This window comes from Cupressus sempervirens, chromosome 11 (assembly GCF_028749045.1).
Source record: "Cupressus sempervirens isolate cs-2001-9-10 chromosome 11, ASM2874904v1, whole genome shotgun sequence".
Classification (NCBI taxonomy): domain Eukaryota; kingdom Viridiplantae; phylum Streptophyta; class Pinopsida; order Cupressales; family Cupressaceae; genus Cupressus; species Cupressus sempervirens.
Window position 1 is genome coordinate 855,479,129 of NC_143128.1, and position 72,089 is coordinate 855,551,217.

The 72,089-nt window shown below is 35.6% G+C and overlaps 1 protein-coding gene across 2 annotated transcripts; it reads right to left on the minus strand.

Moving 5' to 3' along the window:
* Positions 1-15,959: 15,959 nt before the first annotated feature.
* LOC149532219 (uncharacterized) lies at positions 15,960-57,174 on the minus strand. Of its 2 annotated transcripts, XR_016358637.1 has the most exons (4): positions 55,977-57,174; positions 16,827-17,378; positions 16,295-16,680; positions 15,960-16,164 (listed from the first exon to the last, which is right to left on the minus strand). XR_016358637.1 is itself a non-coding variant. In XM_089809523.1 (3 exons), exons 1-3 carry the CDS (start codon positions 56,853-56,855, stop codon positions 16,570-16,572), a joined length of 1,542 nt encoding a protein of 513 aa, XP_089665649.1. In that variant the 5' UTR covers positions 56,856-57,174; the 3' UTR covers positions 15,960-16,569. The 2 variants fall into 2 exon arrangements, 1 of the variants encoding a protein (XP_089665649.1); XM_089809523.1 differs by having other exon boundaries at positions 15,960-16,680.
* Between the last annotated feature and the right edge of the window lie 14,915 nt (positions 57,175-72,089).

Genomic DNA, 72,089 nt, shown 5'->3' on the forward strand with positions numbered 1-72,089 from the left:
GTCAGCTTCTCATTTAATTATAACATGTTAACTAAATGAATACACATTTAATTAATGTTGTCAGCTCATAGTTATAAACAAACTTTCACACGTGCAACTTTCGCACATGTGGCACTCTGTAACATCATCAACGGCTAGTATACTGTCTCTAGTTAACTGTGCAAGCCTTCACTATATTTGTGATGAATTGTAGCAATCACACAATAAGAACTACTTTCCTAATACTTTGTTTCCATACAGTTCTTTGTAGATCAACCATATCTTCCATACATTGTCACATTAGATTTTGCACACTTGCCCTTGTAACAAATACACATTGTAGTATATGCTGGAAAATACGCATCATCAAATAAGTAATATGATGTTCTCAATACAAAAATTGTAGTTTGTTGTTTTATCAATCTATTTTTTTATCAGTCTTTTACAAACTTATTACTATGTTGTCATCAATGACAAACACAGTCATGAATATATCACATCAATGTTCTATAATGCTACCCCATAGCATCAGCATTCATGCTAACATGGAACTTTCATGTACATATTGATCAGTAGAATCCTAGAAGCAAAACCCTAGTATTTTAGTTATGCAACAACTTTGTACATACAAAAAAGTATTGTAGAATGGACAGAAACTTTAGAGATAGAAGGAACAATGGAAGAAACTTCAGAAATAGAAGGAACAATGGAAGAAATGTCAAAAATGATAGAAGGAACCATGAAAAGAATTCAGGAACTAGCAAAGATAATGAAGATCAAAGAAATATAAGTAGTGCACTTCAAGAAGAACTTAATGAGGAATTTGTGAAAAGGGACTGAATATTTCTAAAGAAATGTTAGATGATGCAGAGATAGGAAAATTGAAGTCAGTAATCAAGTTTGATTCAACAAAGTTGAATTAAGCTTGTTTACAGCACTAGAACTTGAAACTGCATTTACAGGTTGAACTATAGGTAGCGAAGTTGGGAAAAGGTGTATCAAGTTAAGTTTAGACTATAGCTAAGATTAATTACAATTTGGAGCTTATCAGAACTTGTTATGAAGGAATTAAGAGTTATTGTTATTATAGAGAAAGTTAATTCTATAGCAGAAGATGAAAACTATGTTTTTATAAAGAATTCCATGGAGTGACGTTCCTTGGACCATTTTCATGATGCAAGGAAGCCATGGTAAACCTCAGGTAGCATTTGAAGATTAAACAAAGATTTCAAGCAATATTTGATTTTAGAATGTAATTGATAGCTTTTTCATGTTTGCAAAGTACGCAATTAATGAAAGTTCAAATTGAATGAATAAAATAGAGTACAAACATGATTACCACTTCATTGTGATTACATCAGAAGCATAGAGAACTCAGAAGCGACTTGACAAGGCGATTTCAAACTAAACCCTATTTTGAAAAGAGATATTTTATCATTTCTCCATAGAATTTCTTTGATAAAGTTTATATTTGATAAATTCATGGATATGTAAGTAGTTCATAGTGTTGAGAATGAGGAGAGACCAAAATTGAAGGTTGTTTCTGTGAAACCCATAGAAGGAAACCCTAATTCAGCATTATCTATTACTCTGAACAACGTAGTGTATTTGGAAGACATAGGAAGTTATCTTAATAGCAAGTTTGAAATTTTTGTGAGTGATTATATGAACAAAGATATGGAAATTGTCTTTAACCATGATATTTTAGTAAAGCTTGGATTTGAACATTTGAAAAAATAGACCTATTCAAATATCACTTCTACTGAGAATTAGACAACGAAGAATGGACTAAAATCATACTAAGTAGAATTCATGATGGAAAATTAAGGATGGAAGACAATGTAGTTGACATTTCAGCCGACCTTATTCATGAGGTAATTGGTCTTAGCAAACAAGGCAATGCACATATAGGTGAGAAACTAGTTAAGAAGAAGGTTGAGAGCTACACTAAGGCAGTTTATAATGGGAAGTCCATGGTGATTAGCACCATTAATCAAGATGATGTAAGATTCCTAAGAAGAATCATTGCCTATTATATTGCTGCAAGTTCTAAGATTGATGAATTATCAATAGGATTCATCTATGCAGCTTATAAGATTTTTGTTGAGAAAGAACAAGTTAACCTAAGTGAAATTATGAGAGTGCAACTTGTTGAAAACTTACAAAAAATCAAGAGGACCAAGAATGGTGTGTTTAGATTCTAGTCATTGATCAATCATATATTCTTTCATGTACCTAAGAGATTTCCATACTTATTAGTTACAGAGATTATAAGTAGTGAGAGATGTACCATGGAAAAGATTACAGATGTATGTAGAAGACATCCAGCAAACAAAATCTTGGAAATTTGATTATGAAAACATTTCAAAATGGGATGAAACAAAGATTTAGAATCACACCTACAATTGTAGAAAGATTCAAAAATGATATATATGTTATGGTTGATACAGATTTAACTCATATTCAAGTAGTAGAACCTTAGGAAATATCCCTTGATCCCTTAGGTTATGAGTTAAGTGATGATATAGCAATTGGATATATTGATCTATTGTTGAACTTCGTAAAGGACCAACCTAAGTATAGATTTGGGACATATGAAGAGATTACCCAATCAGCTTATCAAGCATCCTTAGAGAAAGCATCTCACAAAAAGATTGAGACAATAATGAAGAAAGCTCTAACTGAGGCCAATATGATAGAAAGTGAGTCACAAGTAGTTAGGCAGACAATGAAACAAGGAATATTGTGTGTGCAATCATTATCAATTGGGAAACCATATGGTGTGTCAATTGTAGAAACACCTTCATAACAGAGAATTCAATATGTTCTAGTGTTAGCTAAACAACCATGTGAACCGAAGAGAAAATCTAAAAGATTAGTAGAAGTTGTGACTACCAAGACTAAAAGAGTCAAGCAGTAGGCTACTAGACCAAGAAAAAGACAGAAGTCATTGTTGACAATTGTGAAGTCCAGCAAAGAAGAAGAAGAAGAAGAATAGGAAGTAAAATAGGCATAAAAAGTTAGTGTTTCTAAACAAATAGTAGGAAAAGCAAGGCAACCTTGGAAGCCGAAGATTGAAAGGATCAACTCAGCCATTGCAAATCAAGGAAACTTTGTTCAGATTGACAAATTCTATAATTTATATAATGATATTGAGAAAGATTAGACTGATATCTCTACTATGAGATATATGATTGATAACAATCTGGAACTTGAGGATATTGAAGGTACAATAAATCAAAAATTCTATGACAGACTTATAGAAAAGAAAGCACTAGCTCAAGAAGAGGATATGGAAATTCGGAAGTCTATGTTAAGGACTATATGCAAAATAGATGATGAGGAAGAAGTTAAGAAATTTTTGAACAAAACTGGCACCCTACTTGAGGAACAAGATGAGACCATTTCAATTTATGGCGGGTGAGAAGAATACAATAAGGAGTGAAATAGTTGCAACTATCTGTCAGACGATGACAGAGTCAAAGGTAGCACCTACACTAGCACCTAAAACTTCAAAAGTGTCAGTAAGTGGTGACACTATGCAAATTGACCAAACTAATGTTACTATCAACATTAATGACACTAACCCTTTTGAAAATTTCAATCAGCCTGAATCTTAGGCCGAGATCGTTCACGATCAGTTGAAACAAACTGAAGAAGAAAAAAGGAAATTAGAGACAAAAAAGAGAAAGATCGAAGAAGCCAAGTAGAAATTGCATGAGGAAGCAATGAAAAGGAGAGTAAAGGAAGAAAAGAAGAAAAGAGTAAAGGAAGAAAAGAAAGAGAAGGAAAGAAAAGAAAATGAGGAGAAAGAGAAAGAAGAGAGAAGATCTAAGGAGGTAGCAGAAGGAAGATGAAACTAAACCATCTATTTCATCTACTCTACTTTCACTTGCTAGCCTAACAAGTGATGATGATGATCAAACTGACTTGATCTAATCTCTGACAAAACTGATTAAGAAAAACAAAAAATTAATGATCTTACAAATAACCTTAATGGAGGTAACTGACAGATTAAACAGTACTCTGGCAGTCAAGCATACAGAGGTAGATCCTAAACAGAGGGCACAAATAGTGTGAAAATCTTTTGATGAGGAATTTACAAATTTTTTGAATGTTGCAGAGTCTAAGGCCCAGATTTCTCATGATGCTAATCTATTTAGCACCATTTTCCATAATATCAAGAATAATTTGCTAAGTCTTGATACTTGTATCAAGGAACTTTGGAGATGTCAATAAGATGGAAAGGTATTGTATATTAAGTGTACTTTATCTCATAAGTTGACCAAGGATTTTGACAGCAAGATTGAAGGAAAGTTGAGTGAGCTAGAAGCTCTAACAAGTCAAATACAACAACCTTCCAACAAAGTTGATGATGACTTTGAAGGACAAGTGGTTGGCATTCACAATGATATCAAGAAACTAGAACTTGAGAAAGAAAAAAATTTGAAGAGATTATCAAAATTTAGAGATTATATTGCTCTGAAGATGTCAACTATTGAGGGACAATTGGAGGAATATGTCAAAGCCAAGGACTCCTATTCAAATTTCTTATACTCTAATCTTAATGCAGTTGACATTGCATCATATGCCCTATGTGCAATTTTGACTTCTACGGAAACAACCAAGGACACATGGGTAAATGGTTTAAATAGTATCAAGGCAAGTTTTGATGATTGCATGAAGATGTTATCAGCTTAAGGCAGATGAGTAGAGTTTTTGATAGCAGATGAACAGTTTTGACTTTCTTTTTTTACATTCTGACCTTTGTCATTGATGTCAAAGGTGGAGAATATGCATAAGAAAATTTTAAGTAAGGTAAGGTATGAAATCATATCGAAAGGGGGAGCATGTGTAAGATGGATCATTTGTAAAAGATGATTAATGTTTTGATATTGTAATGTTTTGGACAAGTTTTTGATACTTGGCCAATTTTGCCTATTTTGTTGCCATCAATGCCAAAGGGGGAGATTGTTGACAATTGTCTAATGAAGATATGTTATTGTTACCATTTTGGCAATACATAATGTACATTCTTGTAGAATACCTTATAAATAAAGATAGTTAGCTTTTGGTACCTAGAAAATTGTCTAAGTATGAAATTGGTTTACAACGATGTATTATTTTATATGTAAAATTTTTTTGACGTCATATTATGACTAGCGAAGTTAGATAGAGATAGTATACATGTTGATGATGATGTGTATAACTTTGGACATCAGTATGGGAAAAAGATATTCACGTTTTACCAGTGAAACAAAATGGTGGAATTAAAGGTAAAGGAATTATTTTGTTTACAAAATAATTACTTGACCAATTAGAGTCGACATCCTAGATGTTTACTCTAAGTTGGAAAAGTGTATTTTGGTCTTAGCCAACCCAACAACAATTTGTGAAAATGCATGGTATTTATGCAAAGACATCTTGTGAGTTTACTTGGAGAAGTTGTGAATGAATTTTGTAATGTGAATTACAAATGCAAACTTTTGTATCTTGTGAAGTGAAGTTTTTGAGAACCTTTTTTTGTGATCCGAGATCTAGCTAAAGTCAAAGATCAATTGCAAAGAAGTTTAAGCATCCTTTCTTCTATATTAGAGGAACTAGAAGACTAATTACTTGTTTGAGTAGTGAGTTCATCTTGTAATTGGAATTACATGTTTGGGCAGTGAGCTCTGTTAGATTTTAGTTATCTCTTATAGAAATAACGATTATAGTAGATATGAATAATGATAGATATTCTTACTTGAATAATTACGGAAAAATATTGTTCTTCAAATGGTGAATTTTCTTGAATTGTTGAGATGTAGAAAATCTTCCAACAAAGACTATTGATAACATGTACTATAGGAGGAATGTATTGATAGTCTTTCAACGAAGAGTGTAGAGGATAAGATTGAGTATTTATCTTGTAATTATAGTGTAGATTGTTGGCACTTATAATGCCATGTATTGATTTTTATCCTTAGTGATTTGCATATACACTTATATGTTGTGAAGAACCATGGCCCCCGTAGAGCCATGACTCTACTTGGCCTTTGGCCATGAAGGGTCATGCCTCTATGGAGGCATAACTAACACTTTTTTGCTAAAGTAAAACCAAAATATTCACAATGCTTTAGTATAAGCAATTGGCGCCATAATACATGACCACCAATAGTATATGCTTTAAGATGTCCACTAATATAATACTGTCTACCAATAATATCATCAACCGAATGTTTAAGACAATCATCTAAACAATAACACACACACACACACACACACACACACACACACACATATATATATATAAGTAACATCTATGAATATTATCAGATAAACCTGATACAAATTTGCATATGTCTGATGAACATCATTACTTTTACTGATGCTATACATCAACACTCCCTCTTAGCAAGGGAGAAGTAATACACCTTTAGATTTCAAAATAGAATATATAAACACTTTATATGATCTTAACACTCTGAAACATTGACTAGTCAAATAATTAAAGTCACCATGCTATGAACACTATTATAACATATATTATGATCTCTAATTGTCTGAAACAATATCTAGAGATGTCCATGATAACAAGCCTGTCATTTGCAATATCATCACCTTACAAATGATTACCTTTTGAATAGACATGTCCATGAAAGATCGTCACCTTTCATTACATATATGATGCAACTAAACAACAATAGAAGCATAAATTCACATGAATTGAAAACTTAAATTCAATATTCAATATTAAAAATTAATCATACCAAGTTTTTCTCTGAAGTATTTCAACTTCACTTTAGCAAGAGGCTTAGTAAAGATATATGTTGTTTTCTCATTAGTACTGATGTACTCTAATTGAATGATTCTTCAATCCACCATATCTCTAATGTAGTGGTAAGGAATTTCAATATATTTGAAATGATTGTGAAAAACTAGAATAGTTGAAAGCTTGATGCAACTTTGATTATCACAATGAATCACAATAGGCTTCAAAGGTCTTTTGAACAAATCTACTAACAACTTTTGTAGCCATACCACTTCTCTAGCACCCAAGAAAGATGCAATTTATTCTACTTTGGTAGAATTTAATGCAACTGAAGATTATTTTCTACTGAACCAAGAAACCATTCCACATCCTAGACTAAAGCAACATCCAGAAATACTCTTACATTCAGTAGGACTTCCTGCCCAATTAGAATTAGAATATCCATGAAGTTTAATGTTGACTTTATCATATTTGATTCAAGTGCCAATAGTACCCTTTAGATATCTCAAAATGTATTTAGTTGCATGTAGATGTATCTTCTTTGGTGCACACATAAACTAACTCAAGGTGTTAGTAGCATAACATATGTTAGGATAAGTATTCACCAAATACATTAAGGATCCAATGAACTGCTTGTATTAAGTAGAATCTGTAGGTTCTAATTTGATCATATCATCCTTCAACTTGTGTAGATTGACTTCCATAGGAGTAGAAGCTGGTTTACATTCCATCATTCCAAATTTTGTTAAAATATCGACTGTATATTTTCCTTGATTCAGAAAAATGTAGTTATCCTATTGCCAGACTTCCAATCCAAGAAAGTAGTGAAGAAGACCTAAATCTTTTATTTCAAACTCTCCTATGAGTTCTTATTTGCATTTCTTTATGAGATGTTCTTCACCTGTTATTAACAAATCATCAACATATAGCACAAGAATAATCATATCATCACCTTCTATTTTGAAGTATAAGTTAGGATTAGCTTCATTTTTAGAATATCTTAACTTCATTAGATGGTTGTTTATCCTTTCATACCACACTCTGAGAGCCTATTTGAGACCATATAGAGCTTTCTTTAATTTTTAAACATGAGTTTTACTGTCAGGAGTGTTGAATCCTTCTAGTTGCTTGATATAAACCTCTTTCTTCAATTTTTTCATTTAGGAATGTTGTTTTGACATCCATTTGATGAACCTTCCATCCTTTGAATGTTGTGATAGCCAAGATGGTTCTAACTTAAGTATATCTAGCAACTGGTGCAAATGTTTCTTCATAATCGATGCCTTCTTTCTATGAGAAACTCTATGTTACAAATCTGGTTTTGTACTTTTCAATGTTGCCATCAAATGCATGCTTAATTTTTAACAACCATTTAGAAGAAACAATTGATTTGTTTTAGGTCTTAGTACAACATCTCATACATCATTTTTTAGTATGGAGTTATATTCTTCAATCGTTGCTTCTTTCCAAGATTGACTTGAAAGTGCTTCTTTAACATTTGAAGGTTTTGTTTTTATAAGTTTAGTTAATAATGCAACATAACATGATTGATTTCTTATTCTTTTCCTTTTTCGAATCACTTCATTCGGTTCAACTTGATTTTCTTCTATCATTTTTTCAGCCCAAAGTGGCCTCTTTTTATTGTTGACATTTTCAGAATCTTCATGATTAGATGTAGTGGTAGAGAATGGTTCAATATCATTCTCCCTTTGAATTTATGCTTGGTGATTTTCATCTACTTCAGGAATAGATTCATCACTGTTTCTAGAAATATTAAAGGCTATATCTTCTTCAAATTTCACATCTCTACTAATCTCAATTGTTCTTTGACTTGGAATAAAGACCCTATAGCCTTTGGTTGTTTCACTATATCCAATGAGTATCCCATTCTTTCTGGATGGTTCTAGTTTTGTTCTTTTCTTTTTAGGAATGTGGATATAAACAGGACATCCAAATATTCTTAGATGACTTAGATCTGGTATAATGCTTGTAAATACTTCTTCAGGAGTGGTGTTCTCTAATACTAAGTGTGCACATCTATTTTGAATGTAGACTGCAGTGTTAGATGCTTCAGCCTAGAAGGAAGTATGAAGGTTTTAATCGTGCATCATTGCTCTGGCCGATTCAACAATTGATCTAATTTTACATTCTACAACTCCATTTTGTTGAGGATTATATGGTACATAAAACTCCCTCTTAATCCCAATAGCAATACAAAAGTTTTAAAAAAATTCAGAGATGTATTCACCTCCATTGTCTCACTTTAGTATTTTTATTTTCTGTCCTGACTGATTTTCAACTAGGGCTTTGAATTCTTTGAATTTTGATAATACTTTAGCTGATTCTTTCTATTTCAAAAAGTAGATCCAAGTTCTTTTAGAGTAATCATCAATACAAATTACATAAAAGAGGCATCTATTAAGAGAAGGTATAGACATAGGACCACAAAGGTCGGTGTGAATCAGTTCAAGAATGGATTTTGATATGTGAACACTTTTAGGAAATTATTGGTTTGTGTTTTTGCCTAAAGCATATCCTTTGCAAATACTTAAGTGATCAGTTTTGAGACTATGTAAACCTTTTACAATTTTTCCTATGGATGATAATGCATGATAGTGAAGGTGACCTAGCCTCCTATGCCAAATTTCGGTTGAATTTGATGTTTCATGACTAAGAGCTAGGTTTTGATTATTACAAAGTTTATATAGACTTCCATCTCTAAATCCGATGGAAATGGCTTTCTTGATATTAGAGTTATGTTGGTGTAAATATGTATTTACTATTTACACTTACTTTACTTAGATTAATGCTTTATTTTATTATTTTGCATTATTTTATTATTTTATTTTGTGAGACACTTAGGAGTTTGCGCACCTTTTTGAGTTGTCATGTAGAAAACACAAGAGTATGCAACTCTATTTTAGCAAATGGTGTCTACAACACTAATTTGTGTGTCACACCCTTGTAGGCTTATCCTCTCATTGCCACACTTACTTTCATGCTTAATGGAGGATAACCCATATCTGGTGGACATGTGTCTAGTTGTATGACTTATCATGTAGTTGATTCCAAGGCATTCTAGATGTATCTCAGAGGCCTTTATATACATGCACTCCTAGTGTACTCTTAATAATGCATATTGAATATATCATCATTCTGATCATACTCTCTCTCTTGGTCTACAGTTGTGCTTATGTTTGAGTTCTTAGTTCCTAGGTGAATTATGCCCTTAGGCAATTCTTACATGGTATTAGAGCTTGGAGATTTTCTCATCACATAGCCGTTCTAGACCATTGTTGCTTCACAAAGTTGTTTTTCAAAGAAGTGGTGACACTAGATGGTCTGCCAAAGAGTATAGTTTTAGACCAAGACACCAAGTTTGTTGGGTATTTCTGGCATGTACATTGTGGAAGAAATTGAAGACTTTTTTGAAGTTCAGTTCATTACATCATCCACAGACTGATGGGCAGACAGAAGTTGTGAATCGCAATTTGGAAAATTTGTTCAGATGTTTGGTTGGAGACAAGCCAAAAGGTTGGGATCTGATTTTACCACAAGAAAAATTTTCATTTAATAATTCTGTCAACTGGAGTATTGGTAAATCACTATTCTAGATTATATATGGGAGTATTCCTAGAAATGTTGTTGAGGTGGTTGGATAAAGGAGAGATAAGTAGTGTTAAAGCAGAAGAATTTGCTAAACATTTGAAGAATATCCATGAGGAGGTAAGGAAACACATTATCAAAATGAATACATGGTATAAGGCTAAGGTAGACATGAAAAGGAGGTATAAGAAATTTCATATTGGAGATGACATCATGGTTCATTTGAGAAAGGAGTGTTTTCTAGTGAGTACATATAATAAGCTGAAAATGAAGAAGTTTGGACCGCGCAAGATAGTGAAAAGGCATGAATTTGGAAATGCCTATGAAGTGGAATTGCCTGTTGAATTGAATATTTCACTAGTATTTAATATTTTAGATTTGACATTGTACCACAAAGGAGGTGATGGAGATGAAGTTGTAGAAGTTTAATGGAGTATTCTAGCAACTAGTTCAGCTACAAAAGAGATTGATGAGATATTAGACAGTCATGTTGGCAAAACTACAAGGAACAAAACTTATGAAGAATACTTGGTCAAATGGAAAGGGAGGCTAGTAAAAGATTTGTCATGGCTAGAAAAGGAGGAGGTTAACCGTCTTGATTTTCCTCTTAATAGTTGAGACGTGACAGGGTCACTTCTCAAATTACCTTGGGTGTCTGATCCAAGAGCACCTTGGGTGTAAGAGCAATCTTGCATCACCCAAAAATATTTCCTTTTAGTTGTTTCAATAAGGGTCATCTAAATGGAGAGTTGTTTTCTATGGAGGCTTGCTACTTTGTAAGTCAGTCATACGAGCTCGAAATGTTCTAATTTTAGTGGTGAAGGTTCATTTTAGTTATATCAATTTGTCAGTGGAGTTTCATGGCCAAATTATATGTATTTGTGAAGTTATTACAGATTTTTGGTGTGTAATTTTGGTATAAAAACTTCAAGCTCAATTTTGAAGGTCTTAGAGGCCCCGGATGAAGCCTGAAAACTTGACAAATGGGTGCTTGCATAAATCCGAACTTGTAGATTAAGAGCTAAGGTTTTCGAAAAGTGGTTATAATAGCCAATTAGAGCAACGATTTGAGAGTTATGGTCTTTTGAAGTTGGGCTACTTGAAACTTCTAAAATAAATGTCAAAAGTGTATTTGGCTGACTCAATATGTATTGTTAGGGTTTGTTGACCCTAGGTATTAAGTTTGAGTGTATATAACCTTCCTAGGCAGTATAAAATTGCCTATTTAAGAAAGGCCTGAACATTGTCTAGGATAGCTTTGGGTGATAGTTCACAACTTTGTCTTGCACATTACTATAATGAAGTCGCCCATGTGGGTTAGCACATTGTAATTCTAAATTTTATAATTTCGGATTTGTAGTGATAATAAGAAGCCCATATTTTATTCTCGCAATTGTTATTGTTTTTTTGTTTCTATTATGTATTTATGGTATTAAGGGGAGCACCCTTCATGATGATGGTGATGGTGATGGTGACAGTGACGATGATGATAATGATGATGATGATGATGATGACAATGATGATGATGGTGATGATTATAAGAGTACTAGCTCGATCATCATTACTACAACTGTCATTTTTGGCAATTAGGTGATTTACACATGATTGGTCAATTATACCTATGAGTGGATTGACTAGATAGGTGAAATAGTTAAGTATTGTATGAGCCAAGCAAAGACAAATAGTGAGAGTAAATTTGATGGATGATGATTTTTCTAGTGTATTATGAAAAAGAAAGGAAAGGGGCTTTTATAGTCCACGACACCAACCATAGTTTTTGGGTTGACATATGGTGACAATGATATGGGACTACCTCGTAGTCCTTTTCAGGAGGTACCTAACTGCACTGCAAACGAGGCGTACATACCCTACCCCCCCTCCCTCCAATGAGATTTGAACTTGTGAACTCTCTTTCAAGAGTACAAGTTCTCCACCACTAGGCCATATGTTTATTAGAGGTATTTGAAGATGATTGTAAAATAACATATATCAAGTATTCAGAGGAATGAAAGGTTCCATAAGGTTTACAAGTAACAGAGTGAAAGAATAGTAAATTGTCATAGTTTAATTGTAAATATTTGGTGAACTGGTACAATTTGTGATGGTAATCACTAAAGTGAGAGGATGGATATGAAGAGGCCAAGATTAAGGCATGAAGTTCAAGGACTTAATTCTCACTCATGAGATTCAATTTGGTTTTGGGACCAACTTGTTGAAATGCATTCAAGGTTCTTCCGCCGACTCCAAAACATTTCAAAAGGAGATGTTAGATTAGTGTTCAAAGAGATTTAATGTTATGAAATGCAAAGTTTGTGAAGGGTAATTGCAATACAACGAGTTTACATTGATATAGAGTAGAGAATACAACAGGAACATAAAGGATATGTCATGCAATAAGTGCAACTTAAAATCAAGTCATACTTGTTAATTCTAACAGATTGACAAGTGGAGTGCTCTAATAAGGTTGCTCAGGACAGTAACAGATTTGAAGAAGAAATTCGTTAACTAGGTAACTCTTACAAGTCCTAAATCTCTTAATAAGATAGATCCTAACAATTCTTATTTGTAAAGCTTCTAACAAGGCTTAACACTCTTCATTGGGTGAAACCCTATTAAGGTGGATGGAAAAGCTCCTAATAGGGAAAAAATTATTACTACAATAGTGAAGATTTGTGAGTGACAACTTTTCCTCCAGGTAAGGGTTCCACGTGATAAATACATGTGTCAAGTATCTCATGTGTGAATGTTTGAATTACTTTGTTATTTCATTGGTGCAACCTATCCTCTCAATAGAATCTACCATAAAACCAAAATATTGAAATAAAAAATCTCAAATCTATGAAAACACAACATTTTTTTCACATGTTTTGGTTGTTTTATACCATTAACCATGTAGATCATTAAGAATTCATCCTCAAAATTTGGCAAAATTCCACTCTATTTTTCGAATGTGGAAAAGTAGTCAATGGTGCATTTTGTTAAGAGGATAGCCACATCCTATTTTATTTACATGTTTCATATTAAGCAAATTGGTAGTGAAAAATATTAGATTTGTAATTATAGTCATTTTTCTTGTTATCTCTAACAACAACTTTCTAATGTTTCTTCAATGGTTTATTAACCATTCAAGTTGGAGGTTCATGGATGAGGTCATGATTCCCAAGTAATCTAACAACAATAGATCTTGGTTTGCAATGAGCAATCTCATCCAAAGGTTGCCACTGTGCCAACAATATTACTAGTTTGCAACTTCAATATGTTTACTACATAATATTATGTGTGGAAGTGATTGTTTTTCTATAATTTCCATCGAATAACATTATATTTCTTGTGTATTGTAATACCCTTACTCCAAGTACCATAACCATATTACATGAATTATAAGGGCTTATATTACTCTAGATGTCCTACAATCAATAGTTTGGCTCTATTGTTGCATGGATGAGATTTTATGGGGTTGAAGAGTTGCTATACAATTAGATAATAAATAGACCTCCATTGTTGTAATATCAACAATAATTATGTTTTGGAGTGATCCTTATATTTGTAACATTATTTTTTGCTAGTAAAATCTACAATGTCTATAATGAGTAAAAAGGTTTGACATTTCAGTCAAAAATATTCATAATTTATATGAACAAAGGACATTAAAATTTATCAATTTTATTGTATTACTTTATCTTCTATGATTTCTTTGTTATTCCTTTTGACTGTTTGTTGGTATTTGATTATGTTTTATGATCTATCTTTTTCATTTTGCAAATGGGGATGCAAATTAAGTAGATTTAATCATATAGGAAACCATGTGATTAGGTGCACTTGAGTTGGAATAGTACTAGGATGGATGACCTCCCAAGAAACCTCAGTGTTTCACCTCTGTAAACATCACGTATATCCAATGAGTGTCAAGTGTTTCACTCTTTCTCATAAAAGATGGGTTCATGTGATCCGCTACTCATGATCTATCTTCTATGTATCACTTTATCTTCTATGGTTTCTTTATTATTCATTTTGATTGTTCGTTGGTAAATTATGTTTTATGATCTATCCTTTTCATTTTGCAAATAGGGATGCAAATAGAGTGGATTTAATCATTAAGGAAATCGTGTAATTAAGTGCACTTGAGCTAGAATAGTACCAAGATGGGTGACCTCCCAAAAAATCTCATTGTTTCACCTCTATAAACATCACCTATCCAATGAGTGTTAAATGTTTCATTCTTTCTCATTAAAGATGGGTTCATGTGAACCACTACTCATGAAACTTGGTCAATAAATTTGACTCATAAAACTATACAATTGAATCCTAATAATAATTTCCAATTAAAAACCCTTTGAAAACCTTCTTACTATTAAAAGAATCCAACCCAAAAAAAAAACATGCAATATTTTTTGGATTTGTCCCTAATACCAAAACATCATTTATTTTTTATGTTGTTTAGATCACGTGCTAGTGTTTGTTTTTTATTTTTTTAAATGATTTTCTCCAAGACCATAGACTAAAAATCTTTGTGGTCAATTATGAATCGAAGTAAATGAAAATGATCTATACCAAGCACAGGATCACTAAACTAGGCCTCCTATGACCACCCAAAAAATGAACTTCAAACTAAACTTTCCTACTACTGCCTCCGCCTGCAAGACAAACTAAAGGGAAAAATCCGAAACGAGCTCCTTATTCACAAACTTGCAGAATGCTATAGTTAAACTATCATTAGAACACAACTATTTTATTTATTCTTTAATATGATTTTTTCTATACATTGATTCAATAAAATAAAATAATTATAAGTTTATAAAAAAAATTAATATATTCTATAATTTCTAAAAATAAAAAGTATGAATAACAAAAGTGTTATGTGCAAGCTATGGATCAAAAGGAATGAAATAATATATTCTATAATTTCTAAAAATAAAAAATATAAATAACAAGTGTGTTATGTGCAACCTATGGATCAAAAGGAATGAAAAAGGAAATTTCTAGAGCTCATGACCTCATCAATATTAAGAAATTCATCCGAACTCCACCTGGTGGGCCTTCAACTAATTAACAATGCGAAGTAGCATTGGATTGAGGCCTCCCACACCCCCATAGTCTCCTTGCCAATCACCTGTAACTTCGCATTTATTAAAAAATTGCAAGTTGAACATCCGCTCCATCGGTTTTCCACTCATCTCCAGTGCCTTTCACCTTCTACAAGTTGTGCATCATTCATCATGCCCATATGGATGCCTCACACTTTGAACACCAAAACTTGAAGCTATTCCCTCGCTTTGCCCTACAATTGTGAGCCTCCTCTTCTACTTCTAGTGCTAATATATTTTCATGGGCTATCTGAGGAGAATTAGTGCAAAAACCACAACTACTCTCACCAGAAAGACCGGAGGCGGAATCGAACCCGAGACCATGGGAGTGACCCACGATTTCAAGCCTATCCATATCTGTGCGCACTAGGGGTTGCCCCCTCAACAACAACACTTGCTAGTTGCTACCACTGTTGTTCTTACAACCTCGATTAAATTCTCCTGAAACAGTTAGCTTTTACTTTCATCTTTGGATTGCTATGTAAACTACTGTTCCTGACTCTGCACCTTTCTTCTATCAGAAAACTGTTAAAATTACATTCCCCTAAAAATATAGGACTTGCAATTCACGTTAGTCAAAAAGAAAAAGTCTAGTCAGCAATGCAGTTAATCTACAGCTGCAAGCATGATTACAAATAAGTGTTTCTCGGGAAAGATATATGACTTATCGCTCACCAAGGAAATTTCCCTCTAGAATTACATCTCCTCAGTACGTTTGTGGCCGGCAATTGCCCTTCTCAGCAACTGCATATATGAATTAAATGTACATAAGAAACGTATTCCCCAGATAAAAAGGGGAAGCAAAGAATCAATTCAACTAAAATTTCAGAATTGAGCACAAAATGGTGTGCTCAATGCATTCGATGACTCATACAGGAAATAATTCTCTCCACCCGGGATGTAGATGCACAACAGGGACCAGGTGCCGATGGCCAAAAAAGATAACAGTAGTGGATGTTATCTTATTGAAGAAACCCATCGCCAATGAGCCAGATCATCAAATTGAGCCACACTGAATAGAAAATGGATCCTCTTGAACAATAATGCTTGGGTCATACGAACGCACAAAGATCCTCAATACTTCATAGAAAAATAGTTTTCCTTCAATGGAATGACATCTGCACATCTTAAGTTAATGCCAAATTTAGTTCAAGCAAATGCCAAAGCAGAGCTAATCCGTCTTTGCTCACATGGACCAACCATTAGTTCTAGAACTTTATCCTTTGTTTCTGTCAACCGACAACATTGTCTTCTTGGCATCTGATGCATTATAACAAATGATTTACAAACATATATTAGCATGCCTCTTAGTAAATATACCAAAATCTGAATAAAAAGAATGACACCAAAAGTAACTTTATGCCACAACTTAAGGAAAAGGTCAGTTCTAATATTGAGAACCATACCAAATGCCAATAGTCGTCTATGGGTTTGCTGACAACATGGATCTTCTGTACTTTATCCTGGGGTAGAGCCCTCGAGAAGCAAATGCCCCTTCTTTTCAAATTATCTCTTCCCTTGTCTCTAGTGTAGATGCTTGAAGTCATGTTTCCTGCTTTATGCATATCCTCCAAAAAGAAAAGGAATGGCATTTTGCAATAAGATCTCTGTTGTGTTCTAGTATCAAAATCAAATTCAATGCTAGTGTCTAATTTGTTCCATGCTGTATAAGTGCGCTCAGAGCGTTCTAGTTCTCGGGGAAGTACAATTTTTGGAAATACTTGAACAACATAGCCCAATGAAACAGAAAAAGTCAGCTTCTCTCTATGATCATAGCAAATTGATCGCTGTAAGAAGGTACCAGGATCTGTCCTCATTGCTTTCATGAAAAGTCTCAAGCCATCCATTGAATTATGATGAGGGAAAATGGGATCAATTGCTTCCACATGGTGGAAGGATACAAATGGGGTAACTGGATGAGCAGACAAAAGCCCATGTGCATTGCCTCGAATATCCCACTGTTAAAAATGGCCACAAGTAAATAATATAGGTTAACAATGAAACTTGGACATCCCACTTATAAAACATGACAAGAAATAAATACAATAACTTAATGATCGAACTTGAAGAAATAAATGAGATACACAAAATGGAAACTTTAAGGGTTGCAATGATCAAAACCCAAGATGCAAGTTCAAAATGCAGATCAATGCCACCTTCTATGCATGAAGTGTATAGTTATACATCAAATAACAAACCTATAAGGAGATTTCCATTATTATAATTTATGATAAAACTTTATAGCAGATTCTAAGTTTTTGACAGTTTAAATGTTGATCACAATGACGGAATTATTTCTCCATTTTTTATGACCCAAGTTGTCCATAAATAATGATTAATTCTCAAATGGCAGATGGAATCCTGGCCAAAAGCTATAATATGTACCTACTGCTCAAGTTTTTACCTTGAGTTCTCTTTTAGTGTTCTCACAGTGATGGCACCACAGTTATAAGTTATAACAAACAGATCCAGACCTGTGCGCAGCAGAGATTTCAGCTTCGAGAGGACAAAATTGCATCGGAAAATAATACCAGAAATGTAGGAAGTCGCCTTTAAGATTAGCACTAGTTAATTTTTTAGACATAATTGATTTGTCGATGTAACTTACTCTTCACTACTTCGATTAGGAGTTATTAGCTGATGGACCAGGTTGATTGATTAGTCAGACTAATTGATTGTTTAGTTATAAGCCAGCTTGGAACTTTATTTGACTAATCTTGTTTTGGTTGGTTAGATTCATGTTGCACTAGTGTATTTAATGGCACGTATTCTAATTTTAATCATTATGCTTATAGAGACCCTATGGTAAAAGTAAAATTTCATAGTGCAGTGTATTTCTTTTCAGTTTTAATAATTTGATGATTCAGATTTAAGAAAATTTGCTGCTTCTATTTTCAATAGTATGTCTCTGTCAATTATAGTACTCAAATTTGCTATTTCCATTGGACTATTCAATATAAGTATTTTGTAGGTAGGACTAGATTTTTGTCAACTATATTTCCTGAGTGTGGAAGCTACTGTAGTTCATGGTATCCAAGCATATAACCTCATATCATTGAGATCCATGTATGGAGGGGGCTCTCCCTGTAAGAGAAAACTGTCAGAGGATTTCAGCAAGTATGATTCCTTACTTTTATGATTAAAATGATCCAGACTTGCGAGAGGATGTGGATCATAGTTATTTCCAGTTGACCTATTTGGTTTTGGTATGTTCCAAGAGTTGCACATTCAACTAGCCTTATTCTCGAAGGGTGTGACAATCTAGAGGGTGCTTCGAACTTTACACTTTGGAAATGCAGATTATAGATGCTGCTAGAGAATGACCTTTGAAGTTTCAGGAAGATGATGATTGAAGCTCCTACCAATCCTTCAGTTGGACAAACAGAACAAAAAAATTCAGCCAAGGAAAAGAAACTCATCCTAGATTCAATGAAGATTTGATACCCCAATCATCGAGAAGAAAACAGTGAAGGAAATGTATGGTGCCAAACTGTGACCACTTCTGCAAGATACAGGCTCAATACCACACGAGTGATATGCTACTATGAAAGTGCAGGTGTGGATGAACTGGGGCTCATTGTGCTATAAATAGTTAGCAACATGTTGGGATTCTTTTTGGAGGTATTTTCATGAGGAGTTTTCAACTTTTGAGAAGCTTTAAAATTATTTCATCCAGGAGGATACCAGACTAAAAGGGTTATCTGCATCTTGGGATCTGTTTGTTTGAATTTATGCTATATCTAAACTTATAAAATATATGAAGTATATGATAATGCCTTTTTAATAACTAATCAACATTTCCTATATCTTTTTTAAGTTTTACTTGAATTGCTTTCCCCTGCAATCCATGAGTAAAATGCTTCCCTTCCCCTAACATCCTAGAAATGCATCCCTCTGTACCCTGCATTGCCTGTCTTTAAAGCATGGTGTACCATAGGTCAAGGGTGGAAAGGATGATTTTGGTTCTCAACAAGGGAATAAGTACTTTAGCCATATCAAGTGTTTCGAATGCCACAAGCATGACAACTATACTTCTCAATGTCCTGAGAAGAAGGGAAGGGCAAGAGCAACAAAAGCTGTTTGCAGAGAGTGCAGAAGCTTCAGCAGTGGATGAGCTTTTATCCAATCTTGAGACAGCCTTCTCTGTGGTGTCATATCTATCCACCAAATAACATTTCTATCTTAAAGCAGTATGTAGGTAATGGAGCATTACGCCATGGCATTCAACGAGAAGCCTTTCACAAAATTCCGGAACAATCGACTGTGTACAGGTGGAGGTCACTGATTACGTCACATATCTAGATACAAAGACAGTTTGTTTTGTTCTATATGTCTTCAAGTGATGTTCTTGACCTCCATGATATCTCATATGTTCTTGAGTAAACTAAGAACAAGCATCTAGTGTGGTTGAGTTTGTAAATCAATGTCATTATTAGATATTGTAGAAAACAATATTGCTGAGTTTTAGCCAGATAAATGTAGAATGGTGGCTTTTGTAGCTCACTTTCTAATCTAATCACACATGCAACCCTAGTGCTTAATTGTCACCAGCTATACAAACTTTGGCACGAGCATTGGCCACCTGGACTGTAGAGCACTGCCTCTCATAAAAGGCATTCTGCAGGCATTGCCAAAATTCAAGATCAAGGAGATGAGAGTGCAAGAGTTAAGCACTTGACAAGCATACCAAGATCACTTTCCCTAGTAGTGAATGTGGATCAAGTAGGATTCTTAATTAGATTTATCCAAATATGTTTCATTTATCAATGATTCTTCTAGTAAATCCTGGATTCAATTCATGAAAACCAGAGATGAGACCTTAGAGATCTAAAAATGGATGCAAGAACTTTGACACCTTTTGTCTAGATGCAAAGCTCAAGAGGGTGTTCGCTAGTCCTCATTAAAATGGGGCTGCAAAGAGGAGGTACAAATCCACTATAGAGACAAAAAAAGACCATGATCCATGGCCTAGACTACCCACCTTTCTTTAGGCAAAAGCATGCAATTGTGTTGTTTACACTCTCAATTGCAGTTTGTTGGACAAGATTCTAAAGGAAACTTTCATAGGAAGAAAATTGATGTTTCTCATTTTCAGGTGCTTGAAGTCCTGTCTTCATTCATGCATTAGAGGAGACAAGGACAACACTTGAGCCCTCCCACTTGATGGATTGACTTATATAATGAGCTCTACAAGACTGAAAAGATTTACATTTCATTAAATATAAGATGGTAGTGAGACAAGGCATCAAGTTCAATGAAGATGCTCTGCCCTCTACGTCTCGGAGTGTCCTTTGGAGGTTAAGAAAGGTTACCAGGATTCTGCCCCAGGTGCTGATCTGTGAAGTACTACATACAGTAATTAAAAATGTAATTCAACTAGGTTTGAATATGAGAAGAGATGCATCATTACATTCTAGTATAGCTAGAAAAACTAGATGCCTTACTTAGACAATGTAAGAGGCACCAAAACAAGTAAGAGCAACAGACATTTTTATTTCAGGTGAGTCATCCTCTTAATAAGCTTTTAAATTATGTTTCATTATGGTCTTCCATCACTGGTGCAGGACCTTCCCATTTTAGGGAGACAAATACATAGTAGGAGTCACAAGATGCAATGACAAAGTATCACTCCATTATGCAGAATGAGGACTGAGATATTGTGTCAACACCAAAAGAGTAGTCAACGATTGATTCCAAGTTGCCAGGCAAGATGAAGCATGAACCAGACATAAGTATTGAGAGGTACAAGGCTACATTTGTTGAACAAGGGTTCTCCCAAAGAGGAGTTAACTGTGACAAGACCTTTTTTGTGGTTGTAAGATAACTTCTAGAAAGACAATAATTTTTTCCATCTTATTTCGATTGGCCTTTTATGTCAGATGGACACACAGACAACTTTTCTAAATGGCAAAAAAGAGGAGAAGCATGCATCAATCAACCTAGGGCGTTTGAGCTGCATGAAAGAGAGACTATTTAAGGAAAGTTGATGAAAGCACTGTATAGCTGAAGCAATCACAGCACGCTTGGTACCCATGGATTGATGGAAACTTTTTGAATATGAAATTCACCAAAACAACTGTAAATCCTAAGCTTTACTATTTGCATGATAAATCTGATTCGTTAGTTTTGGTAATGTATGTGGGTGCTCTGATCCTTATAAATAGCAATGAGAAGCCGACACAGCATGGTGCAAGGGGTAGTTGGTCCTAAGTTTGATATGAAAGACTTCAGCCTTGTGCATTAACTACATTTTAGGCCTTAAGATGTGGGCTCAATATAGATGAGGTATTCCTTGATTAATCGAAGTATACTGTAGAGATTCAAAAGAAAATTCAAACAAAGGCTTCTCAGCCCCCATCCACTCTCATGTTTCCAAAGATGAAGTTTATTAGGGAATTAGATTTCAAGTTGGTGGATCCTTTGATGTAGAAGCAATTGACAGGTCCCGCCATGTATTTGGTGAATACTCAACTTGGTATTTTACTTTGTCATGAATACGCTCAGAAAATTCATGGATGACCCAAGACAAATTCACCAGACTGCTGCAATGCATGTGTATTGGTTCTCGAATGGCACACTTTATCAGGGATTGAGGTATGCTCGAGATGCAGGGCTGATGTTGTATGACTTTGTAAATTTAAATTTGACAGGTGATACTAGAACTAAGAAGAGCATTCCAAGTTTTTGTTTCATCTTAAAGTCGGCCATGGTATCTTTATTCAGTAAGAAGGAGGCAGCAGTGGCATTAAGTTCAGCAGAGGCAAAGTACATGGCAGCCTCATCTCCTAGTTGTGTGGTTATCTGGCTTCTCAAGTTGATAGAAAAAGTAATCAATCATACTGATCATTAGATTGCATTAGCTCTAAGAGAATCCAGTGTTTCAAAATCACTCTAAGCATATCAGCATTCAGTACCATTTCATCAGGGACAGTGTTACTTTAGTATGTTTTCACAGATTCACAAGTTGTAGATATTTTGGTATGTTTTGGGAGACTTGGATTAATGGAGGACACTTTTCTCCCAAAAGGGAACCAAAGTTTTTACCTTGAGTTGCTCAATTAGTGTTCTCACAGTGACGGTGAACATTGATAGCAGCAGATTCAGACCTGTGCACAGTAGATAGATCAGCAAGGGGAGGAATAATTTCCAGCTATGTAGGGAGTCTTCTGTTGATTCCCAGAATGGGGTTTACACTAGAAAGTAGAAACCGAGCTGATTAGTTAGTTACCTGTGGGGAAGCCAACTCCAATACTTGATAATTATCTGGACTTTGACCAACTGACAAGACAATTATAACTCGTACAGTTTGGGCTCTACAATACCCAGGGGGATGATCCCTTAATGCATTTACAACCTCTGCACCATACTCGTGAATAGCATTAAAACAAAGCAGATTAACTCGTCAAGAAACTCAACAGAAAGGGAGAATGCTGAAGAATGGCTAATTCCCAGTGATCCTCAACCAATTGGAGCATGAGATAACTACAACATACATAAAATAGAAAGATATTTTTATAGCAAGCTTCAGATGAAATTGAACATAAACTGACTGGTAAAGACAACTACAACCCATGATCAGTGCCTGATTCCATTGTGCGCTTGAATTCATAAAATGAACTACGACGGAATTTCACATAATAACATGATCTGAGAATATGTTGTATTACAATATATCTTATCAATAATCCAAACTCAAACTACTTAATAGAATCCCTGCAAAACCCTATCAATCTATAATTATATCCAGGCATTTAATTAATCCCTTAAACTAAAGCATAAAATAGAAATCACACACACCACAACGGTGCACTGAATTTGAAAAACCATTGGTTCATTTCATCCAAAATGCAATAGAATTGTTCACTGGAGAGAATTTAGTCTGAACTATATTTCTATCAAATTCAAATGTTATTGCTGTCATACAACAATCTTATACTCATTTGTTCAAAACCTGAAAAAACTAGACATGAGATCCTTTCTATCACTTTGTAAGAACTTTACAAAATTCTCATTCACCCTAGACTTACTATTAAGACCTAGACTCTGATGAAAAATGTAGAGAATGTGGAACCACTAACTCATGGCCGTGAATTCCCTGTATAGAAATACGGAGCAAACAAGCTTCAGGCCAGAGATGACACGTCATATTTTCATATGAAAAATTTGATTCTTGTTACAAAATGTCAAAAGTTACATCTGAGCAACCTTGAATTAGACAAAACTGCAACCCAACTGATTAATCAAATATTCCTCGTACTCTTCCCTGATTTGCAATTGTTGAAGAAGCAAGTGGTGGACCCTTTGTTATTGCAAGCTCATGTCCAAAGATAACCGCTATTACATCACATCAAACCATTATGACATCACATCAAACAGTTAAGTAGCTGACTGGTTGCCTCTTCAATATTCATTCAAGTATATCTTAACCCACTCAGCATATTTCTCATCTTTTGGCCAATTAAAGCCCATGACCTCATCAGCTTTTGGTTTGTAAAGGGTCTTACTTGACGGCTACTTGGCTGGCCTCCTCAAAGGCTTCAAAGAATGTGGCAGTGCTTATAATTTTATCTATGCTGCTTTCCAGTACCACTGTATCAAAATCTTCACAAATTTGATCAACTTGAGAACTGATGATCTGCTCTACCTGTTATTTCGATAACTGCAATGGCCTCACACTTCCATTGTTTCTAGCAGAAATATATCATGCATCCCATTAAAACTGTGAATCGATTCTCTGATCCTCCTCTCAATATTCTCAGGTAACATCTGAATACATTTAACCAACAAATGGGTTAGTTGAAGTGCCTGTGGTCTCTCAGCATGAAATTTGGAAGTGACATATGTTATTTTTAAATCATTTTCCCTCTGCATCCATTTTGCAAACAATGGTGCAGCCATTTCCCTATCTCTTCCAAAACTCTTAACAACCTAAAATAATAAAGAGTAAAAAGAATGAACACTTGCCAACTTGCTATCTACTTTCTCATTTAGATGAGTTGAAACTGAGCTGACAATATCCTTTTGATTTGAAGAGCTCTGCTCTGTCTCTACAATCTTACCCTCCAACTCTTTTATTTTTTCCATCATTTGAGCTTTTGTTGGGTCTACAGAGCAAGTTAGCTCTTCAATTATTGGCTGAACTGTCAAAACAGGAAGAGTAACCCCAACGGGGGATTTGGGAGCTGCCACAATAAAAATGGTAGGGGGTGCACCAGATGTTGAAGGCACAGAAGCAACTGCAGGAGCTCCAGAAATCAACTCTGCTATTCTTTGCTCCAAAAAGTTGCACCCTTGTTTGCAACTCAATATACAGCTGATGCGTCTTGTTGTATTCCCCAAAAAGATGTTGATATTTTCTTTTGTATGCTCACTTCTCAGCTTCCTCCTTGGCAACCACTTGTGACAATTTGGCAGTTTCTATAACCAAGTTTGATGCCCCAACACCAGATATATCTCCATCTCTCTTTATGATGAGGCTTCCCCTCACATTTGGATTGATATCTTCAATGTTTAGTTTTCTCTCCCTCGGGGACAGTGACCAAATAGCCAGTGTAGCATAATCATGGCTGGAAGCACATTCCCTTAGTGCAAGATTTGTCTCCTCTGTAGAACCATACAATTGTTTGTTTTTCCTTGCAGTATCGAAAGCAATAGCATCTAAAATGTTCCATTCAGGAAAAATCAAAAGCCCTGCCTGATTTACAATTTTCTTCCCCCCTACAGCGGTGATGGTATTGGATTCTTCCATTATTTCAATATTTATTTCCTCTTCATTCTCTTGATCACTTTTATCAGGCTGTCGGGCCTGTCTTTCTTCACATCTCCTTTTGTATTCATCAATTTTCGCTCTCCACACTAATTGTAAAAATGCCTGGCTCTTCACAAAACTTTCATTCTCAAGAAATTCCTCGTATGCCTGTTTTCTTGCATCTCTGAACACTCTCCCCTGAATATCCATTGAGGTGTAGTCAAACTCAGGTGATCTTGGTACTGCAGGCATGCCTATCTGCAATTCTTGGTCAGTTCATCCTCCTCCTCTGCAGCTTGTTCCTCAGTTTGCATCTCAAACTGCTCTAGTGGTTGTTCCTTTTCCTATCTGCATTGGAGGTGATGGAGGTGGAGGAGATGGTAAGTAGCATCTGAGCGGTTCATCCTCAACATCAACGATCTTCACTTTCTTATTTGATTTAAGCTGAGGTTCAGGAGGTTTCTCATACTTCATTATCTGATTGTCTTCTCCTCCTCTCCTCATCACTGTCATCATCATCATTGACATCTTCACCGCTCAATTTATTACATAGCTTTTCATTTTTTGGAGGAATAGTTGCAGGTCTTTCCTCGACCTTCCTATCTTTTCCTTGGGGTGGTGGAGAAACTGCCCTTGACGATTTCATTTTCGTTTGAAGCAATGGAATGGGTGTATGTAGAATTTTCTGCATCTCCTGCATGTTATCAGCTGACTCCAATTTATCTCTTTTCTCTTTCAAAGTGATCACGATCTCCCCAAAATGGTTCACCAAAATATTCATTTTCACAGAGAAAAGATTGAAGGCCTTCAAAGGATCATAATTTGGATCCACCTTTTAAATAACATTCCAAAGTTTCCTATATGCAATCCATTTCCCTTTTCTGTCCTCTTGTGCATCCTCGCCAATTTCATTTCTAATAAGATCCTCTGAATAATTTAACTCATGGGGAAGCACAGATCCTTTGATTCTGGCTCTTAACATGTTCTAGAACCCCTCTAGATCATTGCGTCTCACTGAGCTGACCCCCAAGTGACATGGAAAAATAAACTTATCCAAATGAACCCATTATCCTTCTGCAATCACAAAATGTGGAATAATTGTAAAATCATGGAAGAAGGTGCCTTTAATTTTTCCAGATAAATCATTATCTTGAATACAACCAATCTGCCATATTACTTCTGCAAATCCCAATCTCAATGGTACATTATATGGCAACACATGGTTTTCCCTGAAAAACATAAACTCTCAGAACTGTACTGACAGAATAGGGAATCACGTCACCCCAATTATGCTCAATCTTCAAATCAGGAACCCTCTCCTTGGGCCTCAAGAAATCATGTAGCTGCCCTGGGATCCTAGGTAGATTAACTATTAGCCTAGGCCTCAATCTTGAAGCAAAACAGTCGCCAAATAATGCATGACTGGCTCCAAACCTGCACTGGCATCTCGTCACCATCAACTGTTCTTATCATATTCATAGTCTCCCAAAAGAAATTAGCACTTTTGTGCAGGAACACATGCATTTGTAGTGAATACAAGAAGAAATTGGACTTCTTCTCACCCCTTTTTATTTCCTACAAACCCTCAATTATTTTCTCTGCTAGTAATGGGGTAAAATCATAGATCATTGTGAAACCGGGATGTTGGATCTGGATTGCCATATACATATATGTCGGTGGCATAACTGTGCTAGGATAGAGAACCCAGAACCTGGCAAAGTGAATAAAATGTGGCAATCAAGGGAGGGGTAAAAGCCTCAATAAGGAAAGGCTCTAGTGAGCTTGGGCCAATATAAAATGTTGATTTTCCTACCTTGGCCAGATGAGCTGGGAGAATATGTCCTAAACAACTTTCTATCAATCTTTAAAGTTTTAGATTATTTATTCAAAAAATCCTTTAAAAGTCATATCATATGAGGGAGCTGCCTCTCTAAACGCAGAGGAAGGCCACATACTAAGGGCCTATCCAACTGTTGGAGACATCAATTTGCCACATATTCCATTGGGCCAAATCGTATATTTTCTAGGTGACAAATCTGTTTACCAACAGATTTTTGGCGACTCTGCTGAGGAAGAAAGCAAGTTCCAGTGCTTTTCTTTTCTTGGAAATCTGAAGGTTACCTCCCCGAGGATGGAGGTTGGCGACTCTAATTGATTGTGGTGAAAGAATTGTGGTGTTATGGCTTTGGTTGCATCCCTTCCATGGGGGGCTCAGATTGGGCCGTTTTCTTTATCTCAATACTCAGCCTTACCTAAGAATTCATTAGAATATCTCCCAAAGTTTTCTGGTGATGCAAATCAAGACCCTGATGATCATATTAAAGCAATTACAGTTGTCTGTGGGATTCTTGGTGTACAGGAGGAGAATGTCTTTGTTAGATTATTTGTTGCAAGCCTCATTGGAAGTGCAGCAGATTGGTTCCAGAATTTACTTGATAGTTGCATCACTTGCTGGAATGATCTTGAGGTAAAATTCCTACAAAGGTTTATGCATGTGGTTGATGTTGCTAAGATGTTATTTTAATTTCTTTCAAATCAAGATCAAAGAAGGGGAAGCCATTAGAGATTTTGTTGATAGATTCAATATAAGTGTTAGTAAGATACCCCTAACTAGCCAACCAACTGAAAATAATCAGTTGTGTGTTTTCATTGCTGCCATGCAAACAGAAATTAAATTCTTGCTTCTTTGTTTAAAAGTGCAAAGATTGCAAGATGCACAAAAGGAGGCTATTAGTTTAGAAGATGACATGATTTTAAGTGGAATGAAGTGTAAAGAAATTATAGAGGAAGGAATTTATCTCTATGAACAAAAGAATAATCTGAAGCAAAAGCCTAAACAGAAAAGGCTTATTCTCAAAACAATTAAATCAACACCTCCTATTTATCAGAGTCTAACAGTTTTCAATGATAAAGATCTTCAAGTCCCTTCGCTGAGTGAAAGTACTTCCTGTAGTGTAGCTGGAGCCTACCATCTACATGTTGATTATGATGATGAACATGCTTCACAGTCAACTAACTCATTGATTGACCTTGATATATCTCCTATTGAACAAAGACTAGAGGTTGAAAGATCAAATGAAAATTTATTAGGAGATTTTCAAATTTCAGAATTTGATTCTTTTGTATTTGAGACTCCTGACGACTCTCCACCAAATGATGTTGTTTGGGAAGGTTTGGATAGCTTTTCCTATGAGCATTTCTTGTTTGATCTCTTGGAGACTAATAAATTATTACTACAGCCTAAAGCATCAAATGATTTCCCAGAAGTAGAAAAGGAAGATGAAATGTTTGAAGAAAAAGAAATTGATGAAGTGATGCATAGACAAGAAAATGCTTTTGAAGAGGACTCAGTGAACAATCAAGAGGAAGAAAAAGATTTACATATCTTTCAGCTTCCCACAAATCTTTTTCACTATCTTCTTTTTCAGAAATCAATGCAGCAATTTGCGGAGGAAAAGTCACATGGACAACCCAAAAATAGAAGGACTCAAGGTATGAAAAAAAATAGTTGATATTCCATCTATCTTTTTAAAAGATAATATTGATTCGAGAAATGTGGAAGAAAATCTTGAATCTATATTTATTTTCCCTCCTCTGCATTCATTTTCCATTCATGAGTTTAATATCACATTGGCCATGTTTCTCACCTGTATGCAATGCATTCTTCCATTCTATCAAGAATTGGTTCGAAGAGGCTCATACTTTTCCCAGCCTGTAAGTGGTCACATCTAAGTTTTCAGGGTTTTCCCCTCTTCATTGTAAATAACCATTTCCTTTTTGCAAATTTTGGCTTGTGTTTATTTTTGTTTAGGTTGGTGTTTCCCTTCAATAAGTTGCATCATCTTGAATCTTTCCCCTCTCCTCAAGTTAATCCATATGTTGAGAAGTTTCAAGAAATAAAGGCCCTCCCATTGATTGATCATATCCCATGCTCATCTAGTTTCATTATCTATATTGTAAGGTTCTTTCCTTGTTTGAAATTTATTTATATTTCTTGCGGGCCATATGTGGAAACACAATGATAACATAGTGAATGACACCCGACAATGTGGAAGTGCAAAGGCTCTCAATATTTTTGCAGTTTTATTTCAAGAAGTTAGGGTTTTCAAAAAAGAAAGGATTCATGGTGAAGTTACTTTCATTTTAAAGTTGGTGAATATGTGGACTCTATTTCCAAAGGCCTGATGATGCAAGCATGGTGACTAAAAGACTAATATTCCACAGTTGCAATAGTTTCAATCAAAGACTAAATGCAACAAATATTTGATGCTAGACTATGGTAAAAAAAAAAAAAAAAAAAAATTTATAAAAAGGAGTATTCCTATTGGCTGTAAACTTGGAAGTATTCTCTATTAAGTCATGGATCATGGATCAGATTTTGCGGCAGTTGGCTATAATGATACCTTTTCATTTGACGGTAAGGGACATTAGATCGGAGATAGATGCTTGGACTTCAAACACACTGCATGGACATGTGATTTTATTTTAGGGTTATGGTCACTTGTTGATGCATATACCAAAGAACACAGAATTTGATCCTTGATAAGATGTTCGTGATTAGTAGCTCTCCTGTCATAGAGTGTAGGCCCTCTCTTTATGAAGGAATTCTTCAATGATGAAGGCAGTAGTTGCGGCTATGATGATTTACACAGTGGATATGGGATAGCAAAATGGAGCAGCACGCGAAACCTACTAAAATTATATGTGATTGGAAAGGAACCTGCTAAAATTGTATGTGATTGGAAGCAAGTTCTGCAATGGTGCATTTAAGGAGCAACCATCACAATCACAAGTGCCTGCTGCTTATCCTGCACTCCCCAATGACAATGGAAGCTAGAGCAATCTGCCTCTTGATTATTTTGGCCATCACGATGCATATAAGCAGATTTGTGGGATTATTCGAAAATGATATTATTTAATACATTTTGAAATTAACGACTTTGGTACTCAATTACCAAAAGCTTAAGAACGAGCTTCTTTGAGCCAATTAGAATTTTCCGAAATGAATATAAAAACCAATTTGATTGGTGCCTGAAGATATTCTTTTGGAGGAATTTTTAGGATTTGGAGAATGTCTTAGCCATTCATCCCACAAGTTTGGAGGATGTTGTAAGCAGGGTGAAAGGATCTGTATGATGATATCAGGCGTGCAGAAATCAAATTTACTACTTTGATGAAGATTTGCTTGGACAGGAATCAAACATCAGATTGCATGACAGACTGGAAGAAGCCATTCTCGTATGGCATATAGCTACTACAATATGCGACAGCAAGAGAGAACCAGCTAGACAGGATCATGAGAATGTACAGTGGAGTGTAAAACCGTCAAGGTTGATATTGGTGCGTTGCTTCAAAGTTACCCGACACTGAACATTGAACAACTGATGGATACTCTTGAAATATATATCAATAAACAGGAGTATGAGGCTGGGTCATAGATGTTGGGCCGGATTATGAATCATGATGGTCCACTTCATCAAAGGAACGCATGCAGTACATGCTTCTCGACGTGTCCATGAAATGAGCAAGCTCAGCAGTGATATTACCACTTGAAAAATTTAATAGTTTGTTATTGAAAAATGAACAAGGGGGAGACCACTCAATAAAGACTATCTGGCAGGTTCCAAATTTTACATTTGTTATTCAAGGAAGGACTGGGCATTTAGCTCTCATTCATGGAGAGGAAAGAACATGAATTACTGATATACGTATCATCAAGCTAGACAGAGCTGTTGAAGATATTAAGACATTGAACCAATGCCAGTTTTTTGCATGAGCTCTCTCATTGTGTTAGCTCTGGAAACCTTTGTTTGGTTTGCGTCAACCTTGTACCTATTTTAGGTATTGCTGGCGAACAAGAAATACAACATAATGTCTGGGAATTTTGAGAATTAGGTTTGATACCTCGTCTTCTAGTATTCTACAGTGCAAAGGAGTTCTCAGTATGTTCTTGTATGTTCTCAAAAATTCAAACTTGGAAGCCCAGATGAACACATTTTTGAAGCAAAGAAGATTATATTTGTTGGCCACTTTATAGTTGATTCAATTGCAACTATTGCTATGATTTGAGTTCTGGGAAAAAGATAGAGACAATTTTTGCTAATTGCATTCCGTTTGGTTCTCCTCTGATCAGAGAGACTATTCTTACAGGATCAATTTGTCGTCGCGGAGATTGTTCATGAAATTTTTGTCATGTGGTTTCCAAACATGATATAATTCCACAAATGGTCCTCGCGGAATGTAAAGTGCCCTAGAGAAGAATATATAGCCCATATAAACCCATTGGGACTTACATGATCTGCTCAATCTATGGCACAACTTTTATTGAGAACCCTTAAGCTGTCTTGAAGATCCTAGTTTTGTCCCTGCAAAATACATAAGAAAATGATATTGTAGCAGATATTAAGTTTGCAGCTGCATTCATTTCAAAACACATGAGCTATGGGGATGAGTTGAAGCATATTGGTTATAGTGTAAGGAGCAACATCCATTGAATAGCAAAAGCTAGAGATATTGGTAAGAAGTTTTATTGCAATATTCAGTAGAGGTTCAGATTTATAGTGATAAGTGACTCTACACCCAATGGATGGCATTGGACAGTAGCAGACAGAGATTTTGGAGTTCTCTGCACCTTGGCACAGAGTGCAGTCCCCAGAAAGAGCCAATGTTATCTAAAGTTTTGCAACCCTAAATTTTTCTCATGTCACAATTTAAAAAAATGGTAAGCTTTTAAAGGTTATCATTTATAAATTATTTTGCATTTTATAATATTTAATTCTTTAAAAAGATTAAATATTATCATTTCTAAATGCATAATAATGGGCAAGTTGATAAATATAAAATATATTAATTCTTTAAGAATTAATATTATTGTAAAGTGCAAAATGAATATTGCACTTATCATGGGAGTAAAAGTGATGTAAGGCAATAGAAGTTCAGTAAGAAGTAAGTTAGAGTAGTTGTCCAACTTCTTGGCAAAATTTATATAATGGGAGAAAACTATCGTAAGGGGGTTCTTCTTTTCCAGTCGAGAAGTTCTACAGCTGCTACAACAGGGGAGAAGACTTTTGGCTTTAGAATAAGGGAACACTATGCTGAAAATTTTGATCAAGAGATAAATTTTGGAAAGTATGTACAGTTTTTGTCTCTGAAATCGAAAATCTTAATCATGTTCTTGGTGCAAAGAAATGAAATGAGATAAGCTTTTGGTTTCTTATTCTAAAATCAACTATTGATTCTTTCATAGTAAGCATTCTCATGGTATTGTGCGATTGTTTATGAATGATAAATTTGCATGGTAATACTGGTTGCTTTCAAGCGTAGTCCTTGATCACCTTTATTATCATCCTTATTTACTCAAGAAAGTTGCAAGGTCGTATGGTACATTTGTCCTAAACAGCTTTCTATCAATCTTTAAAGTTTTAGATTATTTATTCAAAGACTCCTTTAAAAGTCATATCATATGAGGGAGCTGCCCCTCTAAACGCAGAGGAAGGCCACATACTAAGGGCCTATCCAACTGTTGGAGACATTGATTTGCCACATATTCCATTGGGCCAAATCGTATATTTTCTAGGTGACAAATCTGTTTACCAACAGGCATGAATCCCTAAGAAGACTCCCTACATAGCTGGTAACTATTTTTTGCTGGCACTTATGTGAAATTAAAGGTTGTTAAGCAGGCACTGCAAATTTTCACTTACTCACATTGGCTGCTACTAGAAGTTTGCCTTCTAAGCAGTAGGCACTTGTGTTCTTATGGCAAGGACTCCACTTCCTGCTGCTTTAGAACTAATCATGATTTAGATCATGGTAAGTAGATTCTACACTTTGAAATTTTTAGTCCTGACTGCAAAGAGCTCAAATACAAAAAACACTCCCGAAATAGTGGATCTGAGTATGCTAATTTACAAACAGACTGCTGAAGATATGAAGAATGAATACTTTGAGACATGAACTCTTAATGCTGTATCCATCTTTTATAAATTTGAAAAATTAAAACTGAAAATAACTACAGTGAATTGCAATGGAATTTTAGAAAAGAGACTTAACATACAGCATAACTAAAAATAGAACAGAAGCCCATTAAGTAAACAAGTGCACCATGTGTATAATTACTATAACCTGTCACATGGTTCAAATTTGTGTTTGTGCTCTGCAACAATAATATTAGGATGAAGTTCTGCAAGGGGGAAAAATTCAAAAAAATATTGTGATTGAATTTGCTTTATATATATCCACAAAATTATGAAAATAATTTAACACTTTTATTTATCTGTAACGATTAATGTTTTCTAATTTATATTAAAATAAGGATTACATCGCTGCTACTGAAATTAGTAAACTGTGCGATCAAGTTTGCCATAAAAACTCCATACTGCTACCCATCTAACTCCTACCACGTTCCCATCGTCTATTACACATAGAGAAACTGCCCAAGCATGATCCCGAAAATAATTTAACATTACTAACTAGCCAAGTTCATGTATTTTTTTATATTTCCCCTGGGTACAGATACATATTCTTATATGCATATATTTATTTCTATCATTATATATTTTTAGTTATTGGGTGTGCCCTTAAGACATCTTGCATCCATACCCGGTATGCCCATGTATGCGTTCACTGGGGGTATGCTTGGGTACGTACCTGAGCATGTACACCCTGGTATGTACCGAAAGGCACTGCGTGACAGAGAGTAACAAAAAAAATGTTTTTGATCTAAAATCCCCAAAATGCCCCCAAAAGAATCATTTTGCACAATACAAAGATCATGTTGTTCTTTTCGGCCCACACCCCATCTATTGTTGGGCTTTTCTCACCTCTAATAGCTTGTGCAACTTATCAGTGCTAACCCTCAAACCCATTAGGGTGTCCACTCTGGAACCCCCTTTAGTTAGTGGGATCTCTTGTCGTATAAAAAATTTGATTAGAATGAAGGGGTTTGGGAGTGAAGACTACAATCAAGAACTTAGACAACCAAAATTATCACCATTAAATGCCAATTGATAAAGATAAATGTTAAATACTCAATTATAATTTTGTGCCTAATTGTTATCTTTATCACTACCGTTTTGACATGTGGCACTGATCAATGATGAAGCAACATACTATCAAATGTATTTAGTTTTACTTATTTGCACATTTCTTTAAATTTTTTATATATATAATAAATCTATATGTATATATTTGTATATACTATACATGCCCAAACCTAGGTACCCATAGGCTAAGTTTTATTGTCTATACCCCCGTACTTGTACCCATATCAACAACTTAGTATATATTACATATAAATAATATTAAAAATGTTTAAAAACATAATTATAAATATATACAGTGAACCCCGAGGACTCACACTCTTCCAAAACCTCAAAGTTCTTGTCCCTGGGATGTCCTTGCATCAGGTATTTGGAATACTTAGAGTACCCCCACCTCTGCCATTATGCAACCAAGTTGTCGTGAGGACAGGTACACATTTCTATTTGGATTTTGATCACCCAAATCTGAAATAATTAACTTGGGTGCGAATCTCAAAGAAGATGGTAGTGCTTCAAATTGCCTTGCAAAATTTTTGAGTCACCGTGGTAAAATTATGGTGTTTATCCTTTGGTTTGTGCTCTCTGTTGTTGGTTTAGAGTTTAAAGTTTTATACATTTGAAATATCTTTTATGTAAACCCTAGGTTTGTTATGTTTCATCATTACTTTTTGTTTCATAAAGTGAAGGGCTGTTTCGACGTGGGGAGGGGTCACCTTTATTTCTTAATGTTCTATCTTGTATGTCAAGTCGACTTCTACTTATTTTCCCAAGTCTAATGTCAGCTTGTGGTTATTGTTTTAAGTGAAATATGTTAAGGGTTTGGCCTTTATTCTAGGTGGGTCCCCTTTACCTTTCTGGCGATCTACTACATGTTGCCTTTTCATTGGCCCCGCAATGCCACGATGAAGTCCCCCCCGAAGACCTTGTTGACTGCGGCATAGTGGGAGGCTGCCATCTATCATCCTTTGAATTGCCAGAGGAACCTTTGAAATGTTTTATTTTTTGCGCTAGGTGTATTATGGTTAATATACGAGCTACTTAAAGTCCCATCTTTTTGCACGTGCTCAAAATGGATAGAGATCTTTTAAACTGTATGAATTGGTGGTTGACGATTAACAACAAGGGCTAAATGATTTATACAATGAAATGATAATTGCGAACAAATCTATCAGCTGTTGCAATTCTGCGATCAAAGTTGCAAGGAACTTAAGGACTGCGATATTAGAGATTGTGACACGTGTCCTCGGTCAACCAGTGCTAGTGGAAGGTAAGGACAAATGATGAGGTGTGAAGGTGATGACTTGGTGATGTTTTATTTGTCATCCGTTTGGTCCGCTTGCCAAGTTAGAGGTCAATATTAGATTGACTAATCTGGATTAGTTGATGCACTAACATGGAAAAGGATCATTAACCAAAATTCAAACTTGTTGAATGAGGAATTTGAATTGTGTCTTCACTCGTATGAACATTAATGGCAGATGGGATGACGGCAACCTGTTGCAAACTAAGTTAGAAAGAGTTTTTAACGCCATTTTCATTCACCAAGCATTTTGTCAAGAGTTAATTTGTCCTAGAGCAGGAGAAGAGCTGAACGAAGAGTTGCAGTGCCGAATTTAATGTGTTCTAGAGTGATAAAACCATAAGTGAATTTCTTGCTTGCCTAAGTTGTTTCAAGTTGTAATTTTTGGCAAATTGCTTTGGGAGTTTGAGGAAAGAATTTTTGTATACTCTAGGATCAGGGTAGTTGGTTATGATGTAAGAGCATCCAATAGTGTCAAGGCAATCCCACATCACCCAAAATATGTCTAGTGATAGTTTGTGTTTGATGTTTTTGCATTTCTAGCTACCCATTTGGGCAAATTAGAGACTTCAACTCTCAGATTTCCACTACTACTTTTTTGGGTCAACTTTCAAAGTTTCAGGCCAACATGAAAATGTAGGAAAAATGAACTATTTTGTAGGAGGCGAGTTCAGGGGAAGGTGGTAAATGGAATTTTAAGCACTATGGAGAATCAGGTCAAAATGTTTCATCATTTGAAAGTTATTGTAGTTTTAAGTTTCCAAAGTCCTTGTGCTAAATCTTTGGAGTCAGACTTGAGGCACTGACGATCTAGTACGGCCCCAAAAAATGAGAGAAAGTCCTAAGTGATCCAATGGTGTGGAGCACCCAGAGAACTTTTTGACGGTGTAAACGGTTCGACAATCGGAGTCCCAAATCAGAAGTTATGCTTTTCGGAAGTTGGACCACTTTTTTGCAACTTTCTATTTTTGCACCTATTTCTAATTTGAATTTTAGATCCTTTGTTTTGGCGTCCATTTGCCAAATTTTAAAATGTAAATTTTATTCTGGGTTCCAAAGTTAAAATAGGCTACTTAATGCGCATAGTGGTAGTGAAAAGTCAGTTTTGGGAGAAGATACTGTGAGAAGGGTTTTCTCCAAAATCCGATAATATTGTAGCCCATAGGCAATATAGTTGGGTCTATTTGGAGTATAATGAATGTAATAGCTTCTCATTTGAGATAAATCCTTCATTTTTGTATTCATTTGTGTCTTGGGTTGTTCTCTCATTAAGTGGTATCAGAGCAAGAGTTCTCAAGTGTGTAGACCAATCATCGAGTGGGAGACAGTTTGCACCACGACTATGGTTGTGAGTTGAGAGATAAGTGCAAAAATGTCTTTATGAAGGAATTGTGGTGGACGAGCTACAAGTGTTATAGGAGAGGGTTTTAGAGCCCTCCAGAGGCAAGTGGAAGCCTTGCAAGAATAATTGTGAAGAGAAATTGATATTGGGGCAAGAGATAAAATGAAGAAGAATATGAAGAAGAAGGGCAGGTTGAAGAAGTCCAAGACGCAAGTAAGGATCTAGGGGTTGATAGGCTTCTGAGGGTTATTTACGAAATTGGAAAAAGATAAAAAATTTAAGTGTCCACTTTTAAGAAACCTTAATCTAGAAGAGTTGATTAATTGGATCAATGATATTGAAAAGTATGAAGATGTAGAAGATCTTGAGAGGGTCAAGTTTGCGAAGGCCAAATTGAGGGTTATGACAAAATTTGGTGGTAGGAGGTTTAGATGGATAGGAATCAAAGAGGAAAGGAGAAGATAACAAGATGGGGTTAGATGGTGGATAAATTGAAGAGATGATTTATCCCAGTCCACTGTGAACTTGATTTGTTGAAGAAGATGCGAGGGTTGAAGTAGGTGGAAAACTTGTCAAAGAATATGCAAATGAGTTCTATCGAGTTCTCATCAGGATAAGTCATACATAAGCTAATAAGGAGAAGGTTGCCTGTGACCTTAATAGGTTAAGGCCAAACATTTAAGAGGAGTTAAGTTTGATTAGAATGACTAGTATTGAAGAGGCATAACAATTTGCCTTGAGGGCCAATGAGAAGCTAAGCAAGAGGTTTGAAGGAAAGAAAAGAGGGCGAGGCCTAGGAGGAAGGGGTGGTGGTAGGTCCTTTGGAAGTCAAAATGAGGACTAGAGGAAAATTGAAGACGTGGGTACTAACTAGAATTAGAGGAATGAGGGTTTCAACTGCTTCCGTGATCAACATTAGGGAGACCAAAGAGGAAGAGGAAGAGGAGGGTGGTCTGGACAAGGACTAGGGAGATGTGGTTTTAGAGGAACTTGTTTCCATTGTGGTGAAGGGCATCGAGCGTATGAATGTCATCAATGCCAAGGAAGGACAAATAGGAGAGCTGAAGGCCACATGAGAGTTGCACATGAAAATTGATGCAGGAGCATCGAGTTTGGATTTTGGTGGGGATATGCTTTTCATGGTTAGGGATGTGTTGGAGACACATTGGAGAACCTTTTCTCATGATTGCGTAGAGATTGGATGGATTGAGTTGAAGTTTGAACAGTTTTTACCTTGCTGCTGGAACTGTGTTTTTTTCTGATTTTTGGGTGCCTGTTGCAGAGCATATAACTAAGTATCTTTAATGAATGAGAAGCTGCACACTTCAGGGATTGAAGAGGGCCTAGAGTACTTCCTTGTGTCAAGTGTGCAAGTCCTAATTCATTATAGGTTGGGAGCTATGGCAATTCTCTCGGAGTATTGATTTCTGGCAGTTTTGCACGACAATTTGTTGTGTGTGACTTTCAGGATGGATGTGCACTTTTCCTTGGGGAATCAACCTTTGCACATTTAAGGGGTTGTAGAGGACCTAGATTTCTACCTATGGTTCAAAGCACAAGTTCTAATTCAATTGGAGCTAAGAGATATTGCGATTTTACTCGGATATTGATTTCTAGACATTTAATTGCTATTGTAGGCTGACTTGTGGCATTTAATTTATGTATTTGTATTTAATTAGTGTTCTGGGCTGACTTGTGGCTTGGATTGGTCTAAGTAGGGGTCTTGTGAAGTCTTTTGGTCATTATTCATCCATCGTGGAGAAGAGGAGGTGGTAGAGGAGCGAATTTGGAGAAGAGCTAGTAGCTGCAGCTTGGAAAACAAGGAGATTGCTTGGTGGGCTTGCGAGCACAAGTTGAGATCTTCCTTGGGGGTTTCTACCAGAGTGTGGATCTGGACTAGCTAGTGTTTGGATTGGATCTTGAGGGATCTTGTAGAACTATTACTTGCTTTGTATTTGGCCGTAACCGGGAAGGCCTTACAACTCGACACATTGCATGTAATCAGTTATATTTTATGAATATATTATTGTAATTTGGTATTAGATCTTGCATTGTTGTTTTTTGGTGTTGTGTTTCTGTTGTGTGGTTGTATAGCTGGGGGCTAGGACATCTCCTTTGGGGATTCTCCTACTTTGCACTGCGTCATAAATGAAGGAGCCCAACGTAAGCACTCAAATGATGCAAAGCAAGGAGAAACCCTTCTTGTCAGGAGAACCCTAATAAATGAAGAGAGGGAGTTACATTCAGAGGAAGAGGTTGTTTTGCACTAGGTGCAAGTGCGAGGTTAAGTGTTGTGATGTGATTATTGACAATTTGGTATCAGAGGAGATGGTCACAAAGTTAAAGCTCAAGAGAGAGAGACACCCACATCCGTATCGGATTGCCTGGTTGCAAGATGTCCACAAGGTCATGGTTAATGAATAGTCCAATATATGATTATTCTTCCCTTTTGAGCTTGTTTTCTCTCTTAATGATGACATAGGATTGAGAAACCAGAGATTCTGAGTTTGAATTGAATTTTATCCTTGAAATGTTTGTAACATTTCACCCGTGGAGTCGCCAGATATTGTGATCGGCAGTCACCATCACCCAGGCCTGGTACCCCTTATTTTAAGTAATATGCCAGTTGTTCCTGAATGCCATGGAGCGCAAGTCAGTAGGACTCAAGGAATGGTCAAATCCCTGACTGCATTAAAACTACGCCTTCCACAATCTTAGAGTGGGATTTGGCGTCAGTGGGAAATATCTCACAAAGGACAAAATCCTTCATTCCGAGAAAACCCCGCTCTCACATGCAAAGGCGCAGATTTGGAGTGGATGCGGAAAATTTTATGAAGGATAAAATCCTCCAGTTTAAAAAAAGCCCGCTCCCGAAATCATGGAGCGCAAATTTATGCTAGTCATGAAATGTTTTGCGAAGGACAAAATCCTTCATTCCGAAAAAACCCTGGTCTTGTATTTTGTGGAGCACATAGTTTAGTTGGCGGTGGAAATTCTCCCGTGGAAATTCAATCCATGACTGCTTTAAAACTGCGACAAACACTTGTCAATTGACCAATAAAAGGATTATGCAATCTCGTCCATTTGTAGTTTCCGTATTGCAACGCCTTTCTCAAAAAGACATATGCCATTGTCAATGACCTGTCAACAGACGGTATTGTGTGCAGCAAATAACAGTTTTCTGGTTAAAGATTCTCACCATTTCATCCGCTCCCTCTCCACACATATGTCAGTATTTTCAACTCCATTCGCCAAAGAAGATCAAGTTATTAAAACCAATCTCAAGGATCTAGCAGCCAATTGGGCCCAAAATATGATCTAAGGGGACTCGAACAAGGAAGAGGACGCCATTCTTACGAAGGATATCTAGCTGAAGGAGCAGGAAATTATTGATAGAGAGCTTGAAGAAATGTAGAGACAATTTGCCCTTACAAAAAAAAAAACCCATGGCAAATGATGTCATTCCTCCAAACGATCACTCAAAATCCAATCTTTACCGCTGAGACGCTTCAAAAAAGGGATCTTGATTTAGGATAAAAAGAGGAGACTTTGGTCACCGATAGATATGGAGGAAGAGAAGAGAAACTCAAGGGATAAACTTGGTCTGGATTGTTCTACATCAAATGCCTTGGCTACAACGAGTATGTTTGTGAGTAGCCATTCATACATTCTAGATGGGTTTGAAGAATCTGTGCCACTGATAGATTCAGGGACAATAAGTGCTGGACTTTTGTTTGAGGATTTAATGGCAATTTGTTCGCTAATTGCAAACCAGAGCTCAAAGAAATGAATTGACAAGACTGATTGTGAGGCTGGTGTGGGCTTGTAAAAAGGATTTTGTGGGTTTGAGTAATATGGATCAGGTATTCGTCGAGGAAACTGTTGATGCGCGTTTTGTATCACTTACATAACATATTAGGATTTGAATATTCGATATAGGATATCAAACATGCAACTTCTCTCTTGAAAAGTTTTTGCTCATGGGATATGAGAATAACTCCAATGTTCCTTACTATTGTGGATACTCAGTTTTATCGATGTGATTTGCTGGTAATCACGTAGGCGGCCTTACGCTATTCATTCAAGGATGACTTGGGCTTTGGTGGAATGATGGTGATGGTGGCACAGTTTGTGAAATGTGCAGGTGGCAGATAATGTTGGTGGTGGTGATGAAGGATGTGTCTGCCAGTGATGATGTTGATGGGAAAGCGATGGTTGTGGAAGGTGAATGGATGTGCTCTGATACTTAACTTACTCCTCTAACTTGCTTCTCTAAGCTTCGACTACCCAACTACTCACTATTCTACTCCTACTCCTATGAATGGAAGGTTAGCAAATGGACGAGGATCGGACCTAATGAGAGCTGACCAGCGGCCTCACTTCCATAGGTGCAATGATTCGAAGGAATAATAAACTAGTTTACCACACAAGGCTTCCCAACTAGCCGCTAGGATGTTAGTGGTCTAGTATTGATCTCTATCAAACATCTACCAATGCTACCATACAACTATCCATCTACTTCACCCCTACTTAGCAACTTGAAATGAAACCAACTTTAACAACTTGAAAGGAAATCTAAGTAAGTGGAAGTAGAAAACATGCAATAACACCCAATGTTCTTAATCAACATGCAAATCGCAACAATGAAAAAGAGAGCAATTTTGCTATTATCTTCGCAACAATTTCTCCGACCACTTTACAAATGAGAGCAAATGGCCTTTTGTAGGGGCCAGAAATACAACGGACGGTGGAGATCAAAACAAGATCAACGATCCAGATTGGATCCTCAAAACCCTAATTAGGGTTGCCACCCCATTGGCCAATGAGAAGCTGCCACCTCATCAATGGACCAATGAAAAAAGTGCAAAAAGTGGCAACTAATGAGAAAGCACCAAAATGGTGGCCAATCAGAAATAGACACTTGTCCTATTCTAGAAGAAAGGGGAAATTTGCCACTTGGGCTTACATCAAATGATCTTCTAATATAACTCTTCCTTTTTCTTTCATCTTCTTAGCTTAGGCAATGAACTTAGCTAGCCTTTTGTTAACTTCTTCCATAGGAGGACAAGGTGTGTGCTTCGCCCTGAGTTCCGCTGACTTCGCCACGCCACTTGCTGCTTGTAGTATCCTTTTGTGATCCTTCTCATATTCTTTCTCAAATCCAATAAAAGCATTAAGAGAGGAAAGGGTGACCAAATGCTTTTTTTTTTAATAGCAACCTTTCCCAACTCATCCAACCTCGATCCAAAATCTGTTTTATTGACATCCTCTTCTTTGATATCCTCAAAATCAAGTGCCACCTCAACGTTGCTCATCATGGTTGAAATGGAAGTGTTGACGCTTGGGTTGTGATGTGCAAGTGCCTTTTGTATATCCTTTTATGGTACCCCCATTGGTATTGGTTATTCACCTCATTTTTTGAGAAGAAGGGAGTTTTGGGCATCATATCCTCTTTGTCTTTCTTAGTGTTTGTCCGCTTGGGATTCTTACTTGCACTAACATTCTCCATGCTCGTCGCCCTATTACGAGATGGTAGAGTGGTGGACCAGAAGGCAAGAAGAACCAAGAGGAGCAATCCTTAGACTAGAACAAAAGAAGGATGTCAGCTTAAGGACCCCTTGCAACTCTAAATGATTTGAAATTACCTCTACCTATAGCCAAGGGGGATTGTCCTTCCTTTAGTCTGTCCTTCATCCGTATCATGTCCACTGTAGCGATATTGGTGTCGGTTATTCTCTTCATTTTTGAGAAAAAGGAAGTTTTGGGCATCATATCCTCTTTGTCTTTCTTAGTGTTTGCCCGCGTGGAATTCTTACTTGCACTACCATCCTCCATGCTCGTCGCCCTATTACGGGATGGTAGAGTGGTGTACCAGAAGGCAAGAAGAACCAAGAGGAGCAATCCTTAAACTAGAACAAAGAAGGATGTCATCTTAAGGACCCCTTGCAACTCTAGATGATGAAAATTCACCTTAACCAATAATCTTACAGCGACTTTTCACAACCTAGGATATGACTTCAAGAATTTCAAATCCCTTGCAAATTAGAAATTAATCATGCAATTCACCTCCAAATAAAATTACCCAACCTATGGCAAAAATCGCAACCTCTTGAAAAAATCAGAATTTTATCTTCCACAAATTTCGGCTCTCACAAATTTCGCCCTCCACAAAATTCGGCTCCCACAAATTTCGCCTTCCACAAATTTCGCCAAGCAAAAAGAGTGCAAATCTGCTCTTGCAAAATCACCAATACCTTGAGAAGGAGAAGTGAGAAGTGAGGAAGAGGCCTCCTCTTATACCCAACTTTCTTCTTGGACCCTGGGAGAAAGAAAAACAAATAATTAATGCAAAATTATGGCCCAAAATTAAATACTTAACCAAAATTAATTTTGCCATGATGAAAATTAACTTTCTAAATTGCCAATTAGTTGTAAATTGCAAAAAAAAATTAAATAATGCCTTGAGGGTGTTAAATATTTCCATTTAATGGAGGTTTAGTAATTAATACGTCATTAAATTTGGATTTTGGCTAACCAAAAGCCATTTTTTCAATATTAAATTACCAATTTCATTAAAGGCAAAAAGTTTTCAAGGCAACTTTAATCTATTAAAACCAATTTTTTTGCAATTTCTCTCCAAATTGATTTAGCTATGCCAGTAAATTTTTTTGACAAAAAATAAATAAAATTTCTTCTAGAGCCAAAAATCGATTTTGCAATTTTATTTCACAATCAGAAAAATTAATTTTCTTCACCAAAAAAAATAAATAAAATTTCCCAAAAGACCAAATTTAACAAAAATTTCATTTTTTGAAAATTATCCAAATTCATATAATTATATCCAAATTTTCGAAAGAAAATGTCTAAGTGCAAAACTTACAATTTTATCCTGCCAAGTTGGAATTAACTTTGAAATTTGTTCGGCCTAAGGATAGAATTGGTGGCTCTGGAAAATCAAGTTGAAACCGGGTGAAAATAAATGTAACCCTCTCCCCACTGGCCCTGAAGGTGTCCAAGACGTGAAATCTTCAAATTTGAAACCTCTGGACTGAAAATTGCTAGGGCAATCGAAAAAAAAGGGGGTTCCCAAAATTTTGGGGTGATGGTGTGAAAACCTCACAACAGAAACCCAATTCAAAAACTACAAAGTTCTTTTAAAAGTGTTGGACACCCATATCAAAAAATCACCCAAGTTTCTAAAAAAATTCGAAAAATTGAAAATGTGAAAATTGTTAAACGTGTAAAATGTGAAAATTCCAAAGGACAGGAAAAGAAGTTTGAAAATCCAAAATCTCGTGAAAATTCAAAATTCTTGAGGATGAAAATCCGAAATCTTGTGAAAATCCCAAAAGTATTAAAAATCATGAAAAGCGGGAATATTGGAAAATTTTGAGAAAAATCCGAAATTTAAAGCAAAAGAATGAAATTTCCTTATGAAATGAAAAGTTGGATTCAGAGAAAAGCAAAAAACGATTTTCTTTCAAAAGGATTATTTTTTTTTGGATTTACAAAATTAAATATTAGTTTTACTAATATTTAATTTGGTTGTTTAAATAATAAATCCTAAAAATAAATATTGGAGAGAAGTTGCAAAAAAGTTTGATTTTTCATTAAAACGTGGAAATTAATTAAATATTGATTTTAATTGATATTTAATTAATAAAAATAAAATCAAAATCAAAATGGGATAAAGAAATACTTAGCTTCATCATGAAGCTAAGAGCATCAAAATAGCAACTTTTTGAATCAAACACCAAAAAAGCGACAAGTGGCACAAAAGATGGAAACCTTGATGGTTAAGTAAAGCAACTGCCTGATTTTAGTCTACAACTTTAAAGGCATCTTTTTTCAAGGATGATTTATATAAAAAACCCGCTCATTCATTCAAGTTCACATAGAAATTTGAAGAGCAAATTGAGAATAGGAGTGAGATTCAAGGAGTTCAAGGAAGCAGATTTTTGGAAAATTTTCTGAAATTGTTGAGGAGTTTTTTGGGAATTCACAAAAGAGGATTTTGAATCCTATCAGAAAGGGATTTTTTTTTTTGTGAGTTGTGAAAATTGCATATTTCTCGCAGAAGTATTGAAAAGTGAATCTTGAAAGGAGTATGGAAATTTTGGCAAAAAATCCAAAATTTGTCTTATGGACAAGTTGTAACTATTGTTTTTAATACTTTCCTTGCATAGTCTTATATGTGTACATTTTCTATTTTGCAGGAAACGAGAATGGTAGAGCCCAGGGGAACAGGAGAAATGCAAGGACAACTGATAAAGAATGAAAGGAGAGGATTCTATCCTGAATCCAAAATTGTATCAAAGTGGGCAAAAATCGGAGATACAAGTCTTGGCGGCCTTGATTTGAAAGATTTTAACCGAAGAATGCTCGGATATAATGACTATCACCCGACACACCTAGCCACAAGAATTGTGAGAAGTGGAATTTTTGCTGTAGCTAGTTTCCCTCCTTTTCAGCATTCAGAGTTAATTGTGGAATGTACCAAACACTACAATCCTAGAGACAAAACCATCAGGGATTCTGAACGAAATGATCTGGCAGATTTTTTTCCGGCATCCATTTCTGAAGTGTTTGGAATTCCTTCTCACCCAAGGATGGTCACAAAGACACAGGAGCAAGCATTGAGAATCTACACGTCTGGAATCAATTTCTGTGAAGAAATAATCAACAAAAGATGGTTGAAAAAGAATAGATCACATCATTCCAAGATTCCTAAGGAAATAGTATGGCTTGACTTGCAGAGGGAATATAGTGACATGGTCATGATGTTGAGTCGCATATTTGTCATGCCTTATAGGTTTGAATCTTGGATGTGGTATTTTGTTGAGCAGGTAATGGAGGAAGGCGACATAATAGATTGGGCGGGGCTCATAAGTGATAATCTAAATGAACAATTGATGAATCTAGAGCATACAAGAAAATTTTACATGAGCTCATATGTCATCTACATGCTAGCACGAAGGACAAATTATGATGGACTACGATGCAAAGGACTGATTGGAAGTGGAAGCCAACACCTCAAAGTCCATGAATGTTACCCACAGTTGCATTTGTATTCAAAGGATGATTACATGAGGGTTAATGATATATTTGCCATGTGCATAGTAAGAACACTACAAAAGAGGCCACATATAAGAATATCAATAGGTGCGATGAAGTTGGTTGAGGAATATGGCGCCTAGTTCATTCAGTTTCCCACCTTTTCATACATCCGAGTTCAAGGATTCTCCACGGAGCCATACAAACTTCCTAGGTACCCAACGGACAAGATGGTCTTGTTAGAGCTTACTCGACAACTTACAGCCTATGACAAGATTCAGAAAGGAAAGAAGAAGTTGGGATTGCGGTTTCCAATTTCCATAGGAGAAGGGAAAACTGAGGTATGCCCATGTCTAAAAGCTACAGAGAGATCAACAAATGAGCTCCACTTCTTTCGCCTTCCGCTTTATCCAAAAAGGAATGATTTTGATCCTTACAACAAGATCTCATCAATAGGAGGATCAAAGTACCAACACAAGGTTCCCCTTGAAGACTTTTGGGCAAATGCAGCAGACGAGAACAAGATTAGAAAAAGGTTGCATTCAAGACTACCATTGAACATTATTTGAACATGCAACATATTCAAGGTTCCTAATCAAATGGAGGAGGACCCAAATGTGATGCAAAAGGGATTCAATCCAGAAATGACAGCTCAACCATATGATTGGAAGAAGAAAGAAATTATAGATCTTGAAGCTCTTTCAAACCAGTCCTAGATTTTACAAAGTGGTGGATCGAGTGTAAGCTTGAAAAATTAGTTGCACTAGCTAATGGATTCACATATAGGTTGCTTGGCCATAGACCACTTAGGGATGAAAGATCAGGACAAATATCTGAAGGGACTGTTGAGGAAAGAGGAACTCCACCCGAAGATGTAGGAACCAAGAAAGGGAAGGAGGTACCTCGAGAAAAGCGTCCGAGGATTGAAGAAGTCATCCAGGAAGCTCAAAATAAGAAGCAGAAACATGGAGATGCTCCCTCTTCTCCGAGTCGAACTCCAAGTGTTCAAGAGATAGAAACATTTGAAAGGTAGGATGTAGGGACAAGTATAAGGAGATTTGAGCAAGAAGAGAATTTGGATAGGCCAATTCATGATAGGTTGAGTATAAATGCCTATGAAATGTCCATGCAAGAAAGAGGGAGAGATCAAGATATTGTTACAGAGGAAAGTCTCGCTACGATCTTAGAGCGAGAAATGATTAATGATGGAGATGGTCCACTGGAGGAAGAAACTCCAGGAGTAGCAATACATCTTCCAAGTGCTGAAGCCATATTTCCTGAGGTTACAATGGATAGTCCAGGAGGTGAAGAGGAGATTGACATTCGAGTGGTCCAAAGGAAAGAACAATTGGTAATTCTGGGGGACCAAAGTATACCCATTTCGGAATGGTTGAGGCAACGAATTCTATTGCGTCAACAAAGGGAGGTTGATCCAACAATTGAATTACAAAAAATTTTGGACCGATCAAACCAATCAGAAGAACAAGGGAAAGCAAGAAGATATACTAAATTCATCAGAGGAAAATCAGGATCCAAAATCTTGCAAATTGCGACTCCCACAGTTGACAAAGGAAAAAATCAGATTGCTCTAGATGAATATCATGTTACGGACCGATCAAACCGATCAGAAGAACAAGGGAAAGCAAGAAGATATACTAAATTCATCAGAGGAAAATCAGGATCCAAAATCTTGCAAATTGCGACTCCCACAGTTGACAAAGGAAAAAATCAGATTGCTCTAGATGAATATCATGTTACGGAAGTAAATCTTGGTCAGGCCTCCCAAGAGCAAATATTGGAAGAATTTGATGACTCCACACAAGCTTTGAAGGATAGGCTGAAGAAAGTAGAAGAAGGGTATGAAAAGCAAAAAAGAGAAATTCGGGCCTTATGTCAGTACATCAATAACTTGCCTCATCCAGTAAGAGAGGAAGGTCCATCATTTGTCCCTCCAACAAGTATTTCTAGTGAAGTGGTAGGTGATATTGATAGAATCAAGTGGATTGCTTAGGGTGCAAAGATTTGGATCGAAGGAATTCAGGAGGTAGCCTTCAAACATGCAAAAGAATTAGTGCAAGTGCACAATAGGGCATTGGCTGCAATCTCTAGGATCCAGTGCATGGAGGAATCATGGGTGGATGAGCATATTTACCAAGAAGAGGTGATTGCCGACATTCAGAATTTGATGGAGACCCCAAAGCAAGAATTGATTGATGGTCGAGTTATCAGCGAGGGGGATGTCTATGATTTTATTCGATGGTACAGTGCAGTGATCATGGCTAAGGAAATGTTTGAGAGTTGTACCAGGGAATCCAATCGATGGAAGAAGATTGTTGATAACATCAAGCAAGGAATATCAAATGCAGTTGCATCCTTGTTATCACAGAGATTGGTGGAAGAAGAAATGACAACTAATAATCTGAAAGTCAAGTTAGAGGAATTCTTTCAACTAAATGTATATGGAAGAGATGATTTTGAGAACTTCTCCATGTTCTCAAATACAATGCACACTACTAAGGACTTACTACCAAATTGGGATGAAAGCTTGGGAAAAGCAGAAAGAGCAATTGCAGTTCTAGAATTCAAGCAAGAATCTGCACCAAGCATTAGTACAGAGGAGTTGGAAACAGTGTTAGATCGATTTCGACTCTTCGTGCGAAAAAATCAACGATAGATGCATTAAATGCATAGTGGGTGTTCTTAGGGATCATTTATTACACCCCACTCCTTCCTAAATGAGCATGCATAGTGGGCATTTATTACCCACTACAGTAGTGGATTCCTTGTTGCATTAATGTAGATTCCTTTCCTTTGCCCTAACCCTAATTAGGGTTGATGTGGCACAATCTTGGCCATCGGTTATTGTGATCATCCGGGCGACCTATTGTAATCAAAGACCTATATAAAGGCCTCATTTCTCATTTGTAAAGGGAGATTTTTTATGAGATTGTTGCTATGAGCTACTGAGATAATAAAGTTTTCATTGGAGTTTGGTGAATATTTGATGTGTCTTAGTGCTTGATTGTTCTCCTAAATTTCTTCAATTAGATTAAGTTTAGCATAGTCAATGTGTGGTAATTACAATGAAGAATATGAAGGTGTATTGATGAGTTCCTTTGGTTCATACTTTTGACGTTTTAGTGATTCTAACTCGTTGTGTAAAGTTAGCCTGAACCCCTTTCATGCATATGCTCAACTTCTATCCTTCGTATACATTGTTCTTTATGATGGTGTATGCAGCGATATGAAAATCTTTGGCATAACCCTTGAAGATTGCACTGGTTCACACGTAGTTGTAGTATAACTTGGCGAAGCGAAATTCGGTAAATTGAGGAATTTGTCCACTAAAGTACTATTTGTTGTTATCACTACCCTTAGGATTAGAATAGAATTCCTGTACCCTATCTTATTGAATTTTTGCATATTTTGTGAAAACTCCAAAAAGTACTTCATTGCAAAACCTTAAGATAGCTCCCACATCCAGTATGGCTTGAAATGAATCTAAATAAACACGTAAGGCCCCTTGTGATCATCAGCAAATCACATCAACCACCGATCTTATCCACAATCAAGACCTGGCATTAAAGAAACCTTGAAGTCATTGTATGATCTTCTAGCAATCTTTAGCATACACAAGACTTTATTCAAGAGAGGATAAGATATTTCGGTATTTTGTTCTACTGTTTGGTGGGTCATAAAACACACATCAACAAGCTACTCATAGGGTAACTCCTACTGAGATTGAGGAGTTGAATAGACAAGTTCAGGGATTGCTAAGGAAAGGTCTGATTTGGGATAGCCCGAGTCCATGTGCAGTACCTACAGTACTGACATCAAAGGATGGAGAGTGGAGAATGTGTATAGAATCTAAGGCCATAAACACGATAACTATCAAATAAAGATTTCCCCTACCAAGGATGGATGATCTTATGGACTGCTTGAGTGCAGCTCAATACTTCACGAAGATAGATTTTAAGAGTGGGTATCGCCAGATTTGGATCAAAGAGGGAGATGAATTAAAGACTACATTTAAGACCATGGAAGGTCTGTATGAGGGGCTATTCATGCCCTTTGGGCTAACCAATGAGTCAAGCACCTTCATGAGGCACTAAAAAAATTTCAGGGAATATTTGTTATTGTTTATTTAGATGATATTATGATTTTTAGTAAGGCACTAGATGAGCATTTAATGCAGATCTGTAGAGCCCTTGAGAAGCTAAGGGAGGAGAAACTTTTGATTAATCTGAAGAAATTTAGCTTTGTAAAGAGAGAATTAGTCTACTTGGGGTTTTTTGTCTCACCTGATGGTCTCAAAATGGACCTAGAGAAGGTGAAGGTCATCCTAGAATGACCTACCTTAGGGTCTACTATTGAGGTAAGGTCTTTCCATGATTTGACTAGCTTTTATAGGAAGTTCATTAGAAACTTCAGTAGTATCTGTGCACCCCTAATTGAGACAATGAGGGGGGATAGACAAGAGTTCAAATGGACTACAGGAGTTGCGAGGAGTTTTGAATTGCTGAAGACGATAATAGACCAACTTGTGTTAGCATTCTCTGATTTCAACAAGGTATTCTAGGTGGACTGTGATGCTAGTGGTAATGCCATTGGAGCTGTATTGAGCCAAGAAGGTTAGCCCATTACATATTTTAGTGAGAAATTAAATGATGCAACGAATTATTATGTTTATGACTAGGAGTCTATGCAATAGTTCAGGCCTTAAAGAAATGGAGGCATTATCTTTTGCCAAAATAATGTGTTGTATACTGATCATCAAGCATTATAATACCTAAATAGCCATGGTTAATTGAATCAAAGACACCTGAAATAGGTAGAGTTGTAGAGCTATACATTTGTATTGGTGCACATAAGTGGACGATCTAATAGGGTTGCAGATGCCTTAAGTAGGAGGCAAATATTGCTTAGAAATACAGATTGAGGTGGTTGGGTTTAATTACCTCAAGACTATGTACCCTGAGGGAGAATTTGATCAAAGAGAAACATACTGGAGGAATGGCATGATGCTTTGGTCAAGGCAAGACCGTTGCCATTGTCAATGAGCATTATTTTTGGCCTCAATTGTCATAAGATGTGAAGGAACTTGTGCAAAGTTGCCAAGTGTGTCAGACAACTAAAGGAGTTAGTTAGAATACAAGACTCTATTAGTTGCTACCTATTCCATCGAGAACTTGAGAAGATATAAATATGGATTTTTTTCTTGGTTATGAGGACACAAAGGGGCACTGATTCAGTATTTTTTGTGGTGGTTGACAAGTTTTTAAAGATGGCTCATTTTCATTCCTTGCCACAAGACCCATGACATGGTTCACACTGCTGATTTATTCTTCAAAGAAGTGGTGAGGCTTCACGGTCTTCCAAAGAGAGAGAGCTTCAGACCGTGATACAAAATTTGTTGGGCATTTTTGGAGAACGTTGTGGAAGAAATTGAAGATAGAGTTGAAGTTTAGTTCTGCACATCACCCACAAACTGATGGGAAAATTGAAGTATTGAATAGAAGTTTGGGTAACTTGCTAAGTTGCTTAGTAGGTGATAAGCCCAAGGGACATGATTCTACCATAGGAAAAAATTGCTTACAATAATTCTGTGAACAAAAATACTGGTAGGTCACCATTCCAAATTGTTTATGGGTGTAGTCCAAGGACCGCACCAGAATTGAGAAAGATGGGCCAAGGAAGCAGGACTAGTGCTAAGGAAGAGGACTTTGTTGAACATGTCAAGAATCTACATGAGAAAGTGTGGGATTGTATCACCAAAATGAACATGCATTGTAAGGCTAAGGCAAATTAGAAGAGGAGGCAAGGAGTTTCAAGTTGGGGATGAGGTTATGGTGTACATGGGGAAAGAACAGTTTCCAATGGGCACCTACAACAAGCTAAAGATGAAGAAGTTTGAACTTTGGTCCCTGCAAGATTTTGAAGAAACATGATATAGGGAACACATATGAGGTGGAGTTACTAGATGGAATCCACATTTCTATTGTTTTCAACATTGCAGATTTAACAAAGTATCAGGAAGGTGACATAGAGGGGGAAGCTATACTTGAGCAATGTCCAATTCCTACTTCCAAGAAGGAAGAGATTGAAGCAATCCTGGATAATTGCATGGAAAGGAGTACTACAAACAGACAGTATGAGGATTACCTAGTGAAGTGGAAAGGATGAGAAGACCCAACCTAGTTATCAAAGGTGGAGGTTGACCATTTGAGTATTTCTCAACCAATTGCGACGTGATGTGGTCACTTCTCAATTGAGGTGGAGTTACTAGATGGAATCCACATTTCTGTTGTTTTCAACATAGCAGATTTAACAAAGTATCAGGAAGGTGACATAGAGGAGGAACCTATACTTGAGCAATGTCCAATTCCTACCTCCGAGAAGGAAGAGATTGAAGCAATCCTGGATAATTGCATGGAAAGGAGTACTACAAACAGACAGTATGAGGATTACCTAGTGAAGTGGAAAGGATGAGAAGACTCAACCTAGTTATCGAAGGTGGAGGTTGACCATTTGAGTATTTCTCAACCAATTGCGACGTGACAGGGTCACTTCTCAATTGCCCAAGTGTTTAATGTAGGAGAATCTAGCAGTGTCAAGGCAATCTAACATCACCCAAAATATGTATAGTAATAGTTTTTCCTTGATGTTTTTGCATTTCTAGATACCCATTAGGGGAAATTACATTATCCAACTCTCACATTTCCTTTGCTAGTTTTGTGGATCATTTTTCAAAATTTCAAGCCGATGTGAAAATGTAGGAAAAATGAGCTATTTTGTTGGAGAGCCATAATTATAAAGAATTGGAGGGGTGGGTTCAGGGGAAGGTGGTAATTGGAATGTTAAGCACTTTGGAAAAAGAATGAGATCAAAATGTTTCACCATTTGAAAGTTAATGCAGATTTAAGTTTTCGAAGACCCTCTGGAAAGCCAGAGTTGAGGCACTAAATGGTCTCATTCGGTCCATAGTGTTGTAGAGCACTCAAAGAGATTTCCAATGATGTAAATTTTTTGTCAATCAGAGCCTCGAATCAAAATATATGCTTCTCGGAAGTTGGACCACTATTCTACAACTTTCTATTTTCACACCTACTTCTACTTTGAATTTTAGATCCTCTATTTTGGCGCCCATCTGCCAAATTTCGAAATGCAAATTCTAATCTTGGCTTTAAACCTAAAATAAGCTATTTAAGGCCCATCTTGGTAGTGAAAAGTCAATTTTGGGGGAAGGTATTGGTATTCTCCATAATTTGATAATATTGTAGCCCATAGGGCGTATAGTTAGGCCTGTTTAGATTGTAATGAATGCATTTGCTTCTCATTTGAGATAGTGTAAATTTCCTTTACTCCTTTGTTCATTTGTGTCTCAAGTTGTGCCCTCATCAGGTTAATTGAGTTGAAATTTGCTCGAATTCTATGTCGTAATTGCGAATTATCAAAAAACCCTAATTCTCCCCTTTTTAATTGAAACTTGAATTTGAAAACCCTAATTTATTTGAGATGGCACTCCAGAGACATCATGCTAGTCAAATTGATTATCACAAGAGGAATTTGTTCAATGATTTTTTAGACCAGTTGAAACCCTCAATGAATGATTGGTATCAAGGGCAGAAATTTATGGCGGGAAGGAGCATAGGCGAGGGTTAAATTAATTAGGTTATTCATATTGTAGATGCAAAGGTGTCAATGTTAGGGTTAGATATGTTTAGAGTTATCAACAATCTCCTCTATCAAATGCATGGCAATATGACTTAGGCAAGTTGGTGGTTCCTAATGTATTATTGGACGTGGATTTACTTAAGGCAGTGGCTGATAGGTATTACAAGGGTCGTGAGGGGTAACAATGGAGAAGTTTTGTTATCAATCACCAAGGAAGAATTTAAAGGGGTTTTTGGTCTTTATGAACCTGCATCCTTTCTAGAATGTGATGATTTGGAAGAAATTAAGGAAGATTACACGAGGGGGAAGGAATTTGTTACCATACGACCTTGCAACTTTATTGAGTAAATAAGGATGATAACAAAGGTGATCAAGGACTACACTTGAAAGCAACCAGTATTACCATGCAAATTTATCATTCATAAACATTCGCACAACACCATGAGAATGCTTACTATGAAAGAATCAATAGTTGATTTTAGAATAAGAAACCAAAAGCTTATCTCATTTCATTTCTTTGCACCAAGAACATGATTAAGATTTTCGATTTCAGAGACAAACTGTACATACTTTCCAAAATTTATCTCTTGATCAAAATTTCAGCATAGTGTTCTCTTATTCTAAAGCCAAAAGTCTTCTCCCCTGTTGTAGCAGCTATAGAACTTCTCGACTGGAAAAGAAAAACCCCCTTACAATAGTTTTCTCCCATTTATATAAATTTTGCCAAGAAGTTGGACAACTACCCTAACTTACTTCTTACTGAACTTCTATTGCCTTAAGTCACTTTTACTCCCATGATAAGTGCAATATTCATTTTGCACTTTACAATAATATTAATTCTTAAAGAATTAATATATTTTATATTTATCAACTTGCCCATTATTATGCATTTAGAAATGATAATATTTAATCTTTTTAAAGAATTAAATATTATAAAATGCAAAATTATTTATAAATGATAACCTTTAAAAGCTTACCATTTTTTTAAATTGTGACATGAGAAAAATTTAGGGTTGCAAAACCTTAGATAACAATGCCCAAGTAAAACATTTTAGTATTAATAACAAATTGAAATATTAGTTGAGAGTTGTATTCATAGTTTGCAGACTGGGATTCAAAGAGTACTCTGCAAGCTCAAAATTTTTGACCCACAAAAACTTGGCAACTTAGAAAGTACTAAAAATCAAAATTTCTTAAAAACACGTTTTATATTTGATAAAATCAATTAAAATTTACTAACAATTAAAATTTCAAAAGGGAAAATGCATGGTTCTGAGCATTAAAAAAGTGGAAAAGGGTATTTTTAATGAATATTTTACCCACGTACATGTTTCTACCCAAGTTTTTCTGGGACAGGCTAATCTCCCACAAAAAAGCACCAAAGACAAAACAATGTCAAACATTTTTCTTCAGATTCACGAAAACATAGTGAATTTTTTCCAAATTTTTTTCTGTTTTCGACTACAAACTACGCAGATCATGAAGATCAAATGCTGAAATTTTCAAAAAAATCCATGATGTTTTTAATCTTTTGAAAATTGGTCAACTGTACATTTTTGTGGGAGAATGCTGCGTCCAGTTTTTCCTATGTCTATAAAAACTCATGACTTAGACATGTCAAAGCTCGCCAAGCAAAAAAAAGAACAGAGAATACTTCGCAACGTGCAGAGTAATCACAAAGCTTGCAAAACTATGGTTATATCGATATTAATGGGTCTGGAAAAATAGCTGTGTACATATCGGATACTGTAATCTAATGCACAACTATATCTCTGTACAACTCCCCTCCTTGACCCCACCTATAAGGCAAGTACGATTTAGTGAACTGAAATTATCTTCACATCACGATGATACAGTAACAAGGATTAATTGCTTTCCTAAGAAGAAAATTGTCTCAACACAGAAGTATAGAAATGCGAAACAAAAGTTTAAAAGTTGGAAAGCGCAAACAATTTCAAGTATGCGTCCAAGGCATTTTTTTGCATTTCATGTAAATATATATAAACACCGCATAATTTAAAATATTAAAAATAGGCAAATCTGATTGTTGATTTTTAAAATAAGCCAACAGAATAATGGACTTAATAGAGAGATGCTATGATGTAAAGTTGTAAACGCGCTGAGAATTTCATAAAATCTCATTTCGTCATCAATACGAATCCTCGACCAAAAAGTCAACACTTGTCTGCATAATAAATATTACTGGATGAAATAATGGCAAAGCTAACAACTTCCCGTATAACACACTTGCTTCCAAATAAGAACTATGAAAAACCATTTTTGCGTGGATATTTCAAAGGTGTTAATGACTCTACGTCCATTTTATACGAATATTTGGAAGGCCAATCTAATTTTTGAGGAAGCGTAGCCCGTAAAAAATTCCATGTTAAGAATTACCTGATGGAAACCTGGTTCTCGTGTAAGAGGAACGCCAATCTCAGAGATGCAAGCATGCAGCCGATCATCACTACCATACAATCTGGGGTAGCGATCCAAGCATTCATCCAGCATCTCAGAAAGCGCCTCTGCTAATGGATAGCTGATTGCAATCCCCCCTCCGCCAAAGGCCATTGAATGGCTGAAAAAAGTGTTTGCAGAGTGGCTCTCCGAAGAACTCCCAATGTAGTACATCTGAGAAGAATCATACTTGCTCAAAACCCTGACCAAATTCTCCACGTTAAAAATAGTATCATCATCCCCCAACACAAACCATTTGACATCAGGTAATCCAATCTTAAAGCTCTCGCGTATAATCCTAGCAATCCTTACGCCGGAAGGATTGCCCGTGGGATTTGTGTAGGAAAACCTGGAAATGTCCTCGGAAACCCTAACAGGGGGCAAATTAAGGTCATCCGAAACAGCTTCCTCTAACCAGACATGGCCCTTCATTTCATCCGGCCTCCACCACAGCCTCACAAACTCCTTCCTTACCGTCCAAAGATCCACCGATCCCGCTATGCCGAAAACTACCTGGCTTAGGGTAAGAAAACCGCGAGTCGAATTAGGATTCGAGGAAAAATACCGTGTGGCAGGGATATAATTATAATCCGAGGAGGAGACCTCGAAAGCCTGCCACGATGATGAGGCTATTGGATTTCCTTGCCATTTTTCGATTTTCTGAAAACAGTGGGGTTGTGAAAAAAAAACCAGAGACATCCATGCAGCTATTGAGAGAAAAAGCATAAAAAATACCACAATTGCTGTACCTATCCGGCCATGCCGGCACCTGGAGTTCCTGTGTCGAGGAATTAGCCGGTGTTCTTCGTGATTGAACATCGCAAAACGGTAAGCATTTACGTGGGATCACTGTAAGCGGAAAAATGGGTCGTGCAACTTGTGTGCTCGCTCAAATTAGAAACGAAATAGCTCGTTGGAACGGGATTTTCGAATGCTACAATCTCTGCGTGCCCATTTCGATATGTAGTGGGACTGAAAACAAGGAGGATCACGATTGGCACGAAGTTGGACAGATTTGTTTTTTTCTTGGTTCTTTTATCTGTTTTCTTTCTGTATTTTGTTTTGCCTATGCATTTCTAGAATTGATAACCAATGCAATATAACAGAATATGACGGAAAAGAATATACGGCCATGTGTCCAACGAAGCAGGGGAGAGAGAAGTGCCTTTTGATCAGACATTTTTTTATACTCATGCGTTACTAGGTCCCACCATGGCACTCAAGTTTCCTAGGGCAGGCAGGCTGATGGCTAGATTGGGTTATGCATTTTTTCTTAAATATGTAAATGTTACCTTAAATAATGCTTGTGGAGGTTGCCCAAAACTTATGGTATATAAAATGTTATTTTATTTAAAGAATATAAATTGAAAGAAAGGTTAGGGGAGGTAGTCTAAAAGCTTTGGGTTAAAGTTTTACTTTTCAATTAAGGCTAGAAGGCAAGGCAACTCTTTTTAGAAGTATAGGGAAAAATGATTTGGAAAGTGTGAATTATAGTAAATATAGTACACTTTTCAGATAAAGGTTTTACCTTTTTTTGTTCAGTGTCAAAATGGCATGTTTCAAGTTTTAATAGTTATAATGGATTATTCAAGTATCAAAAATGAAATCATATTGTTATTAAATCTAAAGGCTTCTAAATGAAAAAGGGGAGGGAACACATATCTCTAGAGAAAGATTTTGCATGTAACTTATGATACTTACATGTCGTAGGCAAGAAATAATATTTAAATTATTCTTCCATACTCTTTGTTTTAGATAATCTTCCATTTTAGACACACAAATATATCTTGAGAATCTCAAGAAGCTTCCCACTCAAGCCATGAACCCTCAACTTAATGGGGAGTCATCTAACGCTCCACCATTATATGATGACAAAATCAAGAATATGCTCAAAACCGACATCCCCTAGCCTTTTCTAACATAAACAAAGTTGTCCCCTTTGAAATTACAAATGATATTGTAGATGTTGTTTTAGACTACAAAGATAAAAGAATGGATTTTATTTTTTGGAGGAATGCCAATTAAACAAAATTTCTTCAATTAAACTCAAAAAACTTGAGAACTAAAGGTTTATAATGTCACATGGTCCTTTAGTGATTCAAGTAAGGTTTATGTAGCCTACACATCTATTGACCCAAAACATGCATATAGAGTCCAAAAATACAAGTCTTGACATTTTGTGGGAAAACTTGTTATGTCTACTATTAAGGCATTCATTTCTTATTAAGGGCATTCAAAATCAAAATATTTTATGTGGATTGAGTAATCATTCTTAAATCTTGTAATTTTATCCTTTAATGGACAATATAACTTCTCCACTAAACAAGATTTTTTGGTGCAAATAGGATGATGATGAAAAGTGGTTCAACCTACATGTTTAACCTTATGCTTGCATTAAAATGCACTTAAATCATGTTGGAATGTGAGATTGATCGTTATTATTTTTGTTGTCATTAGTATCAACATGGTTGTCTCAACCTTTAGTGTTTTGATGGTGCATCAGTGGTTGTAAACCAACTAGTTTCCAGTAATTATAATGTACCTGTTGGATTTGCATTGATTATCTTTCTCACTAATAGTATGTGCTTCATATGTTGTTCATGATCATTGGCTTGGCCTTAATTGAAATCCTATTCCATGCCTAGGTGGTTGCTTAAATCATCTTGTTGGTTACATGAAGCTTGTATTCTAAGTTGATCCTTTTTGAAGCATGTTGATGATTTTAGTGCCAACAACTTTGCCCAGAGTATTCATCATATCTGTTGGCACCAAAGATCGCAGTAGTGTATTAGTGTGCTCAAGGATCTGTGTATTGTTGGAGGTGGTGTGTCTCATCTTTAAGATATTTTGGTTGACATGTTTATGGTAGGAGTTTTATATATATATATATGTGTGTGTGTGTGTGTGTGTGTGTGTGTGTGTGTGTGTGTGTGTGTGTATATATACATACATGCATATATATAGATACATATATATATATATATACATACATATATATATATGTATGTATATATATATATATATATATATATATATATATATATGTATATATATATATATATATATATATGTATATATATATATATATATATATGTATATATATATATATGTATGTATATATATATATATATGTATGTATATATATATATATGTATGTATGTATGTGTGTGTGTGTGTGTGTGTGTGTGTGTGTGTGTGTGTGTGTGTGTGTGTGTGTGTGTGTGCATATATATGTGCATATATATGTATACATATATCTATACATATATCTATACATATATGTATATGTATGTATATATATGTATATGTATGTATATATGTATGTATGTATATATGTATGTATATGTATATATGTATATATATATATGTATGTATGTATGTATGTATGTATGTATGTATATGTATGTATGTATGTATGTATGTATGTATATGTGTGTGTGTGTGTGTGTGTGTATGTATGTATGTATATATATGTATGTATATATGTATGTATATATATATATATGTATGTGTGTATGTATATATACATACATATATATACATATATACATATACATATATATATTTGTATATACATATGCATGTATGTATGTATGTATGTATGTATGTATGTATGTATGTATATATATATATATGTTAACTAAAATTACAGAAGGTTGACACTATATTCTATTTTGATTACAATTTTCACTCTATTGGCAGTGAGTCTTATTATATTGGTAGTCAACATTTTTTATTTGGGGTACTCAGGCAATTATCCTACCAAAAGTATCCCTTGTTTAGGCAGTTAGTCTTGTTGTACTAAATCACCTACTCAATGTCACCTTGATTGGTGTTGTTATCATTTCATGAAAATTAGTTTCTCGATGTGTTTTTTTCCAAGTTGGATTTTCCACATAAGCTCTTGTGTTCATTGTATTGGCATAACTATCACAAATCTCGAGTACTGATCAATAGAATGATTGATGCATTTAGCTATGACTATGTTTTCATTGATGTCAAGGCATAAGAAGGAACCAAGACCAATATAGAGTCATGATCGGCAAGGTACATCGATCTTGTATGTCTGACTCTAGTTCACAAAGGTGATCATAGAAACATGAAGTACATTCCCAATAGAGGCGATGACAATGGATGTCCACTTAGATGGAGTTATGCTAAGTGGAGTAAGAATGTGCAAAAGGATGTTAAGTAGGAAAGAAAGTTGGATCGATCGGTGCTCATACAGGATGGATTGACCAAGTCAATAAGGGAAGCATGAAGGAGGATACCCTTGACTGTCATGTTACGAAGTAGGTATAAGTGCACTCATTATTGCACTTAATGGTGATGGAGTTTTCATATCAAGGAATAGTCAAAAGAATTCAAATTCTCAATTGTTCTAGCAAGGCAAGTCATTGAGGGTGCAAGACATTCGTGACTCTTATATGAACATGCTACATCTAACAACAGCAGTGCACACCGACAAAAAGAAGTCAAGCTAGGAGTAGCCTTGAGAATTTAAAGTTTGAATTCATAGATTAGGATTTCAAAGCCAACAAGAAGATACTATTAAAAAAAAAAAAATCTAAAGAGAAAAGGTTAGATTATTGATTGATTAGATAGAGAGCCAAGAGATCTGAGCTATGTGTGATCTCAAAGTGAGAAGGAGTGATAGGAGAAGTCAAATCCAAGGAGTTAATGTGTTGAGGAGAAGCCATTTAGCCTGAACAACAAAAGTGATATTGTGTGCAAGAGTGGACAATGCCAAGCCCATAAGATATCAAGTCTGAAGTTGCAAAGTCAAGAGAAGGTAAAGTGCAATTACAAAAAGGTCAAAGGAGTGGTAAAGGGATCTATATTCAAGCTAAGTGTAGTAGTTATTTCGTTATATAATTCCTTTGTTGTTTACTAATCTCTATGATAGTAAATCCCATCAAGGGTGGACCCTTGTTGGACTAACCGCCAATGTTCCCCTCTGAGATTCATGGCATGGCTTAACCGCCTCCTGTGTTCTATAAGTTGAGTGGTTGTATCAAGCATTAATAGGTCGATCTTTTGGTACAATGGAAACTCTAGCTTGTAACAAATGGTATCAAAGCTTGGTCACAGGTTCAAATCTCCTCGAGTAATGTTGAGGGGGGATTGTTGGACTAACTGCCAATGTTCCCCTTCGAGATTCATGACATGGCCTAACTGCCTCCTATGTTCTATAAGTCTAGTGGTTGTATTGAGCATTAATAGGTTGATCTTTTGGTGCAATGGCAACTCTAGCTTGTAACAACCCTAACTATTTATTGGTACTAAATCCCCTAACAGGATGACACATTAACTTATATTATGAAATCCTTTAACCAGGTTGTTCCTAATGGGGCAAGACTTCCACAGGTCTTATTCAAATCCCTTAACCAAGTGACACCTAATAGTGTTGTTGTAATCTTTTAACAAAGATAAGTTCTTGACAGCACATACTTTAAGAGAGTACAAGCTTTGTTAGGACCGACTCACACCATGGTTTGGGTTTCTATGAGATAAATAGTGTGTTGTGTGTAGCTATGTTCGTCTTCATTATTTTTACTTAATATTGGTCAATTAAGTTGCAGTTAGCACAAATCTATAGACTAGTGTGAAGTGAGATAAAAGTAGAAAAGTTGAAACTACTAGAGTATATTGATCCCCCCCCCCCCTGGATAACAACCTATGATTAGACCAACAACTGGTATCAAAGCATAGATCCTCTGAAGTAAGGAGCTTAAAAACTCAAGGAAAAGATCAAGATGTGTAAAGGAGAAGCACCAAAGTTTTATAAGGAAAATTATAGTTCATGGTGTAGAAAGATGAAACCACATCTGAGAACTCTTGGTGATGCTTACTAGACCCATGTAGAGGTCAAATATGTGGAACCTATTGGTCAACTCAGTTTGGACCAAGAAAAGGAGAAAGAAGCTTACACAAATAAAATGGATGCTCTAGCCAACACCCTATCCTACTTTGAATACAAGAATGCAGAAGATCTAGAAATAACACCTAAGATGTGGGAAAAGCTCAAAATTGTCTATAGTGGCAATAAGCATGTCCAGAAGGCTAAAGAAGAAAATTTGAGAGGAAAGCTTGATGACATGAGAATATAGGACAAAGATGACATCGAGACCTATGGAAAATAGGTGAAAGATGTGATGGTAGCCATTAGAGCATCTGGAGGCACACTCCAAGAAGATGAATGTGTAAGTAAGATACTAAGAACCTTACCACCCAAATATGTCATAAGGGTGTCGTCAATTTAGGATCTAAGAACAATAGACAAAATAGAGGCATCTCTTGATGCCTTGGTAGGAAATCTCATTGTGTTAGAGATAAGCAACTATAACAACAATCAACCTAAGGTTGAAACTACATTAAAGGCCTCAGTTGCACCGAATGCAACTCAAAGAGGAGAGGAGGAGGCAAGCACATCCAAATACATAAGAGAACAAGATATTCTTCATGCTGAAGAAGTTGAACAAGAAGAGTTGGAGGCTTTGTTCGCAAAGAGAACGGTTAGAGGAAAAGGGAAGTACAAAGCTAAGCTTCCATTCAAGTGCTTTAATTACAAAAAGGTAAGACACTACGTTGATAGATATCTAGAGAATGTGAAGAAGGAGACTGACAAAAGATGGAAAAACTCCAAAGGGAAGGAGAAGAGGTGATGCTACATTGTCAAAAAAGGTGTGACTAATGAAGAGTCAATTAATGATGATGGTGGTGAGGATGAGGATGGGAATGAAATATCTGATCTGATTTAGGATCTACAAGGTTTATGACTTAATCCCAACAATCATATATACTTTCCCAATCCAAGCAATAAATGCATGACTATGTATTTAAAACAATTGAAATTACAAGAAGATTAAAGCATAAACACTTAATTTAACAATGTGTTTAATTACATAAAATAAATAAATTGAAAGAATTGAGAGAATAAGAAAGATAATAAAGAGACACAAACAATTTGATATGGAGTTCGTCCAGGTAGGACTACGTCTCCGGGTCCGCTTCTCAATCAAGGGACCGCTTTATTAAATCTGCCAAGAAAAATTATTTTCTTACAAATTTCAATCTCCAAGCCTTCACAATCTCTTTCTTCTTTTACATTTTTGGTGTAGAATAACACCTTGTAAAATCTCTCCTAAGAATTCAATAATTCCCTCCTATTAATCTCTCATAACAAATTTTTTTTCTCCCAAGGATTAATTTTCCACAAGAAGTTCTTCTCCCAAGTCTTATTGTCTTTCAAGGAGAGTAACTCCCCTTTTATACATAAAAATTAGTCATATTTGGTCTAAAACCAAATAAACACATGATAACCATTTTCCCATTTTAACATAACAAATTAACAAATATAAAACCACATGAAAACCTCCTTTTGGCTCTTGTAAATTATAAGCCATATAAAATAAACAAATCCCTTTTGGATGGATAAGTTTAGGATATTATTTTAATTATTTGTTTATATTTTGTTTGTTTATATTTTGAGGAGATTTTCTTTTAAATCTCATCATTTTTTTTTTTGGAAATAAAGTACACGTCCACAATTTTATTAAATAAAAAATGGTGTAGTGGTAAGTAAACTTAGGGGGATTTTTTTTTTCCCACATCAGCATGGTGACTAGATTTATGATGTCATCAAAATTATCTTTTGTCTTGAAAACTCAAGTTGTCATAACCTTTTTATATGACCTTCATTTTTGACGAAATGAATGCCATTGGAAAGCTTTTGATGAGCTCTTTCATTTGAAATCCATTGTTCACCACTTTTGAGATGATTATTTTTTCACCTTTTTATGGCCTTTGGTCCCAATTTGACCAAACTTTGACTGGTCGTAACTTTGTCATCTAAACTCCAATCTTGCCCGTTCAAATTGCGTTGGAGTCAAAATTGTGAGGACTTCAACATGGTACTAATTATTGGAGTTTTGGAGATACTTCAAATTTTAGTGAAAATATCCTTCAGATCAATATCCTTTGTTTCTATCACAAAAGAAAGTGTGAAAGAACCTTAATAACCAGTACGAGTGTCCACAAGAACTAGATAATTGATTGTAGTTGCTCACACCACATATCTGGTGACAGGAGCAAGTTCCATGAGGTGGACAACTGCAATGGAGGAATGGTGCAGTTTGGCAACAACTCACCGTGTACAGTAATAGGTAAGAGTATTGTAGCCCTAACTTAATCCACTATTTATGAAGATTTATATATAGTGGTTCAGGTCTAAAATATAGCCTGCTAAGTTTAATGTAGCTAACAGATAAATGTTATAGGTTTTAATTTAACAAAGGGTTTTGCAAAATATTTGACAAGACAAATAAAAAATTTAGCTATGGGAGAACAAAGCAGAGGTAACCTTTTCTACCTCAATATTTCTTAAAGTAAATACTTGGTGGCTAAGATAGACAATAGTTGGTTATGGTATAAAATATTGTGTCATGTAAACCTTGAAAGCATTGTTAAGGTAGGGAAGAAAAACTATGTATGGGGTCTACCTTCTATTATGAAACCAGACAATGTTATGTATAAGGACTATTAACTAAGAAAGTTAGCAAGCTCTAGTTTTTCTAGCAAGTCATTTACTTATGAAAAAAATTTAGATCTAATTCATAGTGACTTGTGTGGTCCCATGAGGATGAAGAGTGTATCTAGCAAAAAATACTTTAGGCTATTTATTGATGATTTTTCTATAATGATGTGGAATATTTATTTGAAGGAAAAGTTAGAAGCCTTCCACATATTCAAATCCTACAATGAAAATGTGGAAAGGGATATTGGCAAAGCATTGAAGTGCTTGAGATTAGATGAAGGAGGTGAGTTCACCTCACAAGAATTTGAGAGTCATTGTTAGGAGCATGGAATTAGAAGATAGATGTCAGCTACCAGGATACTATAATAGAATGGTGTTGTTAAAAGAAGGAATGGAACACTCATATATTATGCTAAAACAGTGATGATTCAAAAAAATGTTGCACAGATCTATTGGAGAGAAGTTGTAAGCACAATTATGTACACCTTGAATAGGGTACAAGTGAAAAGGGGGCAAAGAAGACTCCCTATGAACTATGGTTTGGTCACTCACTATTTGTGAGTTAATTCAAGGTATTCATAAGCAAATGCTACGTCAAAAAAGACGAATACAAAGGAAAGTTTGAACCAAAAAGTGATGAGGGTATCTTTCTAGGATACTCCACCAAAAGCAAAGCATACTAGTGTTTGAACCTCCACATAAATCATATTATGGAATATTCCAATGTGAAAGTAGATGAGTTCTCTGAGAAGAAAAAAGAAGAAATCAAGAAAGAATCAGAAGACTATAAAAAGTTTGAATATATTCCAATAAATGATATAGTGGAGAGAGTATCAACTAGAAGATGAACAAGAAATTGTACCAACTTAAACAAAAGTTTCTTAGGCTGAAGAATAAAGAGTAGAAGTCCTGAAAGGGGAATCGATGCTAGAAAAGTACGCAATAAGACTCCACTTTAATAATCAGATCATTGGAGGTAAAGATGTTGGAATGATGACCAAGAGAAAGGCGAGAGAGTAGTATGCCTGCTCTCACACATGGAGCCTAAAGCTACAAGGGAAATTCTCAAGGATGAAGACTGGACAAAGGACATGGAGAAAGAGATAGGTCAAATAATAAAGAATGATACATGGACCTTGGTGACTTGACCAGAAGACAAGAACGTCATTGGAACAAAGTGGGTAATCAAAAACAAGATGAACGAGGATGAAGAAGTAGTAAAAAAAAAAAGGTTAGGCTTGTTTGCATAGGATATGCATAAGAGGAAGGCATAGACTATGGAGAAACCTTTTCATCGATGGCCAAACTGGAAGGGGCCAAGATATTCCTAGAATTTGTTACATTCAAGAACTTCAGAGTGTACCAGATAGATGTAAAATATGCATTCTTGAATGGAGTTCTTAGTAGAAATTATACATTGAACAACTGGAATGGTTTGAGAATAAAGAAGGCAAAAATAAGTGTGTAGACTAAAGAAATCCCTATATGGACTTAAATAGGCACCCAAAGCATGGTATGAGAGACTACGCTCGTACTTAATAAAAATCGGTTTTGTATGAACAAGTGACAACTGCAACTTATATTTAAAGCAAGAAACAGAAGGAAGTTTGCTAATTGTGAAGATATTTGTGGATGAAATTATCTTTAAAGGACATGATAAGATGAGTGTTGAATTCGCTAAAGCCATACAAAGAGAATTCAAAATGTTCATGATCGGTAAGCTCAAATTCTTCATTAGACTTCAAGATTCCCAACTACAAGGAGGAATCTTCATAAGGAGAAAAAATATATGAAGAAGAAAAACTGGTGGGCACCCCAATGGTGATTGGTTGTAAATTATCAAAAGAAGATGAAATTCATGGAGTGAATGAGACACTTTACCAATCAATGATTGGTAAATTCCAGTATGTTGTGCACAACAAATCAAACATTGTGCATGCGATTGGAATAGTAGCCAAATTTTATGCCAACCCAAAGGAGTCACACATGGTAGCTATGAAAAGAATCTTCGTGTATTTAAAGGGTATTAAAGAGTATAACCTATAGTATTCTTGCAAGGGAAATTTGAGCTCATTTTCTTTATTGATGACTATTGGGAAGGGAACATAGATGACAAAAAGAGTGCAACTATTGGTGCTCTCTTACTTGAAGGAAGACTAGTTACATAAGCTAGCAAGAAGAAAAACTACATATCACAGCCAACAACATAAGCAGAGTACATTCATGCCACAAGAAATTGTACCCAATTTGTTTGGATCAAATAATCACTTAAAGGAAAATAAGAGAAAATGCAGGAACCATCGTTTAACAATTGTGATAACACCAGTGTAATCAACATATTCCAAAATCTAGTAATGTAATCAAAGATAAAGCACATATCAATCAAGTACCATTTTTTGAGAGAGAAAGTGCAAGAAAAGGAGTTAAGGTTGGAATATATACCAACCAAGGAACAATTGGTTGTTATATTCACAAATCTTCTTCAAAAGATACCTTCAAGTATCTAAGAGAGAAGTTAGGGGTATTACCGCTATCAAAGATAAACTAAGATATCCAAGCATACATCAATCCTTAATCAACAAGTAGAGAAATCAAATGGTGGATTGATGAGAAAAGATGACTACTTTGTATGGGGAGTAGTCATAGAGTTAAGAATATGTACCTTTGGCATTTTTTTCAAAGGGGGAGAAATAGAGAGAGAAAAAGAAGAAAACAAAGGGGGAAGCCAAATGAGAGTGAAGAGAAGTTGAGAAGAAGGGGGAGAAACTGAGAAGAGCAAGGAACAAAGGAGAAAAGCAAGAAGAAGAAAGAGACAATAGCACAAAGAAGTTGAGAAGCAAAAGAAGAAATCCAAAAGGAGTGAAGTCAAAGTGAACCCACAAAGAAGGAATATGCACAATTAAAGAATGTGGATGCATCATCTCAAGGGGGGATGTTAAGAGAAGAAGAAAAATGAAAACGAAAAGGCATCAAAGTGCTAAAAATGTTGAAGTGTCTCCAGCAATGCCAAAGGGGGAGATTGTTTGCATAACTATCTCAAAGCTTGAGGACTGACTAGTAGAATGACTAGTGAATGACTATGTTGTCATTGATGTCAAGGCATAAGAAGGAATGAAGACCCGTATAGAGCCATGACCAACAAGGCACATCAATCTTGTATGCATGACTCTATTTTCACAAAGGTGAACAAATAAAGGTGATGTACAAGCTCAATAGAGGCAATGGCAGAGGATATCCACTTAGATGGAGTTATGCTAAGAGAAGTAGCAATATATAGAAGGATGTCAAATAGGAAAGGAGTTTAGATTCGTCAATGATTATATAGGATGGATTGGTTGAGTTAGAAAGGGAAGCATGAAGCAAGATACCTATGATTGTCACATCATGAAGTAGGTATAAGTGCACTCATAGTTGCACTTAATGGTGATGGAGTTGTTAGATCGAGCAATAGTTGAAAGAATTCAAATTTTGAATTCTTTCAAGCAATACAAGTCATTGAGGACACAAGACATTTTTGGCTCTTGTATGAACATGCTACATCTGATAAGAGTTGTACATGAAAACAACATGAAGTTGAGCTGGGAGTAGGCTTGGGAATTCAAATTTTAAATTCATAGATTAGGGTTTTAAATCAAAATGAGAAGAGACTATAAAAGAAAATAGAGTCAAAGAGAAAAGGTTAGATTGTTTATTGACTAGCCTAAGAGCTAAGAGATTCAAGATAAGTGTAATCTCAAAGTGAGAAGGACTGATAGAGAGAAGTCACAACTAAGGATTTAAGGTGTTGAGGAGAAGTTAGTGAGCCCAAACAACACAAGTAATATTTCATGCAAGAGCGATTAGTGATAGGCACGTAAGTGATCGAGCTTGAAGTTATAGAGCTAAGAGAAGGAAGAGTACAATTGCAGATAGGTCAAAGGATTGGTAGAGGGGTCTATATTCAAGCTAAGTGTAGTAGTTATTTCACTAGATCATTCCTCTATTGTTTACTAATCTCTACAATAGTAAATCTCATTAAGGGTGGACCCTAACAGGATCTTTGTACTAAATCCCCTAATAGGGTGACATGTTTACTCGTGTTCTAAAGTCCTTTAACCAAGCTACTCCTAACAAAGAAATACTTTCATAGGTCGTATTCAAATCCCTTAACTAAGTGGCACCTAAAAGTTTTGTTGTAATCTTTTAACAAAGGTAATCTCTTGGTTGGGGACACTTCAAGAGAGTACAAGCTTTGTAAGGATTGACTTACACACTATGGTTTTTACGTTGGTTAGTTTTCCACAAGATAAACCATATATTATGTGTAGCTATGGTTGTCTTCATTATTTTTACTTAATATTGTTTGGTTAAGTTAGCACAAACCTATACACTAGTGTAGTGATATAAAAGTAGAAAAGTTAAAAATACTAGAGTTTACCAATTCACCACCCCTCTCATATACCAACATGTGATTGGACCAACACATTGTATCAGTTTACTTGTGTTTTAATATTTGTATTTTGATGGTGTATTGTTGTGTTTTAACTAGAATATCTTAAATAGAAGTGGATGTATATTAAGTATTTACCAATAGTTGAAAAGAATTTATGAGTGTGGAATAATAGATTCACCACCCCCCCTCCTCCCTTCTCATTTATTGATGTCAAGATACTATTTGCATTGATGGTCCAACCCAGTGGAATGATGTGTTTCTTGATGTATGAAAATTGATAGAGATTTGTGTTGATGTTTGGTAGCTTCAGTCGGATAAGCCTATGAATATATATAATAATATATGAGATATAATTCATATATATGTGTTCATTATATGAGATTTTTTTTATATGACAAAATTATACATACATACATACATACATATATATATATATATATATATATATATATAATCTAATTAACAAATAAACATGTCCCATGAAGGGACACATCTCTTCATGGCTTATGCTCATTATAAATATAAAAGGTTGTTGCTTTTGGTAAACACATACCACATAGGAAGTGCCCTTGCATTTGCAGTGATCCTCATAAAAATAACATGTTATTAGAGCCTAGTTGCAAATGTAAGAAACAATAGAAAAGGAAGGAGATATATTTAGGAAAGATTATAGATATGTAACACATGAAGGAACTTCTTATTAATTGAATATATATTATGTAGACTACTCCAATTAGACTTATTAATTGAATATATATTATGTAGACTACTCCAATTAGACTTGATTATTATGAATTAGAATAAACCTCATGCATATCATGCCACACAAACATTTAACTGGGATGAATAATCACCATACAAGTCTTCAATTTTTTAATTTATTCTTGGTTTCATGGGATCTGCTCTAGTTTTTATTCTACGATTCTTCTCTGCTCTATCATTCAATATTTTATTCTCCTTTTTATGTACCTCCATCAATGGTATCATGTTCATCAGCTTATGTTAATCTTATTTGAAGTTTATATTTCATAAACTTTTGTTTGATGCCTATGTTGCACCCTTTTTTTTGGCTTCTATGTCACATGTTGATGTGGCTCATTGGGGCCAAATTTCTTCCATCAAGTGTAGGTAATTTTTTTTGTTTGAGACGTATTATAACATTGGGTTCTTAGTGTCAAAGAAATGAACATGTATTATCTTGGTGTTTCTTAACATTGGGTTGTTATTGTCAAAGAAATGAACACACTATCTTGGTGTTTCTTTTTCCTTTTAATGGCCAATCTATAAAAGTTTTTTTTTCCAAGTTCATGCATCTAGTCTATTCATTTTTTAAAGATTGCCTTTCATTTAAGAGAAGACAATGCAAAAGAAGGAGGTACGATCTTCACTCAAGCAATTAGAATTTGAGATAGATCATCACAGACCCAAAGTTATAAGTAGGGTTAACATTTCCCCCTTAAAACACAAAATTACGCAATAACCTATGATTTGATTGACAAGGGTGACATGGAACAAGCGATCATTAGACCCCACACACAAGGAAGAGAGTGGGACCTTTCCATTAGCCCACCCCCATCGAATACCTAATAGTGTTTCTAAACACATAGAAAAGTATAATATCATTGAAGGAGAAGCCTTTCATGTAGCATCATGAAAACCAAGGATGACATGTATGCCATTGGACACCACTTTGTAATGGGTAAGTATAGGTTACACATGGTGTGAGACCCATCACTAACTAACAGGGTATAAAAGGTTATGTGTGTGTGTGTGTGTGTGTATACATACATACATATATATTTGATGATATATTAGATATATGGGGCTTTCATGCATGTATATATCTTCATGTCCTTTACTAATGCAATCTCTCTCTCTCTCTCTATGTGTGTGTGTGTGTGTATGTATATATATATATGTGTATACAATATACACACACATTTATATAAACATATACATACATACATATACATATATATAGAGAGAGAGAGATTGCATTAATAAAGGACATAAAAATGTATATATATGTATACATACATACATACATATATATATATATAGAGAGAGAGAGAGAGCATCAATAAAGGACATGAAGATATATACATGTATGAAAGCCCCATATATTTATATGAAACAAAATATCTATAGGAGAATATATGATACTTTTGGATCTTCACACACACACACACACACACACACACACATATATATATCGAGAGAGAGAGAGAGAGAGAGAGAGAGAGAGAGAGAGAGAGAGAGAGATTGCACTAATAAAGGACATGAAGATATATACATGTATGAAAGCCCCATATATCTAATATATCATCAAATATATGGTGATTGTGTACATATATAAAGTAAATATATTTATATGAAACAAAATATCTATAGGAGAATTTATAATACTTTGGATCATCATAATGAATCTAAATATTGAATGATTGAAATCCTATATATCATTAAGTTGAACTCAAGATAAGGAGAGAGATGAATCCTTTTTATTATTATATCTTGAGAAATAACTTTAATCTAAATTTTGGGAATTTTTTTAAAATGCAAGTGCAAATTTCTATTATGTTAAGATCAAAAATTAGTGTTGTCATTGTTGCTTCTCTGGCATTGATATGCATTGTTATGTACAGACGAAAAAGACACCAGATGGATTCACACCCATTAGTTACTAAGAGAGATTCATTCAAAACAATGTTATTTTGTAGATTTTGTTCTGATGCATACCTCTTGTCACCTATCTTTATTATGTTTTGTCAACAATACTGCAGATGGACATTTAATATTGGTCATGGTAGCAGACCCTTATGTTGCAAGTCATTCAGTGTGTTGGAGATGAAGGCAACCATATCCAATTTCAGCCAAAAGATTCAATTTTGGCTTCAGTTCTTTAATCTTTTCTTTAACTTTTGATTTCTTCTTGTATAATATTCTTGAATTTTTACTATCTAATGAGGGGGCTTAAATACATTTTGAATGAAAATTGTTTTTCTTTCAAGCCAAATGTAACCAGTCTGACTAGTGATTGAGGAAAAAATGGCAACGATCAAAAATTAAAACTATTCATTTTACTTT

Bases quoted from the DNA above. Each gene is read 5' to 3' on its own strand.
- LOC149532219 (XM_089809523.1), bottom strand. From the start codon at position 56,855: ATGTTCAATCACGAAGAACACCGGCTAATTCCTCGACACAGGAACTCC. The intron at 17,379-55,976 runs GTAATTCTTAAC...CATTTTTAACAG, and splicing joins GAGAACCAGGTTTCCATCAG to TGGGATATTCGAGGCAATGC. The intron at 16,681-16,826 runs GTATGGTTCTCA...ATAATGCATCAG, and splicing joins TAGACGACTATTGGCATTTG to ATGCCAAGAAGACAATGTTG.